Source organism: Larus michahellis, chromosome 6 (assembly GCF_964199755.1).
Source record: "Larus michahellis chromosome 6, bLarMic1.1, whole genome shotgun sequence".
In the NCBI taxonomy this organism is placed as follows: Eukaryota; Metazoa; Chordata; class Aves; order Charadriiformes; family Laridae; genus Larus; species Larus michahellis.
Genome location: NC_133901.1, coordinates 69,153,397 through 69,214,344, shown reverse-complemented (window position 1 = coordinate 69,214,344; position 60,948 = coordinate 69,153,397). Strand labels below are relative to the sequence as shown.

Below are 60,948 nucleotides of genomic sequence, written 5' to 3'. Positions count from 1 at the left end.
TAGGTGGCTTCTCTCTGGAGTCCCACGAAGGCTACGCAGCCGTCTTGCTGGGGGTGGCTGGCAAGCGCAGGTAAACGAGAAACTAACCAGCCAAATTAAATCACTGCGATAATCAGATTGAAGGTGGAAACCACTATCTTAGTCCTGGCAGGTCAATTCTTTCTACTTTGAAATAACGCTTCAGGCTGAGATTTATGTTAACAAACCTAGAGGTCCCTATGCTTGGTTCTCAGGTATGAGGTTAACTCAACGAGAAGTTCGTTTTTTATTTGATAGCAAGAAGTGGATTTGATGGGAAATTCTTCGATGTCTATTAGTTAAAATTAGATGGACTCTGATTGCTGAAGACCTGAGTAACATCAGATGCTGAAGACAGTGGCCTTGGTGCTCTTTACTGGTCCTGACTAGTGCTTACACGTACTTGGGCACAGCAGAACTATGACTAATGCAGGTGACCTTACTCCATTTTAGTCCAGGCATTACTAAATAAATGGCCTAATAGCTGTCAAGTGTATTTGTCTGTGCAATTATTTGTTGATTGTCCAGCACCTTTACACCGGAAAACACTCGAGTTCAAAGTTACTAAGAACTTCAGACATGTGAATATCTCGTGCTGAGATCAGATGCTTACGCCTGCCCTGAATCTAATAATACTGAACCGATGTGTGCTCTATTTACTGCTATAGTTATGCACTTGGGAGTTTAAATGTTGATTTTCTTTGCAATACATAGTACTGCTATTTAACCTTTAGACAGATCGAAACCACAAACCAATAAACTGGATACCAGTGTTTTCTATTTATCTACCTTTTCCATGCCTTTAGAACAGATAATTTTTTCTGAATTCTCTGCCTTTAATCTCTTTTCCTTTTACTGTTGTAGGAAAACAGGCAACCCTGTAGAAACGCCAGGAAATAAAACTTGAGGATGGGTACGATCCTTTTATAATCACAGATGCATTTTAGCAGCTGCTTATATGAGGCCGTTGCTAAAGTTTGATCATCCCTGACATAAAAGAAAAAAAATACAATCCCTTCCAAGTAATAAGAAATTCAGCTGCACAGTCGCACCCACACAGTAAAGGTTAAACAAATAAAAGGTTAAAATGCGACATATTCCACTCTCCTTGATAATACCAGCCATCAGTCATGTGCTCCCATGCAGAGCCCTGACAATCATAAAATACAGTGGGAGCTGGATGGCTTCTCCTTGGCTACCTATGTCATGCTGTCCAGCTCTTCATTTTTTATCCGTTTAATTATCGTATCTCAGCTTTTCTCATCCATCTCTAGTAACTACAAGTACGCTAACCTCTCAAAGACAGATCTCGGTATCTGCAAATCAGCCTGGGAATGCTGAATCCAGTAAAATTTTATCTACTAAAACTATATCTACTTACCCACGTTGGTACGAGTGTAGTGAAACCTGGCAATTTCCAACCCAAATTTAACCTGCTGCAGACTGTTAGGAGCATCTGAGTATCCCTTTTACCAGGAGGCTGAGCTCTGTGTGGGTAAAACACACTGATAAAAGCGAATGTAAATGAAGTTATTGACTACGCCGGTGAAGAAATGCAATTTTTCATTGGGTATTTTAAGCCTGTCACATATTTTCAGCTTCTGTCACCAACTACTTTCCCTTCTTTTATCCATGTATACTTTGTGGGGTTTATTCCTCTAACTTCAGCTCATTATTTTCAGTGAATATGGGACATCTTCCCAAAGCGTGGATTGACGGAGTTATCCAGCCAGATTTACTCGCCTCTTTTATCGTGCTGTGGTAGGTGGTTGACCTTTTTGAGAAACACCGGCACAGAGATGAGTTAACTTGAAATAGAGTACAAGTGGTTTCACACCAACGACTTTCCCTAGTTAACCTTTAAAAATCGGCATATACGATATTCGCTATGGGTCTGAAAATGCCCGAGTTTGGAGGCAAATGTGCCTCTCTACCATTTATCTCTGTAATCCATCTCGGTGTGAATTCCGTTCATAATACCATGAGCCCGAGGGAGGAGGTATAAAAGCACATCCAAGTTGTATAAATTGTGGTAGCATCACCTCCTGCTGCAGTACACTGCTGTGCCGGCATGGAAATACCCCAGGACAAACAGCTCTGTCTACACCTACCAACTATCCGCAGGAGCCCAAAGAAGCTCTATTTCTTACTCACTAAGAGCATAAAACTTCCCAAATGTTGTTTTCCTGTCTTGCTGGAGCAGTTGCATACATGGAAAGAGGGTGGAAAGAGGGTCAGTGATTTTTTACAGTTGATTTCATGGATAATTTTAGTACCACTTTCACCTCTGCCGCTTTGTGCTATCATGGTGGCAAGCAGTTTTCTCAGTCTCAGTCCTTTTCAGTCCTAAATAAATGGTTATGAATGCTTTTTGGCTTCAGGTGATCAACTTATAGAACTTTTAGATCTTTATTCTGGTATTTCCTTAATTTTCCAAGTTTAAATCACATCTATACACTTAGCCTAATGTGCTTACTAGTCTTTAATTTCTTTTCAAAGGTCATTTAGGTTGAGATGGCCTTTTTATATTTCACTGTGACACTATAATACGGTTTTCGAGCCGCAAAATTTATGTTCAATGAAGCCATCACGGTGAATGCAATCTTGTGCCTGCAAGAGTAAGTCACTAAATAACCATTCTCTGCCCTCTTCCACTGATATAATCACCGTTTTACAGCACGCATAGCCAGTTTAAGTCTAGGTGAGACTTAGAAACCCACCAAGTCCACATTCAGGTTTGCAGGACAATTTCTGATGAGTTTTTGGGGTAGATGATCTCTTAACTGACAAGTGACCTGATTTTATTTTGATGGAGATTTGGATTACTGCTTCACGGGAAAATTTGAAGCACTGCACCCACACTCATTATCCATTCCTTGCTCATTTGGCAGAAAAAGGACATTTTTACGCCTTCCGTAAATTTCAGAGGGGCTGTATTGACTGGACAATTTTGGGTATAGCATTTCAACTTACGACTACCCGAAATAAATACATTTGTCAGTAAAAAATGCCGAGAATGGAATTCTGGAAAGCCCATGAAAAAAGTTTAGGCAGTGAACATAAAGGTACTTTATAGCTTCATGTTTACATACTTAATCTGCCTTTTCAGTTATATGAGGGCCTTTAATCATCTGCTGTCGTGCCAGGCTCACAGAGGTTAAAACCACCTTCCCCTCCCCTGTGTCTGGTGGTTTGTTCAGGCTGAATTAAGCAATATCCCGCACAGTTTTCTGCTCAGGCTGCTTTGCTTGACTCTCTTTACTAAACCGATCTTCAGAGACCTTTCTAGCACTTATCTCTCCCCATTAGCCAGGCTCCCAGATGAAGGTCCCACCTTCTTCTGTGAAGGTCATCAGAGCACGGCTGGAGTGCCAGCATCCCGTCTGGAGATGGCACTCGGGCTCTCGAGGTACATCAGCGCTTCTGAAAGTGGGGGGTTTTCAGCAAAATACAACAAATTGCACTGCTCTGAGAATGCCTGCTCTTTTGGTTTAATATTATTCTTAAGAGAAGGTGTAGACAATTCAGAAACTCTGTTTTCCTGATCAGGACATAGGTAAAGCAAAAGTTGAAGGACTGAGGAAGAGCGAATATTGAAGAAAAATAAGATGAAGTGATAGGTCCATACGGAATGCTTTGCATTTAGAATTATGAAGCCTTTATGAAGTTATAGATGTCTTTAAAGTTGTCCTGCAACGCCTGCGAATTCAATGTGAAAATGAGCACTTTTCACCAGCGGATTAAATAATAAATCATTGTGCCCTTCACTCCATACCGAGGAATTGCAATGTCCAGTGTAGACGGGGCCTGAAAGCAGCTGAAAGATGCCGTCTCAGAGGGTAAAGCATCACTGTGCACAGCGCCTTTCAAGGCCAGATGGAGTTACATGGAGTAGGACATAGACAAATCTAAAGAAATCTGTAAATACAGAGACCCACGATGTAGCTTCAAGCATGGCAGCTTGGTAAGTGCCCATATGGGGGAAGCCCAACCACACTTGTGATAAAAAAATATATATACAGAATGGGATGCTCCATGAGAAAGAGATGCAAAAAATAACCAAGAAAACCAACACTTTGCTTTTTGCAAGCAAAATAAGCAAATAAAGTTCTCCTCTGCATGTTTGAAATAATATTTATGAATAGTAACACCAAATCACAGTTATGAACAGAAAGCTTTCTCTTTTCTCTTGAATGCTTTTCCATTCCAAATCTGTGCTATATATTCTGAAATACTGATGTTGTTTAGAGAAAGCAGCTAGTAACAATTCCCACCTATTATTATATGAAGTAGTATCAACCACCTGATATTTTAATTATTCTAGTCATTAACTCCGCATAATTTGCAGCAGCTTCTTTCTAGAATTCAATACAGCACTTATGTCAACAGCGCAATCATTCTTATTAACTCCGCTCTATCCCAAGAGCAACAAAAAAGAGCATTCAGAGTAACCCATCATTTAAAGATCTAATAAAAGTCAGCCGGCCTTATTGTCAGCAAGTAAAAATATGAAAAATGGAATTACTTTTTTGTGGTTTGGATGTGACAGAAATTCAATACTTGGGTTAATAAGGACCAATGGCAGCCTAATCTCACTTGAGCAGACACGGGGGATTTAAATTCGAGATCTATTTCTTGCCACGAGGATCTGGATCTGATTACATGGCTTGAGGGGTTTTTTAATGTAAAAGGCGCTAAAGTCACATTCCTATTCTTTATAGTGTTGTGAGCCCTCTAACTCCTAGGTGGACGGAATCCTTCCTTTGGTTGTCTCCTTGCGGCGTGCCACAGCTCTAACCCAGCTCACTGGTCACCTCCTGGTGGCTCCAAGGTCGGAGCAGGCTCTCACGGGCAGAACTGGTAGATTTACAGTATAACCTGGAAAAGAGTGGAAAGTGAATGGAAAAACAGACTCTGCTTCTATGATCTGCCCTGTAGCTGCCTAAATGCAAAAGTTTATTTTTCTATATTCGGCTAATGAATGGCACCAAGTGCCGCTGTAATGAACGTAACGGTTTCTGGGAACACTTCAGCCCCCTCTGGTTGCACTGAAGGACCAAGACCATCAAGTCAACAGCTCCACCAGAAAGAAAGTGTAAGTTAAACCTACATAAACAGTTTTGCTCTTGATTATTGCTATATCCTAATTTTGAAATACATTGCTTGAGTGTTAGAACTTTGAGAGTTATTCTTCAGAGACATATAGTATCCGGTTTTACTGAAATTTCACAGCAGTGTTTTCTTGATGCTTTATGCAACTTTTGCCCTAGTAAGGTCATCGAGGATCAGTTTAATGACTCTGAGTCGCTATAAAGTTGAGTACTGGTGGTACTATAGTGTCTATAACCATGCCACCTTCAGCATTAAGCGATCTGCAGAAAATGCAGCATTATAAAATCCGTTCCTTGCTAATGAAAGTGTTCATACAAATTAATTGATGAATTTCCATCTCAGCTTCGGAAGCAATCTATCATTCTTAAAGCAGTATGAGTCTCCAGAGAGTACTTTTCACATTATCACATTCTTTAAATGTATTATTAATTCCTTGACTGCTGGATGATTTGCTGTTAGCAGGCTGAAAATCAAATGTAGTAAGTGCTTGAGAATGATGGGGTTTCACCTGGCCACTTGCTTGGTGGCTGCCTGGTACTAGCTCTGGGGACAATAATGAAGAGCGAACTTCCCCTGTTTTAGAAAATGCACTTTTAATGCTGCTTTAGAAGAAATACTGTGACCAGATACACACAAAACATGAATCAATAGAGCTTCCCTGGACCTCATCCTTGTAATCTGCAGGGAACGTGTTAGTTCCCTGTTTGAGAACCGAGAATAGAAAATGCATGAAATTGGGGCAGGGAAAAAGATAACAACTTTTCCAGAGAAAACCTGAAGCAAGGAAAAGAGGATTCAAGTTGAAAGCTTCTACTCACCTATTTGTCCCGAAAAAACCTCCCTGAACTTGTCTTTTCCCGAATTTTCAAATATTCCTTGTTTTTGAAGCAGTCGGTGAGACGACCAACAAGCCTAAATGGTGGCATTTGAAGATTTCCAGTCCAAACCAGAGAGTTCAGAAGCAGACGCTGGCGTTTTATTTTTTTTCCCCAAAATGTTGATAACTGTAATTTCTCAAATAACAGGAAATGACTCTGAATTTCAGGATCTGACAGGAAGGAGGAGACTGAGTATTTTTTCAGACCAAGGAAGAGAGCTGGTAAAAGCTCAGGTTAGGAAATGGGATGGTCAAAGAAGCATTCCTGCAACGAGTTTATGCTTTGACGTGAATTTCTTGTTTGGTGTGAAGGAGAAAATGGTGCTATATCCTTTTCAAGGCAAGAAGATGGACAATTAGTGGAGCACATGTGAAATAAGCCAAGCCAGGGCTCTGTTTGCCTCCTGTTGTCCAGAGTATTTGGCCCATACCAGGCACAGGCACTTCCCAACCATCACTGTCCCGTAGCAGACAATCTGGAGAACGGTGTTGAGTTTTTAGGAAGGTATTACAGTGGTACCACGAACTGCTGAGGATGTTGAAATGACCCACTCCCAATTTAAAATAAAATAGATGTCTGTTATTAGAGGTAAAAAAATAAACTCTGGAGGGGGAGGAAGGAGCAAATAACGATGTTAAAAATAACAGAGCAGAAAGGAGTCTCTGTGACCCACAACAATAGCGGTGTGTGTGTTTACGATGTGCCTTGTGTGGGCACGTTGCGTACACTTCATATGTTTACTTTCAGTACACAGAAGCAATTACACGGGCAGGCAGCCCTCGGGGGGCACCAGCACTGCAGAGCTGCCAATTGTTTGACATTAGGAGAGCCAAACTGTACGAGTGTAGCCTTATTATAGCAACAATCAGAGCAGGGTGTAGGAGGCTGTAGCGTTTATCAGCTTTCCTGGCTATGTCTCCTTGAATACGTTTTAGCGATGAAGCTGCAGCCTAAGAACTCAAGATGTAGAACAGTGGTTTTAACATCCCTCCAACCCTCCAAAAAAAGAAAAGAAGGAGAGGAAAAATAAAAATAAAAAAATAAATAAAACCAAAACACAAAACCCACCCTGCAGAAGAAAACCCCAGAGTCTCCTCTGACTTTTGTATCTGAAAACGCTACCTTGAAATATTCAGGAACTTGGCCATGTTTGTATATGAGTCAGGTTGTAAGGAAGTTTTAGAGAGGAAACAAGAACAAATTCTGATCTCTTAAAGCCATACAAAACCTACCAACATCGAGATAAAATTACCCAGCCACTTTATCACTGCATTTCATAGACTTCCTTATCAGTAATCCAGAGAGTGGGGTCATGGCTTGCCAAGAGTTAATTTTTATCCGATTCCTGTTGTGAAATTATGATGATTTTCTGCATCAAAATTTGTGACGCATCCACACTTGAATGTTTATAAAAGGTCCGGCGCATTGTTGGTGCTGCTGTAAACAAAATACTAATAAAAATATGTCACTTGAGCTCTGGTAAAATGCTGCCAACACTTTTATTTATACTGCAGATCTCCCTGGAAAAATATCAGATTTTGTTTTTTAAAAAGAAACAAATTTCTAGCCTTCAGAGTTGTAGAAGAAGGAGAAAGATTAAAAGTTTGAAAGCATCTGGAGAAACCATGGCCAAACACCAATGCCCCCAGTTATATTTTTCTGTTAATTTTCTAATTTTTAAGCTGAACTCATGTCTTTTGCATGGACCAGACTAGAAATTTTTAAGACATTAAACTGGTACCACTATAAGGATATTTTGACTTTCACTTGTTGCTTCCCAAGACTGCCTTTTTTATTAGGAATTTTGTGTTTAACATTAACATGTAGCTTATAAGAACATTTTCTGTACTTGGGAGATCACTTGAATGGCGATGCCCATGGTACCCTATTGCCTTTGCCCTTTCTTCTCTCTCCAAGTGGTGTGCACAGTATCTTAAGCATTGAGCATTAGCCTGCTGGAGACAGACCCATAGTCCAAGTCACTGCTGAAAGTCACCCTGTTTTGGTGAGAAAAAAAGTTTTGTAATGTTATTCTGCTGGCAAAAGGGAGAAATAGAGAACAGTGACAGTCCCAAGAGAGACGGGAGTCACAGTAAGGAGACGTGGGGACTGATGCGGATAACCAGCACGCCCAGCATTGTATATTTATTATGGTTGGTACAGAAAACTCCCTGAAATTCTGCTGTAGATTCCTCCCTTCACCAATTAGCCGTCTCTCAGAAGCTGATCGCTTGTTTGCGATGGTACAGATGACTGGGAGAGAAACAGCATAAAGGGCAAGAAAATACCAAGAGAAAACCTAAAAGAAACACAGCGGCAGTATGTTCATGCAAAACATCCCAGAGGGAGGGTGGGCAAGAGAGAAGAGACTTGGGAGCAAGAAAATGGTCTCCTTGTTTTTCATTCCTTCAGGCAAACGGTACTTCATGTACAAATAAACTGAGTAGCATCACCGGTCCCTGTCTCTATAACATTTTTTCTTGTGAACGCAAAGTGGGAGGGGAGGGGATGGTGGCAGCAGTATTCCCAGCAGTGTTTGGTAGGTTTTTTCAGCTCACTGATACCCTGCTCCAAAGGCAAAGGCAGAATTTTCAAACTTCTGCAAGCTAAATTAGCTTTAACAATGCACATAGCTGCATGTTATAAACAAATGTGTTTTGGAAAAGCTAAGAGACTAATTCAAAAACAGGACTTGAGTTCATGGGAAGCATTCCTAAACAGGAGACATCTTCTTAAATTTATACAGCCTTTCAAATAATGCATATGCAAGCACATTTCTTACTTGAAGGCAAAAAAAACCCGGAGTTCTTGAAACCCAGATAAAAAAAACATGTTAATTTAAAAAACAAACAACAGAGCAGGAGAGGTTTCATGGTCAGTGTGATAGCTACTATCTTTTTCTTAGCCCTGATTCTTAAGAAGTACCAGCAGATATCTGAGATACCTGAGATGATCATCTTCACCCCTTTGCTCCAAGGCAAGAGCAATGCACACATCTACCCACCCTGTCCAGGCAAGCAAGGCATTTAAAGCAAACAGTTACAGTACAACAAGTGACACTAAACGGCTACCTGGAAGAGCCCATGTTTTATGCACATCAGCCAGTTGGACCAGAAGACTGAAGAATGTTGTATGGAAAGACAAAAATGTACAGGCTCTACATAAACAGCAGTTAGGACGTATATCTATTTTGATGGCTTCAGTGCTCTATCCATAGAGGCTGCCTCTGCCAAGCTAGCACGGAGGTGGTTTCTGTTATGCTGCTGCTGTAGGAAGACTCCATAGAATCATAAAATGGTTCGGAAGGGACCTTAAAGATCATCTCATTCCACCCCCCTGCCCTGGGCAGGGACACCTCCCACCAGACCAGGTTGCTCCAAGCCCCTTCCAGCCTGGCCTTGAACCCCTCCAGGGATGGGGCAGCCACAGCTTCTCTGGGCAACCTGGGCCAGGGGCTCACCGTCCTCAGAGTGAAAAATTTCTTCCTGATACCCAATCTAAATCTCCCCTCTTTCAGATTGAAGCCACTACCCCTTGTTCTGTCACTGCTATTAATGCACACATGCATTAATGATGAGAAAAACTCTGATAGCCTACTGAAGACCGAGTGTGCCACCAGGTTGGGTGCTCCTCTGTAATGTGCCCCGTGGCATTTCAGATCAGCTCACTGTAAGCACTAGTGTTCGTGCCCCCCCCCAGCCCAAAATATCTGAAATATCTTGAACAACTTCAGTGACTCAGCAGCTCCCTAAAACTCCGAACAGCCAGAGGACAATTTGTAAACAACAAACAGAGCTAAATTCAATCAGCTGTTCACAACAAATAATTTGAACAGCTCTGTGTGTGCAGTTAAAGCAGATTATTTTAATGTGAAAATTATGGCAAATACACAATCGCTTTAATAAGATGATTAAGAACTGCGGGCTCCTGGGGAAAACATTTCAGCAGCGTGTGCACCTGCATCTATTAAAAGAAGTAAAATATACAGAATAACAAGCAGTAACTCGTCAGCCCATCTGTAGGTCATGGCATGGGCCGGTAGGAACTGAGATGGAAAGGGGAAAGAGAAAAATCATTGTAAGGGAGCCTAGGACCCGAAGGTCTTGAGCAAAATGCAAAGCACAAAAGGATGTTGCTAGTTCAGGCCACGGTGTGGAAGCTCATGGGTGAGCCAACACGGGATGCTTACCTCCCTCAGGAAACGCTTCAAAACCAATGGAGATTTTGGAACACACGTGGAATTTGGGTTATGGAGGAAGAAAAAGTAAATTTAGAAAGGCACAGGTAGTACCTTCGCCACCCAATCAACTCAATGTAGTCTGCTCAATTTTACCATAGACAAGAATATGACTCAGCCCTTGGAAGAACTCTGTGCAAGTTGGCCAAAAAATAGAGGAAACAATCTAAAGTAATCAGAAGTTCTTCTGAGATGATGATCTCACTGCCTGTGTGTATTCATTGTTTGCTGGTGGGCAGCAATATTCTTTGGGTCCTCTTGACATAGGAGAAATGAAAATAATTATAATTTCAAAACACTAGTATTTTTTATGAAAATAATTGACTAAGTTTTAACAGATAATGGATTTTATTGCCTTTGTAGTATTCCTTTGGAGGAATACATTTCTAAAACACATACATATGTGTATGTGATATAAATAAGTAAGTATGAAAAATGCATAGATATATATTCCCTTCCTCTTCTTTCTTTTGCATTGCAAAGGAGGAACAAAGTATGAGTAAAAACATCTTTAGACAAATACTGCCTGGCTCTACAGAGTGGTCGTACATTGCTGGTTCCAGAATTATAACAACATGAGCAAAACAAGGCCCAAGAAACTTATTAACTGTGTTTATACACACCCAATAATTCATAGCCGGGAAGAGGCTTTTAGGTGGCTGGCTGGGGCTTCAGCCAACAGTTTATCAGAGCTGACACACAGGCTTTCGCTGATGAAACATTTGGGCTGCACACATGCCCTGCTTTCTGCCCTTCTTCAAAAAAGCTCTTCTGCAAGTCACAGAATCACACAATCACAGAATCACAGACTGGCAGAGGCTGGAAGGGACCTCTGGAGATCATCCCCTCCAACCCCCTGCCAGAGCAGGGTCACCCAGAGCAGGTGGCACAGGAACGCGTCCAGGCGGGTTTGGAATGTCTCCAGAGATGGAGACTCCACCACCTCTCTGGGCAGCCTGTGCCAGGGCTCTGCCACCCTCACAGGAAAGAAGTTCCTCCTCATGTTTAGGTGGAACTTCCCATGGTCAGGTTTGTGCCCGTTACCTCTTGTCCTGTCACTGGGCACCACTGAAAAGAGCTTGGCCCCATCCTCCTGACACCCACCCTTTCAGTATTTATAAGCGTTGATAAGATCCCCCCTCAGTCGTCTTTTCTCCAGACTAAAAAGACCCAAATCCCTCAGCCTTTCTTCATCAGAGAGGTGTTCCAGTCCCCTCATCATCTTGGTAGCCCTTTGCTGTCCCCTCTCCAGCAGTTCCCTGTCCTTCTTGAACCGGGGAGCCCAGAACTGGACACAGCACTCCAGGTGTGGCCTCACCAGGGCAGAGAAGAGGGGGAGGATGACCTCCCTCCACCTGCTGGCCACACTCTTCTTGATGCACCCCAGGATGCCATTGGCCTTCTTGGCCACAAGGGCACAAAGTCAGCACTGCTGCCCAGCTCCTCTCAGCCTTCCACCTTCTATTGCAGGCATGGACACGGGAAATTGGGGACACTTGATTTTCCCATTGCACTTATTCACATCACACTTTTATTAGGATGCTGAGCAGCCTTCCTGGGAGCAAGTCCTAAAACACTGCTGATAATTTTTTTTTGGCTTTCAGTGTTATGTTTGTTTTCCCCGCTGAACTAGAGACCAGCTACTGCTGACTCAGGCTGTGCCACAAATAGCCATGGTAGGGCTGCTGAGGTCACAGAAGAAGGGGAGGTTTTGTGTGCCTACTGGTGACAAACATCAAATCTAACCTAAGTCTATTGATAAGCAAAATTGTAGAGATGGCCAGGAAAGTGAGGTGAAGGCCCTGCAGTACAGAGCAACTGATCAAATGCTTTCTCATCCAGATAAAGAAGGCTGGTCCGTCCCTCCTATATTGGATGTACGTCCTTGAATTATCAGGCAGCACTTCTTTAGGTGGAACATCTACCTGCTGCTAAATACACCGTTATTTAGAGAATGATCCGAGTTCAGCATCATTTACATTTTCCTTTAGATTTAGATACCATCTGCTGCTCTGTTTTCTTTTGCCTACTGTCACAGTCGTAAGCATGTAATTACCATACTCCCACTCATTTTTTCTTGTTCTTTTTCATTACAAGCTTAATTTCAGTCAGTTTTTGTCTTTAGCTTTCTTAAAACCTGCAATTATTAGAAGACACTTAATGAGATCAACGGCAATGTTTCGTTCTCCTCGGATATTTTTGAAATGGATTAAATAAGGACAGATGATAAAGCGCTGAAAGCAATCTTTTGTATCAGAAAAATGGAAGGAAAAAGCAGCCTTGTAAAAATTAACATCCTTTGTATGTTGTATTAACATGACTTTGCGTGTATTAAAAACTTTAAATGAACTTTTTTTTTTTTTTTCTCGTAGTGGCACAACAGGAATTTGCCATCCCGAGAAAGTGTAGACTTTCTAAGTCTACACTGTAGACTAAAGAATCAGTGCCGCAAAATGCCACCCTGGCTCTTGCTCTTCCGAACTCCCGAGTTCAGAAAAGTCTCAACTCGGTTGAAGCCTGAGCCTCGGAGTACTGCCAGGTGTGCTGGGAGCTGCTGCTTTATTCTGCTCTTGGCATTTTTATAAGGTTGACTGTTGACTTTTGTGGCATCCTCTCTCTCTCTGAATCCACAGCAAGCAGGTGGATCTTTTTCTAGCAGAACACCTTGTGATAATGATTGCGGTAATTGCCAGCATTTTAAAATTTTTAAAAGAGCACCTGCTTTTCAGAATTGCTATTTTGATCTCCAGAATATCCTGGAATTTTGAGCATCTGAAACTACTGAGAGGACGATCTGACAAGCAAAGCCAGCACAAGAGCTGTGCTTCGCAAAGAGCAGGAATTAACTGAATTTGGATTGAACGTAGAGGAATGGCTGCTTAGAGGGTGATTCTGCACCAGCTCTGGCCTGGGGACCGTGGCAGGCAGGGCTGGCCTGGGGGAGCAGGAGCCTTGTCCATGTTCCCCCTCAAGGGATGTAGGGGTAGAGGCTGGAAAACATGTGGCTGCTGAAGGACTTTGGGATAGAATCATAGAATCATAGAATTTTCAAGGCTGGAAGGAACCTTTAAGATCTTCAAGTCCAACCATTAACCTAATACTGCAAAAACCACCACTAAAACATGTCCCACAGCACCACGTCTACACGTCTTTTAAATACCTCCAGGGATGGGGTTTCCACCACTTTCCTGGGCAACCTGTGGAAGTCTTGGAGATGGCTTCTGCTTGAAGGCTCAGAGATGTTACTACTTACACATCTTATAAAACAAAGGGAGACGTAAATGTTCAAAAAACATCCAGGAGTTGGGGGAGGAGATATTGTTTTAGGACACGTTCATTCCATTTAGACAAGGGTATCCACCTTAGAGCAATATGGGAGCTCTCGCAATGTCATTCAGGGAGCTTTCGCAATGACATCTTTCAGGGAGCTTTCGCAATGTCCCTCGCTACAAGAGGGACATTGAGGTGTTGGAGCGTGTCCAGAGAAGGGCTACAAAGCTGGTGAGGGGTCTGGAGGACAAACCTTATGAAGAACGACTGAGGGAGCTGGGGTTGTTTAGCCTGGAGAAGAGGAGGCTGAGGGGAGACCTTATCACCCTCTACAACTACCTGAAAGGAGGTTGGAGAGAGATGGGGGCTGACCTCTTCTCCCTGGTGACAAGTGATAGGACGAGAGGAAACGGGTTCAAGTGAGGTCAGGGGAGGTTTAGATTGGATATTAGGAAACATTTTTTCACTGAAAGGGTTATTAAACATTGGAATAGGCTGCCCAGGGAGGTGTTGGATTCCCCATCCCTGGAGGTGTTTAAAAAAAGGGTAGATGGGGCACTTAGGGACATGGTTTAGAAGTGGCTTTTGTCAGGGTAGGTTAAAGGTTGGACTCGATGATCTTAAAGGTCCCTTCCAACCTCAGCAATTCTATGATTCTATGATCCTATGACATTCAGCTACAGCGTTTCAGGACCAACCTGCCAGCCCTGGTAGCTGGCACCGTTTAAAGGACGTGAACCCTGGTCCTAGCTGTGGGGAACTGCAGAGGAGCTCTCAGACGGTGGCAAGCGGGATATTCAGCTCCTGTGTTCCCTGTCTACCTCATTTTGGGGTCGTGGGGACTTACGTGTGTGGTGGAATGTGCTGGAGGCATCCCAGCATGGAGGGAGGCAAGGAGGAACCTGACACCGCTGCCCCTCTTTGTACCTCATCGGGGTTTACATATAACATAAATATCGTAGGTTCTGTATATTTTATGTATAAAATACCACCAACACCTTTCATCTCTAGGGCACTGAGTGGGGAAGAGCTACGATTTCTGACTGATTTCTTTGGTAACCAAAGTTTTGAAAATGTGGAGGTTTTACTGTTGGAGATTTTTTTTCAATTTGTTGGTGTCCTGAAGTCTTTTCAAAAATGTGGTGCGACACTGTTACTGTTGACTCATTAACAGCTTGGAAATAACGCAACTGAACCATGCCAGCATCCCATCCATCTGCATGGAGATTCGTATTGTGCAAATGTTTATCCACTTCAAAGGGGTTTTGTGGGAGGAAAAGGCTGGGGAACTTTATGGGGTTTTTTTCTGAAAGTTTCTTTTACATTTTTAGTTTCTTGTAAATAGGCTTTAACTCTTCAGATTCTCATTTATTATAATGTTTCCTCCTGTAACTGCACCTGAGTAAAATAGATGAAGAGCTACACAGTTTGCATTAAGATTTGCAGCAGTAAGGTAGGTATTATAGAGCGTAACCTAACTATAGGAACAGTAAAACTTTGACATAATCTGGAGAGGACAGAAGAGTTGTGGAACAACCACCACTGGGACTTTTAAAAATCAGGTGAGGCCATCCTGTGCTGGAGCTGGATTAGTTATTACTGGGTCTACCTGGGGGCAGGGAGCCCCAGATGGCTGATTCACTATAATATTTTCCTTAATAATTATTTTATTGTGCTCCAGTCCAAAGCATTGCAGCTGGAAGTGATTGTTTTAGTGTCCACAAGACAGATTAGCCGTGATGGTAAATCTAGTGTTTATGCTTCCTTGATTGCAAATAGGGAATTTGGTAGTCGAACTCTTTCAGATCTGGGACTTTACTCCAAGGCGCCTTGGACTCGGTGGAAAGTCTCTACAACATCCTGTCCATCAGGTCCCTTCGGGCTATCTCTTAAGAACTTTCTGCTATCATTTGCTGTAACGTTTTATTTTAAATACTTCCTTATGGACCTATAAGAATTTTAGCTGTTTGGTATTAATAATAGTTATGCTAGAAGTTTTTTTTTAAAAAGTGTGGGGCTCCTATAGTAGGGTTTTAGTGATTATAAACCAATTTTAGACAAAAAAATTTCCAGATTTCTTGGAAGACTAGACATTTCAACGTCAGGCCATGTCACCTTACTTAGCTGTGTCCAGCATGGGGCTTCTGAATTACCCTCTGGAAATGCATCTCCATTGATTGGAAGGGCCACCCCAGGCACGAGGAAGACAAATCACCATGTCAGCTGGCATGAGAAGCAAAGCACGCTGCTGAAAACCAGCCTACCACCTAGACTCTCCCAAATAGCGGTGAAGGCTCTCATGCAAGTGCATGGTCAGTAGACCAGTTTACATCAATTTATCAAGAAGTATCAAATTTCCTAAAGGTGGAAGGAAAATTGAATTCCTAAATTCTCAAGGCGCTGGACTTCCTAAACGTATCTGATACATTTATGGTTATTGGCAACTCTTACACTGAATAAGAAGATGAAAATGCATTTAACATACTCTGTCCATTTCTCGTGTCCATTTGAACGACGACGACTTCGGAGCGGTGGCTCGAGGACTTGGTGATGTGGATGATAATGTGGAGGAACGTTCCTTGCAAAACAGAGGTGCCAAGGGAGAGCCTGACCTGCAGCCCAGGTGTGCATAGGCATCCCGAGTGCCGGGTCCTTGCATGGGTGCTGTGCCCTGCACAGACCCTGGGACACAACGTGAGCTTCCCTGGGGTGAGTATGGGAAGGCTGAGGATGAAAGACAGCCTTTGAGGGAGAACACGCAGGTTCACTTTCTGAAATGCGAGGCTTTAAGCACGGTTTGTCTAAAAAGTGATTAAACTGATGAAAAACCCATCAGACTGATGAAAAACCCATCAGACCAGAGTGAGTTCAGATGCTATCGCTTTTCTGGGCTGGCTGTTCGTATCACGTTTATTTTTATGAGCAATACAAAGTTGTATGGATTCCAGAGGAACCTGCTTTTAAATGAAATAATTTTATTTTGACAGTTTGTCTGTGGGGAGTGGAGGGTTTACAACAGGAAGAAGTAGGAATGATGATAAACCCAACATTTTTGGCTGGATCCTGCCCCAGTGGGTCTTTTCCTCAAACACCAGCAGGATGACAGGTTTATCTCATGATGTGAGTGAAATCTTGTCATGGTCAATTTGGACAAAGGGTAAATTTAAGATTTTGGGGGTATCAGGTTCAAGCACACAATTTCAGAAATGGAGTTAGAACAGAACGAATCAAGCCAACATCATTTCTTCCCATACGTCATGAAAGTTGGGATGTTAATACATAGCAACAGGAATTACTGCTCTGTAGAAAAAGTACACAACATCATTTATTTTACAGCTTAAGAAGCTTACAGAACTAATGAAAGCAAAAGTGACACCACATAAAGGAAGGTATAGGAAAACGCTACGTAGCTGAAGTTAGCAAAAAGGGAATTAAATGTGATACCTGGACAGCTAAGGTGCAGTATTAATTCTTAAATTATTTAGTTGGATGTAATGATGAAACCATTAGGAAAGATGTCAGAACATCACTTTTCATCTGGGAAATAGATTCTCTAAAGCACTTTCAGGAAGTGCTGAATAGAAAAAGAAATACGAAAAGAAATATTTGCAATTTAAAGTGATAAAACTCCTTACCAAAAACCCAGAGGCAAATGGCATTAGCCATGTCCAACCTCTACTGGAAAGCTGAATCATTTAGACTACTTAAAACTTAGAATGATATGCAGTGTTTCCTTCAGCTGGAGCCTCTATGCATGTTCAAAATTACCATCGAAGTTAATTGATCCTAATTATCAAATACAATGGTTTGATATACGCATAATCAAATACAGGGCTTAAAGATTAATAAAGAAATTACCTGGAAAATGCCACACTGCAATGATCTGAATTTGTAGATTTTATTTTAAAAACAAAACAAAAAAACAGACCAAAACAAACAAACAAACAAAAAAAACCCAAAAAAACCAACATAAGAGCTTCCTTATTTCGGTGTCAAGCGAGGTGCTCCAGTGCAAAGCATGTGCCAGCCAGAGCAGAGGCAGGGCAGGAACAGCTGGAGCTGCTGCTCGCTCTTTTCTCTCGCTTCACTGGAAAAGCATCTCCTGAGTTGCATCTCCTTTGAAAAGCACCTTTTCTACGTTGAAGGGTAGTTGTTTAATCTTCTCTTCCTCTGGAATGCTTTTTCTTTCTGTTGACACAACAGCACAAATCCAGGCTGGGCAGAGAATGGATGGAGAGCAGCCCTGAGGAGAAGGAGCTGGGGGTGTCGGTGGATGAGAAGCTCAACACGAGCCGGCAATGTGCGCTGGCAGCCCAGAACCCCCCGCAGCCCGGGCTCATCCCCAGCAGGGCGGGCAGCAGGGCCAGGGGGGGATCCTGCCCCTCTGCTCCGCTCGGGGGAGACCCTCCTGCAGCGCTGCCTCCAGCTCTGGGGCACCAACAGCAGAAGGACACGGAGCTGTTGGAGCGGGGCCAGAGGAGGCCCCGGAGATGCTGGGAGGGCTGGAGCCCCTCTGCTGTGAGGACAGGCTGAGAGAGCTGGGGGGGTTCAGCCTGGAGAAGAGAAGGCTCCAGGGACACCTTCCAGCCCCTTCCAGTCCCTAAAGGGGCTCCAGGAAAGCTGAGGAGGGACTCTGGAGCAGGGAGGGGAGCCGTAGGACAAGGAGTAACGGTTTTAAACTGAAAGAGGGGAGATTTAGATTAGATATCAGGAAGAAGTTCTTTGCTGTGAGGGCAGTGAGCCCCTGGCCCAGGTTGCCCAGAGAAGCTGTGGCTGCCCCATCCCTGGAGGGGTTCAAGGCCAGGCTGGACGGGGCTTGGAGCAACCTGGGCTGGTGGGAGGTGTCCCTGCCCAGGGCAGGGGGTTGGATGATGATCTTTAAGGTCCCTTCCAAACCAAACCATGATTCTATGACACAACGCTAAACGTGAGTAGCCTTTTATTTACTGCCAGGTGTTTGGTTTCCTTTCTTTAATTTTATCTTTCATTACAGTCTTTCTGCCTAATACAGTGGGAATACTCTGGGAGGGAAATTAACACAAATAATTTGAGTACATGGCACCAATATGGGTACTTTTGCATTGTTTGCCTGGCATATCTGCACACACCCATTGGAAAACGGTCCGTACAGTCACACACAGGGATATAATGTCAGTTTAGGTCAGCTTCTTGTTATCTAATGGGCCATAAACCACCAAATAGCTCACAACTTTTCCTCTTCAGAGGCCTCTTGGCCACCTGGTGATGTGCTGAGATTTACGTTCTCACGTACTGCTCCAGTGTGCGGGGACCAGATTGACTCAAGGGAGGGACTACATCTCTGGGAGCCGACATACACCTCTGCCTTTTGTGTTGAAACTCCTACAGCTTTGGCTGGGCCCCTTTTCTACATTATATTTGCTGCTAGATACAGAAGAATAAATAAGTAGTTTTATTGTTTGAGATGTCTTGCCACGCTTCATGCATGTCCACTCTGTTGCTGACATTACGGCTTGGTCCCTTCAAAAGTCTGGGTAGCAGAAGTTGGCACGAAGCTTCTAACTGGGTTCTAGCACGATGCTGGCAAAAGAAAAAAGTTTTATAAGCATGTGGATGGGAAGTCCTTTGAAATTACATTTCCTTGCATTTTCCAGGATAATTATTCTGTCTCTGCTAAATCTCAAGGCAAAACTTTCCAGGAATTAATATTCCTTTGCATCAGCCTTTGCAATGTGAAAGGCAGTATTTAGGTCCTTCCTGAGGGATGAAAAGAAGCGGTTGTAATGGAGACCAGAGCGAAATAAAACCTCCCACAGATTCAGAGGAGGCAGCCTCCCAGAATCTCTCCCGTTGTGTTAGCAGGTTTCCTGTGAGGGTTTGTTTGAGCCTGGAGCTCAGGACGGATCCGTTGATGCTGGGAAATGTCTTCCCCCCTGTGAGAGGACGTCACTGTGGCACTAGGGGTTTGCAGAGCCAGCGTGTCTCCAGCTTCTTCTCCCAAAGACGACGGTGAAAGCTTTGCATTTGCAGCCTGATTTGTGCACTGCCCTCAGCGTAAATTGAAAGCGGGTATGAGCTGAACGTGAATAAATGATTTACCTCGTCCAGCTCTGCCGGCCTTTCTGAGAGCGTGGCGTTAATCTGTGGAGACCGTCCACGTGTGTGTGTGACAAGACGGGAGGGGACGCCCAGAGAAAGGTGGAAACCAGAAACTTATTTGCTGAGCTTTTTAAAATAAAGGGGGGCGGGGGGGCAGGGGGGGGGAATGGGAACCGAAGACATGGCACGAAGTGTTCGTGTTGGTTAAATCAGAAATTATTCGATGCCTGAGCATTTTGAGCTCCTCTGGGGTCTCTTCTGCTTTCCTACAGCGGAGATCGAACACCTGCAAGGGAAGCAAAAGTGCCCTTAAAATGCCTAATCTGCGCACGGGAGAGGAATTTAATCTTCAACCGAAATCTCTGTCTGGAGATCACAGGGAGAGGGCTGGAGTTATTATTGTTGACTTCAATGAGTGCTTACCCACACCTGAGTACCGAAGTTATGATGTTGTTATTAAAGCGCAGTTAATGATTAAACCCTGTGAGTCAGCGGAAGAACACACTTGGGGACCAAGAGTTTGGACTTTACATAGACAATAAAAGATTTCTGCTCTGTGAGGACTACCAGTTATTGCCTCTGCAGGGTGTGCCTTTTGGCTGGTCTTCAGGATGAGTCTGAAACCTCTGGAGCCCTTTCTGTGGGAGCGCCGGGTGGGCAAGGACGCTCCGGGAGCAGCAAGAGGGAGCCCCCACACTACCAGCTCCCCCCCAGCCTTGGTTTCACCCCAACTGTGAAACCTGCTGAAGATATCAAGGAACGGCTAAATTTAAGTAGGATCGTGTATATTAAGATTAGACATCTGCATTAAGGCTAGACGACAGGTTCTCCAATTATTTCACTTGTGTTGCTCATATTGCCGTGAAGCAATATTCTACTGCATTGGACTTTGTAGTTATTTTCCAAAAATGTGCAGGACTGATGAGGTCACATCATTGCAATGACATTAGAGGCTTGACTTTTGCAACAATGAAGTGAAACAGACGTTTTAAAATGTTAACTTTTATATGAAAAAATAGCTCACACCAAGTCATTTAGCATAATCACATTTCATTAACAGTAAATTTAACAAAATCACAATATACATATATAGTATATATTTATTTATATATGTATTAACCATTAACTCTATGTAACAAAAATATATGACAACATTTGATATGTATTCACAAAGCACAAGCCATTGTAAACAGAATAGACAGCACAGGCCCCATTATTCAAAAATTTGAAGGAGTCAGGTTTAAACTGGATTTTATTGTATTCCTTTAAACTAGAGGTACTAATATAGCAGAATTTTATGTATCTGCCTTCACATGAATTAGTCTGTATCTCTGAAATACCTGTTGGGAGTTGTTGCAGTTCGGCTTACCTGGGACCCTAAAGTCCATGTTAACCCACGGCACTCTTGGGCACGTTGTCATTGCAAATTGGTTTGTGCATCTCCCTGTCCGTGCAATTTAGAAAGATTTATATTGCCATTTTTTTTCCTAAATAAATAGCCCCTGCAATTACATCCCATTGTTATACACAAAAAGTAAAATGCAATAAATTATAGTGGTATATTTATAACAACATAATCAAAACATGCCCTATCTACAGCAGCTATTATTAACGTCCTTTCGGAACTATCTTTCTTCAAACTGGCTAGGTGCTTTTAGAAATAGGAAACCATCTATTTCCATTATTTGCAAAACAAAACAAAAAAGTTTAAATACACAGGCCAGACCTTTTATACCTCTCATTATATGAATGGTCCTTACTCATCCAGGCAACCCCACTGTCCTTACAGCAAGGATTCGCAAAACCAGTCCCTACCCTAACAATTTTTTAAAAACAAATAATCATCTAATAATCTAACCTAGGGGAAAATGTTTGTATCTAACTGTGTGTGGAGAGATTGGCAATACATTACATTCCTGCAAGAATTCAGAAGGGAATGATTAGTGCTTGCCAAATAGATGGGATTTTTTTATCCTAAAATGATCTTCAGAAAATAAAAACACTGTGAAAAAAATCTGAGGTTTAGAAAAATGCCCTGTGTATAAATGAAGGTAAATCAAGGCACCTTTTAGTTATCTATTTTCCAAGGCAATCCGTGATAATGATTTTTCAAATGTCTTATCTGGGAAGCCCTATGGTTTCTTTACCCTGGCTGATGCAGGTAGCTTATTTTTACTTGAGTGAGATCGGGCTGGATGGCAGAGCATGGAGAGCTTGTCCCCAGCCTTGTCACATGTTTACGGTGTGACCAACGGGCACCGAGTATTTTACTGATATATTTTTCCTAACGGAAGTCATTCAACTCATGAGATTTCTTTCATTTTTTTTTCTCTGTTGCTCATTGATCACATTAGCAAAGCAGGAGGAGTAGAAATTGGCCGTCTTTGCGCAAGCGTTTCGTTATCAGAATGTAGACCGCTTTGATACATAACAGGGTTTTTTTGTTTTGTTTTGTCCGAGATCTCAAGCTAGTGTAATATAACAAAACAGGACTACCCGTGGTGGTCAACAACAGGAAGGCTGTGGCCAACTTTGCACCCTGGGCCACGTTGCATTCCCACCAGTATCTCACCAGGATGAACTGGCATCTCATTCGAAAGCACTGCTCTTCTTTTTCCTCGGGAACTCTTTCTGGATCGAATCCCAGGAGGATGGTGGCTTTCAATTTTTTGCTATTTGTGTGATTTTTAAAAAAGATTCGCTTTGAAGCTCTGATTGTATAACTACAGTGACTAGAAAACTATTTTCTAGTATTCAGTCATAACTCCAACTGGAGATCTTTTTCCTAATACATCTTTGTAGATTATTAATAACCGTGTGGACTCGTGCCTTTGGGTATATTGAAACCATGTGCAATAGTATTTCTTCAACCAAAACCTCATATTTTACTCCGCATTTACCCCCCGTGCATGCTGTCATACACCTGATGCATTGGCTTCTCGATACGCGCGTTTCCGAAGTGCACTTACAGTCTGTAGGGCTCATCATCTTTCTTATAAATATAGACATTTATGGTAAACTATAGCAACCTCTCTAGTTCAGCATTACTTACTTAAAAACCAACAATCCTAAATACATATTTACATGATACACACCAGGACTACAGGTAAGGAACAGACATTTTACAAAGACTGCAGCAGCTCTTTTCTCCGTGTAAACTTTTATACCCCCCAACAGGGACAGCTGCCTTTTTTGAGCAGGATGGTTTTCCTAAAGAAACTTCACCCATCAAAAGGTTTTTGACATACGTACTGAATGCTGAAAGCATAAAAAGCAAATTTTTTTTAAAAAAAAAAAGCTTTAAGGCTAAAATGTTATTGTTTTCACTTATTCAGGCTCGGGTGACAAAGATAGCATCCCTGGTTCTGCAAACACAGAAGCAAACACGTAAGCCTATGCTTAGCCCTAAGTATCCAGGACTACCCGCTGAAGCAAACACGAAGCGGCCGTGGCATCAGGATCTAACTGAGCTTTCTGTGCTGAATGTGATGTGCTGAAATATTTAGTGATTATTAGGGTCAAGTAACTATGAGCTGAAATAGGTGTGAAGTCCCTGGCTTTTCTTTTAGGCGTCATTTAATCACAAGAACATTGAACGTGGGGAGAAGACAGCTCTAACTAGTAAAAAGCAAATAATTTCCAAAGGGTTGTTTCAAAGATATTCGCTGCACATGTTTGGGTTGTTCAGCCTGGAGAACAGAAAGCTCCAGGGAGACCTTAGAGCCCCTTCCAGTCCCTAAAGGGGGCCTACAGGAAGGATGGGGAGGGACTCTGGATCAGGAAGTGTAATGATAGGACAAGGGGTAACAGTTTTAAACTGGAAGGGGGGAGATTTAGATTAGATATCAGGAAGAAATTTTTCACTCTGAGGGCGGTGAGCCCCTGGCCCAGGTTGCCCAGAGAAGCTGTGGCTGCCCCATCCCTGGAGGGGTTCAAGGCCAGGCTGGACGGGGCTTGGAGCAACCTGGTCTAGTGGGAGGCGTCCCTGCCCAGGGCAGGGGCGTGGAACGAGATGATCTTTAAGGTCTCTTCCAACCCAAACCATTCTATGATATTTCAGAGCCCTCAGAGCCTTCTTCATTTAGGATTAAGAGGGGTAAGGGAACTACGAAACCTTAGGCATGTAAAGTCAAGAAAAAAATTACTTTCTGCAAGTTACCTAGACCTCCAGGGCTTTACGAATTAGACAGTCTCCTACGGTTAGGCTCATCCAGGTGTAGGTGGTTTATCCTCATTCAAACAATGTCAGTAGTTTCCATATAGCCCATCTGAAAACTATTAGAGTCTTCCCAACCCAATAAGGATCCTCCTATGGAGGCTGTGCTGTTCTTGTAGCCTCAGAGCACTCTGGGGTAGCTACTGGGCTTTGACAGAAAGTTTACCTTTCTCTTTGAGGTAAGAGGATGTCTGAGAGACCTGGAGAGATCTCAGCGTGGAAATAGGTCTCTAGGAAAAGCCCACTGCAGCCAGCGTAACACGTCATTGCAATGGCAGCAAAGCCAGTTTACAGTTCCCAGCCTTCCTGACCCTTGGCCTTCCATTCAGATCTATTTCTGCCCCACTTTCGTAACCTCTAAAGTTGTTCTGATGCAGCTGGTTTGCAAGTTAAGTCTAAGATGTCCTCCCAAAATTAAAAAAAAAAAAAAAAAAAAAAAATTCTTTCCGGGAAGATTGTATTGTTGACCTGAAGTAGAGCAAACAGATGCATGAACAAAATCGAGGCGGTAAACTACAGCGAGAGGCAGTGATGTGCCTCTTGGGGGCTGGGCAAGACAACCTCCAGTGGTCCCCTCCACCCTCGGCTGGTGTGTGATGCTGTGATATGCGTGGCTACTGCTGCAGCAGTCGTCAGGCTTCATAAGGATTTGTCTGGAACTTTCTCAATAGCTAAATTTGATTTTTTTCAGAAAGAAGAGAGGTTATAAAAAGTCTGATTGAGGGCTACTGAAAACAGCTTGTTGGGGTCTTTTACCCGAAGAGTATTTCTTATTATTATTTAGAGAAGAGCCATGTGGTTGCCTGACGTTGCAAGCGGGCACACAGGCACATGAGGAACTCCCTAAATCCTGTTTACATCTTTCCATTTGTAAATACCATGAAAACAGGGTCCTACACATCTAGAGGACAGATCTATAAAACCTGGGTGTAATTATCTAATGGGACCCGATTCTCAGGTGAAACAGCCAACTCTTATGTAGATTTATGTCAGGAGAAGACCTGGTACTTGTTATTTGCTCAATAAACTCTGCTAGTTTTTGCAATTACTCAAATCTTTCCATTCAAACTGGCTCAAAAGCACAACAAAGCCCAGGATCCTAGTTCACAGTTAGGGCTCTGAGATTATATAAATAACAGTAAAATGAACAGAGGAAAAAGCTCAGAATCCACAAAATGACATAGTGGACTAAATTCTCTTAATCATCTGCCGATGTTCTGCCTGCCAAATTTACAAGACACGAAGAAAATGTTAATTGAACATGCGTGTGAGAAATAGATATTGCATATGGATCGCGGACACCAACAAACAGAAAACTGCATATTGCCGAAGCAGCTGCACAATATTTGCACATGCAGTTCCGTATTTTGGGCACACATCGTAGCCACACTTTACAAACTTTTTCAAAAATATTTAAATAACAAATGGAAAATCCTTTCCCCCTCGCCCCCGCCCCCGCACACACGCGCATTTGTGTTAGACAAGAGAACAGTTCCGCTTCGTGATCAGAGATACTAAAGCATTGTGCAGGACGTTTACCATCGTTATTCTAACTCACTCAAGTGAAAGTGTCGTATAGTACATATAATACTCAGCAGACAAATAGTTACTCATATCTACATTCATCACTTAGACATACATTTTAGAAAATTTTGGCAGTTGCCTATAAGAATTCAGCTGAATATCTCGCACTTCATGAGCCACAGTATCATATTTCTAGTATCTTACAAAACGTCATCAGGAAACGTTCGGGTGTTGCTGCTATTTTGCGTACGGAGCCAGTTTGTCAAGCACCGGCATTTACAACTCTCGCTTGCTTCAAATGGTAGAAATATGACAATGTGTCAGAAAGCCGATGTAAGTAAGGGGAAATTATATTTATTCTCTGTTATAAGATTAATTCTAGAAGAAAGGCACCATGAAAGACAGACAAATTTTTAAACACATACAAGGGGAGAGATTTATTGCTCATGGTGACACATAAATCAGCCACTGAGTGACTGTGATGCACAAGGATAAGGAGACAAGTCCAATGCTGTTTTCTTCTCCTTCTTTTACTAGCTGTCCTAAATTTACAATGGTTTGGGGTTTTTTTTCTGGGAAATTATCTTAATCTATCTGAATAATTGATTTAAAATTTGAAATCCTTCTGGGGCTAGGTTTATCGACATACAAACCCCCCATTGACTTTGGCAGCAGCCCCATGTGTTAGTTGACAACGGCTGTGGACTTTAACAATGATCCTGTTGCAATTTACTTAGATAAGAGGGGTCTTAGTAAAACGTATAGCATTCTGATATAGAGCTTTTTACCTTGTAAAGCTCACCAATAATCGACTTTCTAATATTCTGTATTATGATACAATCGAGTCATCAAAATGACCTGACTTTCTTAAGAAACAAGTATTGAACTAGGTTTTACCTATGGCACCTGAGAAAACGATGTTAAGCCTAAAAAGTAAAATGATTAAAATGAGGTAGACTATTTAATCTGGCTAAGGGCTAATTTTGACCGCAGTGTTGTAAACACTTGCTTAAATTGTGTGACTATATTTGTGTGTATGTTTTATTCTAGTCATGCTGTTGTGTCATAACTAAAAGGAATAGTTCAGCTGACAATTTTTATTTATATGGTAGTTGATGATCTTCGTTATATTAATTCTTTCAGTTATAAAGCAGGTGAGGACATGACTTTATGGATTAAGATGGTTCCTTGCAGCTGTAGTACCATGCCAGAGCGTGGGCTAAGGGAAGGCTCTCCCCACTGGCCACTGAGGTGTTACCCCCCATCCCGTGACTTTGGGGTGAAGCCCCTCTCCGAGTTACCTCACTGGGCTTTGACCCACTGGCCAGGAACTTCAGCAGAGGAGGCTTTTTGCAAGGGATGAAGGAAATTGTCGTTGCTATAACGCCTGTTCTCTCAAAGAGCTTGCAAAACGGAGCATGCTAATGCTTGCAAAATGACATATTGATCATTTAGCAAAAGTGATGGGGAACATAATAATTTATCTCATTAACCTTTGCTATCAGGGATTCGGCAGAGCTATAGGCACCAAAAGCTGGCTTCGCTTGGTGGACACAGGAGATGGCAACTAAAAAGTAATCCCACATTTTTAATACTCGGGGCCTTACTTTCTCAACGTGGTTCTGACCATATTTTCTAACTGCAGTATTGACAGTCAGAATATGAGCGAGGATAGCCCGTTATGTCAGCTTTTATTAGGCATGAAGCCTAATTAACCAAGATTATTCGACATCTAGGCATGTATTTGCCATTTAACCTCACGAAGGAAAGTGTGTACTTTATGGCCACTGGACTTTCTTGATCTACCCAGCAAAAATTAATTTCATTTCTGATGTTAACTTGCAGCTGCCTTATGGACTTTAAGTCACTTATTGGAGAATAATGCGTGCAGAATTAAGGTCAGAATCGGTAGTACGTCTTTTGCCAATCAAAGTATAAGTGTGAAGCCTTTGAAACCAAGAGTTTGAAAATAATTTTAAGAATTTATGAGGATGACAATGCTTTTTTAATGCAAGATGGTTTAGAAATTGATTCTTCCTAAAAATCGTAACAACAGAAATGACAACTGAGCAGTTATTGCTCTTCGTATTCTATGCCTTAATTAATAAGAAAACTCCTGAAGAACTGTCTCATTTCATAGCGTTTTCACTGAATTGAGAGAGAAGTCACTGAAAACTACCAAGGAAAGTAATTCTTCATGAGTCACTGGAGGATGGCTTCAGCATCACGTGTCTACATGACCATTATGAAGCCATCTAACAGCTGTAGCTGTACTTACAAGGAACTAAATAACATTTACAAAAAGCAAGATACTGTGGCAGGGTCTGAATTAACGTGACATGTAGGATTGTCCTGGTTTTGAAAATTTTACTGGCATTTAGACCTATGTTAGCTGCAGGATGAACTGAATGCGGGGTAAATGTTAATAACTTTGCAGAGTTACAGATTTTGCAGCTTTTGCAGAGCTACAATCTAGTGCTAGAAAGATCTATATTGAAACCTCCTGAGATTTGCATGTTCAGATGTGGATTTAGATTATTGGCTGCACTTTCATAGTGGGGAGGGGATCTACTATTTCCGCCCCACTTGCTTTGGAAACGGTGCTTTTAAACTCAGCTTTGGGCTCATTTTTCCTTGAAATAACATATCTGTATGAAAAAAAGCACGATTAATAACACTTCAGAAAAATATTATTATTTTTTTTCCTGCCTTGGCACAGGGCCCAGTTCTGCAGCTTTGGGCAAAATCCCTCTCTTTGTAGCTCAGATATACCGGAAAGTAGGCAGGAGGCATCCTGACCTTTCCATCCTGTCTACCATTTTTACTTTTCTGAAATTTAACAGGGAGAAAATTAATGGGATTCTGTGGAAGCTACTTAGAGAAGATATGGCTGAATCCAACCTGTAGCATACTTCAAAAGTGATTTTTCTCTTCATTCAGTTCTACAGGATTGTTCGAAAAATACATAAATATGTATCAGAAGTGGTTGAAATCTATGTTGAACACTGTACGAGTATCTGGGTAAAGATTTTTTTATTAAGCTTTTCCTATTAAGAGTTGTTCTATACATGACCTACTCAAGCATCTAAGTTGGGGTTGTTTTTGTAAAGCCAGGTTGGCGACCCCATCAAAGGGAGCCTTATCTGTAGCCAGTGAAAAATCCAGCACAAATATTCCTGTGCAGCTTTTTAGAATAATCTTATGATGGCACCAGTTTGCTCCCATTACTTTCACGAGCCCTTCTGCTGAGGACTAGCTTTTTACCCTATATGCATGTCTAATTGCTGATGGAAATCAATGGGAGATTTGTATTTTGGAAGCCTGCAGGACCGCATAGCAATAACACTCTTAGGTGGAGGCGGGAGGTGCAGAGCAGCCTGTCTCCCTTCGGTGTTACGTGGGCTACTGGAGGGACACGAGCTGGGCTGCAACCTGTCCGTGACTGCCTCCCAAAACCTTCACAGCTGAGAAAAGCTACTAGGGATGTGCCAGTTAGTTTTGTTTCCCATATATTGTTTTACGTGTCTTGTAGGTCCCATACCAAGCTCCTCATTCGTTCAGCTGCAATATATTCCGATTGTGCGATTCGCTCGTGAGGGCAGAGGAATTGATGGAGCTTCTTTTGAGGATCTTGTTTATGATGTCTTTCCATGTCTTCCTGTACTGATGCCGTAGCAAAGAATACACAAAAGGGTCTGAAACAGCTTTGCTGTAAGCTAAGCACTTGGAAATGACTCCCCAGTGGGAATTGATGTGGACCACAGAGGATAATTCAACAAGTCTGCGGAAAGAGGAAGGTTGAAAGAGTGAATATTCATATTAAAAACAGGGAGTAACAGCACAATGTAAGCCACTGTAAGCCCCTCAAAACTCAAATTTATTCCTGGGCAATTGCAAGGAAACAAAAGAAAAGGAAACTATACTCATGAAAATGCGAATGTAGTGTTCCCCCCATACATTTCTACGACTGAAAATGTAAACCTGAGGTCTGTTTCCCAAGGAAGGGACCAGGCAGCTCCTATCAGAGTGTCTTGACCTCCAAGCTTCAAGTTATCCATAGCTTGGGATGTTTAGCTGTACATTTACAGAGGCTGGAAGTGGACCTTGGATGTGTTGCCTCAATAAATGTTGAAGAATTTAGTGCAAAATGGAATAGCTCCAGCAGGACACGAGGTAGTCTTCAGAAGAGCCTATTTATTTTTTATTGGAATACACAATTTGGAGACAAAAACCTGACTCAGATCTCTGATGTAGGGCTGGGTTTTGAACTCATTCAGCTTACTCAGGCGATGAAGATACTTGAAAAAGGGGCATCGCTCTCTCTAGAGGACTGTTACCTCGCCCTATTTTTTCTGTTTAGTGAACACCCTGTTCAGGGTCATAAATACTCTGAAGTAAGCAGGTCAACATTTCACAGGAAGTTTACTGCGGATGAAAAATATTATGCGGCATCTGCTCATAAAATCATAATCATTTCCTACATAACCTGTCCTCAGCCACTACACTTTTAGTGTCTGTACCAAAACTTATCCGTATGGATAATGTAGGTTGCTTTCTCTGATTATGCTAGGGTTTTTAGTCCTAGTAAGATCTCCTGTTAGAAAGTGGAGTTTCTCATTTGATATTTCACTTCATTTTTTTACTTCATTTAGTGCTTTTGCTGTGTCCATTTTTCTGGTAGTGTGTGTCGTAAGATCATGTTTCTGGCAGCTGAAGTTCATCACAGACTGAATATAACTCTAAAGAGAATGAAAGGAGAATAATCACCCCAGGTATGTTACATACCTGTTGACTTTCACACTTTAACTACAAGTATTATAAAATATTTCTGCATAGCCTAATTTAATTTATGAAGTATTGATGCCAAACCATCCTTTGAGCACTAAAGTTTGAACTCGGGACAAAAAGTGTCATTGCTTGGTTTCATGAGAGTCATATTCCCCTACCATTTGCTATCTAAAAAAAACAACTTTTGGTCTGAACTCAGGGTTCTGGGTCCCCTCCGTAGTTTCTGAGAAACCACCTCACTGGTGCTATCAAGGTTTCTTAGCTGGTCCAGCTCCTAGAGAGAGAGTTTGAAGCCTTTAAACAGTTTGCCTGGGTCACAGGAGAAGCACACAAGGAAGGAAAAATCGTCATTGAGAGATGGCATAATATATCTCGAATTTAAAAACTAGTCATTTGAAAGGCCAAACGTATCCATTTGTGACAATTTTAGCAAGGCAAAACTTTTAACTCATTAGGGCAGGGAGGAAGAGAGGGAAGAGCTTTAAATACTCCTCATACCTACACTAGCACAGATAGTTCACTTGTACCGAGACTTAGAGTATTTTTGACAGTGAAATAGTGATAACTCCATTAAGTTTTCTTTCCCCGTGTCTCTGAGCAACACTGAAGGGCAATTCTGTTCAATCTGTCTGTACAGCTGTTGAGAATCTATTGATTTTTCCAGAGGAGGAACAGCCGCATGTGCTGCTAGAGAGCCCCACTATGCAATGGCAAACGTGGTCTTTGCTGAAATTGTCTTCAGCAGCAGGTGCTCTTAAACCTGCCTGCAAAATACTTCAATTGCTAGTGTTTCTTCGGACCAAGCACCATTTCCAAGGAGCGTTCTGAAGCCTGGTTCCTGCAGCAGCAATGACAGTAGCGTTGGTACTTCGAGCAGTTCGGAGATGAGGATTTTTTTCTCAGTCATTTTATTCTCATTCCATGAACTTTCACTACATCGTGTTGTTTAAAATAGCGCTGGCAGATGGCATGGTCCAGTCATTCGAGCACAAAAGTGGGACTAAGGAGCCTTAATTTGTTACGCCACTGACTATGAGCTTCTGTCTTCTCTCTCTGTTCTGGCTTGCCTAGACTCCAAACTCCGTGGCAAAAACCTTGTCTCTTCCCAGATATGTGTGCTGGGCTTAGCACCATGGGTCTGCAACCAGTGCTGGGGCTTTAGCCACTGTCACGGTATTGGTAATTCTAATCCTGAGCATAGTTTTGTGTGCTTTGTGCTAGCAATCTGAGCACTTTGTGTATCACTTCCATTGGAAGAGAGATGCATCTGTACAGTGATGCTTTTAGGGGTGGTGGCGTTAGCCAAAATGGGCTCACAGACGTGTGAGACGTTTGAGTTGACCAGCCCACGTTACTTGACAATACTTAGGAATTGCTCTTGCCCCTCCACTGGTGCCGCTTGGCTCATCTGATCGCCATAAGCAACTCTGAGATACCAAAGAACTGCCATCTGTCCCATTTCTCTTGCCTTTCATCTCGACTAAACAAGTGTTGTTCTTTCAACCCCTCCGTGTAACTCATGGTTGATATCATTCTTACAAAGTTGGATCGAAACTCAGACATAATTATCATCTCCTCAAGCTGCCGGGGGGTCTCATCTGGTGTATTCTCTCTTGTTTAATAAAATGTAGCTTATGACACCCACGTTAATATGCTCTAAAATGAGAATTGACTATTTGGAAATTAATCATCTGCTGAGTCATATTTACTTTGTAATCTACCATGAGCCATCCTTATTGTTATTCTCCACTTCATATATTTGGTGCCTTCTTTGCATTTGGAATTTCATCATGTTGAATCTCATCTGGTTGATTTACTGAATGCTTTCCAGATGTGAATTTGATTGTGCTTAATTAAATGCAGTGGATGCCTTGAATGACCAAAATATGACAAATTTATGTCTGAGGCTCTGTCAATCAGTTCTATGAGATGTTAACAATCTCCTTTTAAAGAGTATCAAGTAGACGCTTCAGGGTCACAAGCTTAGCCTTGCTAATTTTACCTTCATTGACTGAGAAGCTAAAAAGCCCACGCTTTTGTCAACAAAATTTAAAATATTTTTTTTATTACGTTCCTTGAGTGTCCTTGATATTTACACATTTTGCAATTCTTGTCTGTTATTTTTTTATAGTAAATTACTTTTGCAGTTATCAAGCAGCAAACACAGAACTGCAGACAAACCCCAAGCTATGCAATTCCATTTCGCGTCCAAACAACGAAATGTCAGTCTTTCAAGGCACATCACTATATTGCCTTTGAAAGAGGGTTTTGTTTCTCATTTATGAGGGAAATTATATGCATAGCTTCCATTTTCATGAAACGTTTCAGACAAAAAGAAGACATTTTCAGTGAAGGAGCATTAATATTTCAGTGGTACCTGTAAATTAAATTCTACGGTTTCAGCTACATAATTCCCTATCTTGCTTTCGTAAGCCACTCTTCTACTGTCTGGTCTTCAACACCTTTTTATTTCAAAGCTATAAGCTGTTTTGCTGTGATATTTTGTTAATATTTTTAGAAACTTATAATCCTGTAGAGCGTGTCACGTCACGTGGCTATCCAAGTATTTTATTTCACGTTCAGTAGACAAATGAGAATGCCATGTTGAAGATTAAGACTTTGATCTCTTATGCAGATAATACACACTGAAAACCCTTTATATACGTGTGCAGTTAATTGCTACGGTAAAATATTTTACTAAACGTGTTTACATCCAGCTGGGAGGCTACTGCAGCGACAACATATTCATTGTACATCGCTTAAACCTGAGAACTTAACTGAGTAATGGAGAAAACTCTGAATAGACCAGAGTTTCAAACAGGCTAAAATGTCTTGTCGTTCAGGAGTGAAACAATAAGCTGGCACTGCAATTTGGAGCTGGGAGATGACGAAGTTCTCACGAGAAGAAATTCGGTCCTTCCCCCAGGATTTTGGATCAGATCTTTAAGCTTGCGCTCCTAAGAGTTCTGCTTGTGTCTAATTCTGATTTGGTTTTCCCCACCCAAGTCCCATAGTATCAGAATTATACCCGAGTTGTTTCTTTTGCGTTAATGATATGAATAAGCTGACCGTGAGTTTTATCTTGACGTTGATTTTACTTTATTTTCACTTTGTTGCTTGGCAGACTGACTCTTCTGTATGCTGTCTTGCTTGTGAAAAAGCCCATATTAATAATTTCTTCCCGATACCAAAAAGGCATCACGGTGCTCATTAGCTGATTTACCCTCAGCCAGTTTTGCCTCTTAAGTGGTGCACGTATTACAGCTGGCCGGCTTCTGTAAGGGAGCAAGCAGACTTTTGGACTCTCGTAGCTAATCTTGGACATCTCTTGCAGGAAATCTTGCAGACCATTGCTTTCAGCCGTTGCTGTTCCCCAGAGCTGTCCGGCTTGTACCAAAAGGTTTTTCTATCCCGGAGGAAAATACCTCTACGTCACTTCATCTGAGGCTTTTGACCAAGGCTAGAAAGCCACTTTCTTCTACTACGTCAATCTGAGATCGCATAGGGAAATCATGGATTTATATGCAAAGACAGGCAAGAATATAACTTGCAGAGGAATTCTGCTTGTCTACAAGAGCGGCATCTGCATGCAGAGGGCAGGCAACCAGTGCAAACCCACAGTTTGTTTATCCCTTGTCCCCCAGAGACGATACAAGAGAATTTTAATATTCTTCTGCCTGTTCCACCATCCTCCTCCATAACCTGAGGGCTTGGGGCTACGAACTTCTTTCCGATGTTACTTTAGGATTTTTAATTAAAGGCTAATTTCCTCACACATTGACAGCACTTATTACCTTGCATGAGCAAAGTTCTGCATTTCAGTATGAAACGCCTGGAGTTGGAAATGAATATTAGAAACCAGTATGGCTTATTTTAATTTTTCTTATGAAAAAGCTCCTTGGAGAAAATAGGTTTTGAACAATGTTACTTAATCACATAATGATAAATAAGCCAAAAGAAGAGGTGTGTACTAATAGAATTTCTAGAAACCAAGAAACAAGCTATGCCTAGGAATGTCTAATATGGGTAATACGTCTGTCATACTGGTACGGTGGAAACACTGAATTAAGAAAAATCAGATTCTACTGATATACTACTTAAGGTCGGTCAATGAACTAATGAGAAGTGTGTTTTCTTGATAAAAGAGGTGCTTAATCTGATTTTTACTTTAATGTAATCTGGAAAACTCTGGTTTACCCAGAGAGGAGTTTATCTGTCTGGGGTTATAATTACAACTCCGTCACTGCTTCATGGAATTGCTGGAGATGACTCTTTGTTTTTAGTGCGGAAGCAGAAAGATGTTGTTATAGTAAAACCTTGTGATTTGCCGCTTTCAGGCCTCAGCTCATGAGGTGCTTAAAAGCATGTTTAATTTAAGCCTGTTGCTGATTAGAGCTGGCTGTCCAAATGAGGGGCTGCGCAACACACTTCATCAGCTGCTTTCTCTTGACTGCCTCAAACTGTGATTGATTGCCTCCAGCCTGCCAATGCAGAGCGCTGGACACGGTCCAGAAAATCATACTCACTGACATAATTAAGTTCAAAAGCCTCCTAATCCCCTTCCCTTCAGCACCCTGGGCCGTATGTGGGAGGCGCAGTAACGCACGTCCTCGAGTACCCGTCCATGCAGTGTAGTGTCCAGCAAGGTCTCTCAAGCAGCTAAAGAGGGAATTCCCCGTCTCCTGTTGTGCAGGGATTCCCCCAGACCTCTCAGAACTGAAAAAGCCAGGAAAGTGATAGCCTTTACCCCACCTTACCCCATCCGGCCAGTGCCTGACCCTCCATGCCTTCTTCACGCATTCAGAAACCTACATCTTGACTCTCCTCATAGTTGTTCTCTGTGGCAAAGCTGTTAGTCCTCAACCGGCTGAAGACACAGGGGAACATTTAACTCATCCTGGTATGGACTAAAGGGAGGAGGCTCAGGATTTTTCTAACCCCTCTTCCGTACCTTAAGGCTATACTGGGACACAAACTGGGACGCCAAGGAGTTAAGAGGAGGTGGGAAGGTGGTGCCGGGGCTGAGGTGTCTATGGAGGAGCACAAAAATACTTCTGACCGTCCTGGTTAGAGCCCGCGGCGTCACTCAGGACGGAGCTATTCTGCGACCCACGATTTTCATTAAGTTCAGAGACCCAACATAAAATGAAATTTAACCACTTGCAGTGAGACAGATACGTTAACATTTCATAGCCCGAGAACGGAGGCTAAATGTCCGTAATTATAAATCCTTTCATACCCTTCTAGAGTGTGTGGCAAGGAGCCTCGTCTTGTGACTACTAAGTGAAAGTGAAGGTAAATCTAGTAACCCTGTTACAAATGTATTTGCAACATTGTTACAAATAAAGAGCATGAATCAATTGGCTATTATTATCACGAACATAAAATCAATGGGACACACAAGTTTCCATTTTTACCAAGAGACTACAAGACTTTCTTGTGAATTGCCATGTTAGAAATAGAATTTCAGGATATTACACTGAATTGGAAAAACCTGGGGATGGCTACATGCCTGCTTATTGAGTCTTAATTCAGCTTTTTCAATGATTTTTTTTTTATGATGGATCTGAGCATGACTGAAGTCAGCCCCAATAATTTCTATTTGATAGCACTGGAATAGGAGATACTTTAAGTTATTATTTTTTTTTTCTCTGTTCTGCATAGCAGCCTTTCAGTTTTTGCAGAGTCTTTTAATAAGGAATGCAAGTTGTAAATTTCCTTCAACAACTAGATAACGCTTTTCTGGATATACTCACTTTCTAATACTTTATGTTTCATAGGAGTAATTTTGTGTTTCCCGCAGGAGCCATTTCCAAAGATAAGCTGGTAGATAGACAGACATTTGACCATAAATCACAAGAATTTTTTTTAGCTATGAGCCAGAACAGCTTCGATATTTGATGTTTATGACTAATAAACTCTATCCAGTCAGACAAAACTATCATTTAAGCCTGTGAACCGTGTTCTCACCTCAGTTGGATCTTGTTGACCAGAACTTTACAGTCTGACTTATTCAGACGAGTGTCCTGCCCAGCAGACCACCCCTGAACGGGGGAGGCTATCTCAGCAGTAGGTGACTACTTGACCTGAAAAAATCCTGCAAAATCCTGTAGAATGACTTCCTAAATCACTCTCACGTCACCAACATATCGACTGGGCTGACCGAACGGAGTCTGGCCCACGGGCTGCATCAAGGGTTGTATCGGGTAAGTGCTGTGACACTTTACACAGCTTTGTTAGCCCAGTAAAGGCGATCTCTGTCATAGGAGGGGAAAAGGTGCACAAAATGTTCGCAGGAGACTTGAGTCATGTTCTGGTTCATCGTGCCCTACTTCTCTCAGTTAAAAGTGCATCTCAGCAGACTTTTCCAGTAAGGAGGATCGCACTTACCTTGTAATTACATAAGGTGCAAAACAAAGTATAAAAGTACCAATAAAGGTACTTATTTTCTTTGTTGCTCGCTGCCTCCGTCTCTTTTGTTCTTCTAGACAACGCTCTCTTACGCTGTGTGACATTCAACACAAACAAGAACATGAATCATAATACCAGGTAGCGGATTTTAATGGCTTTACTTATGGAATGCTGGAAATCAATCGGTCCACTAAGTGCTGTATTCCCACAAGCCAATACCAGGTGCACTGCGTTTGTATGGGACAATACCATCTATTAATGCAGTGCATGATCATCTTACCCTCCAAAAACCATTACTGAGAAATACCCATTTATATTTTTATATGCACACACCCCCCATTATGTCTATTTATATATAGTCAAATCGGTGGAATTCAGCCTTGAATTCAGTTGCAGCTCCTTTTTGAATCCCTGTAAGCTATATTTGCAGGCCAGACTTTGCCTCATGATATTCGGAGATTTGGAAAATATCCAGAGCGGGGCAGGCAGCATGCTACTTCCCTAGAAACAGCAATATCTAACAAACACCGCTGTCTTAGCTAGGAGAAACTCCCCAGCAAGATATGCAATAAAGCACAATAAAACCGCAGCGGGAAAAAACATGTTCTGAACAGTCAGCCCAACATAGGAACAATCACTGTGTCCCATAGCTGTGAACCCCGTGGCCATAAATCTTTCAGCAGCTCTGCACGGACACCATTCCAAACGTTCTGCAAAGCCGGGAATTGCATAACAAACCCACAGCGCTGTGATATTCTGACTCCTCGCCTCAAACCAGACTCGTTCCCGACTAAACAGATGCATGTTATTCACACCCTCATTTTTTTTCCTACCTGTATCATTTTAGGACAAGAGCTTCTCCTTTGAGCTTCCCAGCGGTGGTCTCACCAGGCCACCAGGGCTGAGACCACACTTCCACTGCAGAAAATCCCCTTTGAAATCAGCACGTTCGCTTGCCGAAAGAGTGATAATACGAAAACCCGTCTTCCTTCTCTGGGGAGGCCTTATTGCAGCCTTTCAATATTTAAAGGGGGCCTATAAGATGGGGACAAACATTTTAGCAGGGCTGTTGCAATAAGACAAGGGGAGATGGCTTCAAACTGAAAGAGGGTAGATTTAAACTAGATATAAAGAAGAAATTTTTTACGATGAAGGTGGTGAGACACTGGCCCAGGTTGCCCAGAGAGGCGGTCTATGGCCCACCCTTGGGCATAGACCATTCAAGGTCAGGGTGGATGGGGCTCTGAGCAACCTGGTGTGGTTGAAGATGTCCTGACTTATGGCAGAGGGGTTGGACTAGATGGGCTTTAAAGATCCCTTCCAACCCAAACTATTCTATGATCCTCTATTTGCTTGTGTAAGTCCTGTGCTCGCTGTGCAATTGGAAGGAAGTGGATGGATCGCTGTCTTCTCCAGGTAGGTAGGTTGGATGGGCAGCACTGGTTGTATCTCCCAGAGCCCCAGGACAACCTGTACCTGAATTATTCCCTTTGGGAAAGAGCAAAACCAAAGCCAGACTGCAGTCCTGAAGCCCCTCTCTACGCACACAGCCACGCTGCTGGGTGTTGAGCCGTTGCACCGGTCTCGCGGTAAAGCAAAGACCTGTCTCAGGCAAACGGAATGGTCTGGCCCATGTGCTGTGTTTTGTAACCGTTTGGCATTGGTCTCTCTGTTTTTATTGTAAATTTGCAATTGATGATTTACTGTAAGGTTCCACACTCTTATATGTTAATAGCTGTGAGGTTTATGGCCGTACCCTTACATTGTTTGCTGTAACTGCAAATGTTTGATCGTCCTCTAAAGACGTGCTACATCCTGATGATCTCAGTGTGCTTCGGTGACCCCCGTGGCAGCAAGTTCTTATGTTACCTTTTCATTGTGTTAAAGAAAATGTGTTTCCTTTGATCCGTTTTATACATGGTCTTACACTGCCGGTCCCCAGAGCAGCTACCAAGATGGCAAAACAAACAAAATACTGCAGGAAAAGCTTCTTCTGCTCGAAATAACAAATCGTCTCGCTCTTAAAGAATATGCCCAAGTAGAAGGAAAACACATCTAAAAGTGTTACATGTTCTGTGTCTGAGTTATTTGCAGCGAGAAATGACATCTGAGAAGGAAAAAAAAAATCCACCTTTCCAAGGGAACTATGTGCTTTCAGTCCTGCAAGAGCTGGAGAACTTGGGGTATTTTTAGGTGCAGACAGATCATCTTAGAGGTTCAAGACCTTCGCTTAAGACCTTTGTCTTTAAATTCATAGTGTCCCAGGCACATGGCAATATGAAGTGAAATCTCCAAAGTAGGTTCAACTGGGGAGTTGTTAGGGTGTAGAGGATGGTGTATTTTTTGTCTCTAACAGTTTCCCCAATTATATCCTTTCTCTACTGGTACATACAGAGCTGCCTTTGACTCCTGGAGCTCACACATGACTTGGGAAGTCCAGATAGACTTCATCCAGTTTCTTTTTTTCAGCCTTTCCAGATGCAGCTAATAAATACCACATCACAGAGGAAAGCATCTTATCTCATTCCTTCGTATAGACAATGTACACGGATGGGTATTTTCCTTTTGCATGCACTTTCATGCGCTAAGATAAGATAAGTATATGCAAGTTCCAGTAGTGACACAAGTAATAGAACTGGATTATCGACTAAGCTTTCATTTAAAGATTTTCATATCCTGGAAAATCTGAGATAAACCCCCTCAAAGGTTTGGTATTTTAAACAAAATTCGTGAGATACTGGACCTTAAAGTCCGTAAAGATGGATAAACCAAAAAGATAGCATAGATAATCTGGGCGAAGAAACACGTGGGTTAAGCACTTAAGTGAAGTCTTGCCCAAACCTCTGACAATACCTGAGATACCTTGGTCTTAAGAACAAAGTCAAGAAAAAGCAGTATCCAGTAAAAATGCCTAGACTAACTTGAAAGGACATGTGCCCCAAACATTCACACGATTTTGTGTGGTATTTAGAGGTTTCCTTCGTACTTGTCTTAAATGATCTTCAGAAGATCATTCGTGTCTTTCCAAGTCACAGGTAATAAAGCCGTCTGTCATAACGCCTGTCGCTAGACCCCCCTTGCGGGTGGATTCTGAGTCACGGGAAGCGGAAAATTGTCCGTACACATTTCTCAATGTTGAAACTAGACCGTGCAAACAGCCGGAAAAGTCAGGGTAGTCTAAAGTGGGATTACAGACTTGGTGCTCTCGTGTGCCTTCTCCCAGCATCCGTGCCTGCGCTGTATAGTAAACACCGAAATTGCCTGTATATATACCACTTACATAATTCAAATGAGGCCTTTTTTTTTTTTATGTCAGCGCTTTACGAATGTCACTGACTGCTCCGGGAGACCTGCAGCCTTTGTGCAGCTCTCACGGCAGGGAAGGCAAGCCGAAGTCCCACCCTTTCAGCGGCGGTAGCCGTCACCGGTTAAGGCAGCACCACCGTAGGTCAAATCAGCCACCATTTCTGTAGTCTAGAAAAGAAGCTAAAACTCTCCTTTCTTAGAGAGAGGCGTGAGAATAACCTGACACAAGAGACAAATAATGGTTAGCAATACAGGTGACTCGCAGCAAAGTGCCTATGCAGCTGTCTCCTCCGAAGAAAGGAGGTCTCATTCCCGCAGCCCCGTTGAATCCACCCCTCAGCGAGCTGATTGCAAAATGCAGAAACACCCTCAAAATTAACCGAGGCCAGCAAAAAATGCAGAGGAGGAAAAATACCATTGGGATTTTTTGCCCTTTTTCTGAGCTTTGCTGTGCAGTCCAGGCATGCTTTAAGCGTGAGGCACAAGGATCGCTATTTCAAACAGCCCCAGTGGGTCTGGGGCACTTGCCCTGGGAGTGACCACGGCGTCTCACGGTGCGTGCAGGAGCTAAGGCCAGTCGAGGCACAGTTTAGCAGCCAGACAGCACGTAGGGCAGAAGGGTGTTTTTCCCTCTACGTGTCTTGGTGGATAAGGGAAGATTTATACGTGTGTTTCTCAAGAACACTAACGGGACTTGCCCGAAGTTCTGCTCCGCATTCTTGGTCAAGAGACAGATCAAACAGCTTAACTGGAGAACTTTGAGCAAATGCTTCTGTCCCTCTTAACAGTGTGCTGTCCTGCCCTGATCCCGTCAGACTTATTTGCCTCAGGCTTAGGAATCCCCAAAATATGACCTTTTTTTGAGGACAGCCACATGTGCTCTCAGTCCCGCAGCTCTGCTCCTGGCTGGCTGCAAACGGAGAGAGCTGGTCTTCGCCCCCGGCTCGCGGAGAGAAGGACAGCAAGCGGGGGGTGGGGGGGGTCGGGTGGGATGTCTGGCGTGGGGCTGCCCTCTTCCACTGCTCTTCAGCTCTCCTCTCTTCCAGGCAGATTTATTCCCCTGTATCAGACGCTTCCCTGCGCTGCCAGCTTTTTCTGAAAGACGCTTCCCTTCCCTTCAGTCTCCGACAGAGACAGCCTGAACCCTGAGATCCCGTCTCTGACTGTCTCCCAAGCAGCGCACACATCTCCCACAGCCCCTCACTCTACCCCACCAAACCATTTTCTCCTTTTTTTTCCAGGCAAATACATCAGATTCTTCCTTTTCCAATCACCTGCTCCAGCCACGCTAAGCCTGAAGCCAAACTAGTTCCTCTGAGCAAACCAGGCTGATTTCTCTCCACCAGTGCCTCTGTTTTCCCCTTTCCAGAGCTCCCTCCTCGGCTTTGCCACCCCGTCCCGGTCACGGCTGGGTCTCAGCCCCCTCCACCCCAGCTCATCAGAGCCTCTCAGCCCTCAGCCAGGACTTGTTGATCCGTCGCCCACCCTGTCCCGCTCCGTCCTGGCTCAGCTGCGCAGGTTCACTCTGGCTTGTCGTGCTGCTCCCTTCTCACCAGCCCGGTCCCACGTCCTTCCATCCATGCCTGTTTTGGTCCCCTCCGTTCCCTCCTCTCCGCTTCTTGTGGGCAGAGCCACCGCGTACTCACAGCGCACCCTGGATTCCTCTTACCGCCGGCACCGGGCACCTTCCTCAGCTCCTCGCCAGGATCTCTGCCCTTGGGCTTCCATCCAGCAAGGCTTTCTCTCCTTCAGCTTTACCGCCATGCTCCCCTTACTCACCCAGGGAAAACTCTCCCACCCTCCCTCCACCAGCCACATCTGCATCCCTTCCAGATCCAGACACAGCCTATTCGGGCAAGATTTATAGTTTGTGCATAATCCCTGACGTGACTCTTTTGCACAGCACCCCAGCACACATTCATACCCACTTGGTGCTTGCCTTCAAGCCCATTATCCTCCCAGCCCCCGGAGACTTTTCTCCTCCTGTGTCTAGGCACAAGGCGCTTCCTTAAAGACTCTCATTTGGAATGAACTTTATACATCCCTTGCTTGTCACACTAACACTGCTACTGAAGCCTCTCTCACTTGGATTTAAGTATAGGCATCCAAGCGTATGTATTTTGCAGATGTTATTCCCTTACTTTCTGCGTTCTCACGTTCTGCTTTCAGGAAAGATAAAGTTACAGCAAGCACAGCCATAGGGAAACCGCCGGGCGAAGGGGCGGCACGCAGCGCCCGGATTCGGTTCTGAACTCCCAGGGAAGGGACATGTGCAGCCTCAGCCGGCTCCCTCTCAGGCAGCCGGCAACGTTTTGGGCTGACGGTGCCAAACAATGCAAATCTATCGGCCCCTAAATCCACCTTCTGAGACAAAGGGCAGTGATCTGATCGCTGTCTCAAAGGGAAGTGCATGCTCAGCCAAAACCGCCTGCTTCTTTGCTCTCCCTCCCAAAACAAGCCCTTAAGCACAACAAAAAAAGAGTCGCTTCTACAACCAGAAAACCAAACAGAAGTAAAAAGAAGCATGCAGAACAGAAACCGGCCAGAAGGATGCTTGTTTTCTCCCCCTCCCCATCCCCTGCTGTGATACAGAACAGACTGTATTTAACATAACACTGAGCCCGTCCTGGCTTCCTCTGCGGTGAATAGTCTCCCTCGCTGACCCCACAGGCACCTTACCTGGGATGGATGTCCACAAGCAGCACCAGGGTCTGCATAGTGATCACGTCAATCCGCTTACAGTGAAACCGTGCCACCTTCAGCACTTTTAGGTATGTGAAACACAGGACTATAAGGGAGAGGAGGAAGCTGAGGGCGTGAAAGACCCCAGTGAAAATCACAAACTGTGTCCTATCCTCCGGTCTCTTGTTGTACAGGGTGCAGGAGGCATAGAGGTGATGGAAACCCACCCAGGAGAGAGAAGCTGCCACTATCGGGAAGGACACCGAGTGTAACCACGTGTAGCTCAGCATGAGCGCAGCATCTCTGTACCTCATTTTGGAGTGATAACTTAGAGGGAAGACCACAGCAATCCACCTGTCAATGCTCAAAGCTGCCATGCTCAACATGGAGTTCGTGGTGAGAAAAGTCTCCAGGAAGCCCACAATGTGGCAGATCTGATCTCCTCCTGGTTGACTCTCGTAAATGATCCCAGCCAAGGTCAGGGGCATGTTCGAAACAGTCATCAACAGGTTGCAGAAGGTGAGGTTGAGGATGAACAATCCCGGGACCTGCTTGCGGATGTCGGCGCTGTACAGGAAGCACAGCAGCACCAGCACATTGGCCAGGAGGGCCACGAGCATCAGCACCACCACCACGAAAGCCAGGATCACCTCCCAGATGCTCATGGTGCGTCCAGTCACAGGAGGGACATCTCCGAAACTGCGCCGCGCCGGCACCCGGGGAACATGGTGCGAGGCGCGCTCACCTCGCCCTCCTCCCCAGCCTGCTCGCACTCTTGCATGCCCTCCGTATTTTTAGAAGAGCTGCAGGTTGGTTTTTTTCTTTTTTTTTCTCCTCCAACCTCCCCCTCCTCGCTGCTCCTTTCCACGTCAACGCTTTCCGAGGCGCGCACAAAAGCACAGGGAATGCCCGTCAAACTGCGAGGAGGGCTTAAAAAATATCAGCAGGACTGAACCACTGTCTCCACTCGGTCCATTCGAAGGAGAGCAGGTTATTCTGAGGAACTGCTCTCCTGAGATCCCTAATTATCAGCCCCAAGCGCGCAAGCGATTCACCGAGTGAATTGTGCTCTCTTTCCCTCTTGCTTTCTGCCTCTGTCTCTGTCTCTCTCTCTCGCTCTTTCCCTCCCCTCCCCTCTCCTCCAACCCTCACTCCCTTCCAGGCTGAATGTAACCTGCTTTTTATGATCACAGATAAAAACCCCATTAATGGATTAAAGCATGCTCACTGCTGGTGATTCGCAAACGCGATTATGTCATCCCCACTCCACAACCCCTCCCCTTCTCCTTGCGACTGCGACTAGACTTTCCTCAAGAGAAATCCCATGCTTTCATTTAATTGATTTAGGCATTAATTTGCAAACAGCCGGGTAACCGAATTCCTGCACTCCAGTGTGTTTCCTACATTTCGGTGCATCACTTTCACAGTCGCTGCTTGCTCTCAGCCAGGGCAGGGGCTTTCTTTTCTCATCATTAGCTGTGCTCAAAAAGATGGGGGAAAATGGATGTATTCTGCTACCTCTCCGGAGCTGTCATTAGGCTGCTGGAATGGTTTCACTACTCTAGTTTAGCCCTTTGCAGTCCCGTGTCTTCAAGCACCATGCGTAGGGGAGAAATGATTGTCTCCCCTCCTCCTTTCAAAGCAGGGAAACCAAAGCCCCAAACGCTGCTGTAACGTGCCCGAGGTCACGGGGCAGGTGAGGGGCAGAGACAGCAACGTGCTGCCCATCTCGCCCTTCACTCAGGCTTTCTCTCCTTCGACAGCCTTCGCTTCTTCAGCCAAAGCCTCCCTCCCTGTGAGGGTGAGCGCCCTGGGAGACCAAAACCAAGCAGCAGCTTGGCAAAGGAAGTAGGAACGAGCCTGCGCCACACAGAATTAAGTGTTAAAATTAAGTTTGTCTTAAAGAACGATTTTCTGGTTGCCTTTCCCGTCTCTTTAAAACAGTTTTTACCGGGGATGCTGAGAGGTTGTGAGCAACCGGGGCAGCGTTCTCTCTCATCGGGGCAGCCAAGCCTTAATCCCCGCACAATAAGAAGGCAAAAAGATACCCTGCAGCACAGTTGTTGTGGCTCGCTAAGTGCCTCTGCACGTGTGCCAGAGCTAGATGCTTAGGCGGATTTTTCCCCTGCTCACAGCCCTCGCCAGAGCCCTGCACGCTCGATTTACAGCAGCTCATCATCGCAGACACTCGGGCTCATCTGCTCAGCAGCAGAGCTGCCACCCCGCGCGGTGTCAGAGCTTTGCGTCCTGTAGGAAGGCCCCTTCTCTTCCACTTTTGTTCTCTTAAACCAGGCTTTAAAGGGCTGGTAGCAAAGGGGTTTCACTTTTAAGTCAGATGACTGTCATCAGAGGCAGCCGGGACTCTCCAGGACAGTTTAGCTGGGGACGCGGGTCCTCCATGCACGCACCCAGCAGAGGAGGAGCAGCTCAGGGTGCAGAGCCCAGGTCTGTCCATGAGCTGCGTCAGGTCCCTCTCTCCAGAACACCCATGTCCTCATGCTGGGTGGATGAGGAGCAGGACTTCAGTGGCTGGTCTTTTCCCGAGGCAGGGACCCAAAGCCACATGAGAAAAGCCTAAAGGTGACCCCTTCACTAAATAAGAGGGCCCCTTTACCCTCTTGGGAGAAATAGGCTAAGGAGATGGGAGAGAAGATGCAGATCTTGCTGCTTGGCACCAGAACATGAACAAGTTTCCTTCTTGGGCAGGATGCAACAGCCCTGGCTGATAAAGGTGTCCTAGCATCAGCGGCCTGAGTGGGATGTCCATGTTACAGTACCTAGCATGACACCAGCTCAGCAAGCAAAGACAGATGCAGGCTGCCAGGAAGACGCCATATGAGACGAGAGGCACTGAGAAAAAAAACTGGGAAGTTTCTTAAGATCACAGAATGAGAGAATAGTTTGGGATGGAAGGGACCTTGAAGATCATCCAGTTCTAATCCCCCTGCCCTGGGCAGGGACACCTCCCACCAGCCCAGGTTGCTCCAAGCCCCGTCCAACCTGGCCTTGAACCCCTCCAGGGATGGGGCAGCCACAGCTTCTCTGGGCAACCTGGGCCAGGGGCTCACCACCCTCACAGCAAAGTTGTTCTTCCTAATATCTAATCTAAATCTCCCCTCTTTCAGTTTAAAACCATTCCCCCTCGTCCCATGGCTCCCCTCCCTGATCCAGAGTCCCTCCCCAGCTTTCCTGCAGCCCCTTTAGGGACTGGAAGGGGCTGGAAGGTGTCCCTGGAGCCTTCTCTTCTCCAGGCTGAACCCCCCCAGCTCTCTCAGCCTGTCCTCCCAGCAGAGGGGCTCCAGCCCTCCCAGCATCTCCGGGGCATCCTCTGGACCTGTTCCAAGACGTCCATGTCCTTCTTGTGCTGAGGCCCCAGAGCTGGAGGCAGCACTGCAGGGGGGTCTCCCCAGAGAGGAGCAGAGGGGCAGAATCCCACCACCACCACCTCACCCTGCTGCCCACGCTGCTGGGGATGCAGCCCAGGGTGCGGGGATTCTGGGCTGCCAGCGCACATTGCGATGTGACAAGACTTGCTGGGAGACTAGGAATGAGAGGGAAAAAGGAAGGGAGAGCCTGGTGACTTATGGGAGGTGGGTACTTTGGGACAGTGCTGGAGGGGAATCTCGTACTCCCTCCGTGTCAAGGTGATACCTGGCTCCTCCTTCCCACGCTCAGCCTCCTCCTTGGCTCAAATCAATCCTGCAAGGCCCCCAGCTGCACAAATCAGTCAAAGCCCAGCAGCACATGCACCGGGTAATTTAGCCATTTATCTTGCCTTACAACACGGGGGGCTATGGGTTTATGAGGATGGTTTCCTGAAGCAGTGTGCTGGTTTCCCTTTAGCGAGCTGTGGTGCCTCCTAGACTCAGAAGCTCTCCTTGTGAGTAATTCTCTACTGTGACAGAGGGTCTGGCATCAGTGTCAAGCCCAGGTGGACGGGGAGGGAGGAAATTTGCATGTGGAGATAAAGGGTTAGGGGGTGACAGTCAGGAAAGGAAGATTCTCTCAAAGGGATGGATAAATGGGAAATAACAGGAAAGGAGACAGTTCAGTGAAGCAGTGATGGAATAAGAATGGTCAGGTTAGGGGGTGGCATGGGGTAGATGTTGCAGTGGACTTGTCGTGAGGGGTTCAATGTGGAAGAAACAGTGGACAAAGGGTAATGGTGGACGCATCTTGAAGGGCAGGAGGGGCCGGCAGGACTGTGGACTGGCTCTGCTGGCTCCCGCTACCAGGGAGCGGAGCAGCACAGAGGCGTGGAGAGCTGCAGGACTGTCAAGAGGAGACCCACTGTCTCCTCTGCCTGGTGTCTGAGCTCTTCCCTCCAAGACCTGAAACCTCCCCTCCCTCCACCTAGCCCTTCCCCCCCACCCCACCCCCGAGTTTGGTAGGGTATTACTGCCAGTTGTATCAGTGTGGGAAAGCTAAATTAAAGCTAAATTAAGGCTGCAAATCTGGCATGCAATTCAGTAATTGTTGGCCTAAATGAATGAAGCGTTCCTGGTCCTGTGCTTTGCGGTTTACTGATTGCTTTGCCTTTTCCTATCACGCTGCTCTGTGTTGTACAAGCTTCTTGGGTAAAGAAAACATCGTTATCAGTAAAGCTAAACTCCCAGTGTTTGCAGGAAAAATGTAGCAGCTAAAAGGGGCTTAAATCTACAATCAAGTGAAAAAGCTTTCTATATTTCAGGACAAAGCTGAAGTTTTCTTTAGAGTGATTTGAGTTTTGGTATGTATGTCTAACTCTAAAGGCCCAAGGAATTTACATAATTGATTCCCCTGTGGTAATCCCTGCAGCTGAGCATATTTACTGAATGCTTCTGGATTTATTCATCATGCATAGCTAAGAGAGCATGATGGATCCATCAAATAGCTTCATTTTATACAAATCAGGAGGAAAGAATATGCTGTGCATATTTTATCACTGTAGAGGAAATGAATGTGTTGCCTGTGAGCCCCTAATGGCAGGGACTGCAAGTTTGGTTTGTAACGTTTCAGTGAGAGACTACATTATGAATTAACACCACTAATAAATATCAGTGATCACCAGTGAACTCTGACAGGAGTAGGTCTGGGGTTCAGAAGATCAGCCCTCCTTTGGCATTTGCTCTATTATCAAGCACACAAAACCACAGAATATCTATTGTATTATATAGATAGATAGATATAGATCTAGATAGATATTAAATGCAGAGGGGACTCTATGACGAAGCGTGGCCCAGCTGCTACCCAAGACACCTGGGCCCTATGTGACCACGGGGACACCAGTTCACCAAACCTCTCCCGTCTTTGTTTTGCCCCATAAACTCACAGGGGCAAAGGCACGGTGTTGGTACAATACAAGGCCCCGATCCTGAGCCTAAAGGCCTTATCTTAATCAAATAATGAGTTTTATGCACAAATGAATGGTTCTAGAAGGATTACACAAATCTCTTGCCATTCTTTTTTACCACGGCCTATAGCGAATGGAATCGTGGCCTAAATACCACATGCATACCAGTTTACCATGACAGCAATATGATTTGCACGAGTATTTTACTAAACAGGAGGCATATTGCAACAACATGAAACTCCTCTAGATAAGAGGTTAATTTATTACTGTCCATGTAGTAATTTTTATTACTTTTTTGTCTTTATTTGGCAATGGACAAAGGCATGAAGCTGATTGAATCTTAAGTATTCTGGGTTGATCTTTCAATTTCAAAAATTCTACAACACGTGGACGGAAGATTTGTCTTTGCTGGAGCGTTCATGAAGGGGAAAACTTTCTCTGCATGTCGTCCCACTGAGACGAGACTATGAAAGAACTACTTGGGGTAAATGAAATTTTCAAAGTTATGCCCCATACATCCTATACAGGAGGCTATTTTGAGGCTAAAACATCTAAGGCACTCATTTCATAGGAAACCACTGTTTAAGGCTTTACACCACTGAGAAAACTACTTGAAAATCTAACCTGAAAATGCGTTTGAGGTCTGATGCTTTTCCTTTGTACTGAGAGCTGTAGCTCTCCAGTTTTTCTCTGTCAAATTTTGTGATCTCAGTTTCACGCTTTCACTGCACTTTCCTTCTGTCGTCTCGCCTTCCTCCTTTGATCAACAGTGTACAAACTTTGCAGGACCTTCATAACAGGAGTATTGACAGATGGAAGAGATTGTTTCTCCTTTGTCTGTGTCTTAGCCCGTTCAAAGACAACCAGTTTTCCCTGGGAAGCCAGTGCGCCTGCAGACAGCCCATGGGTATGTCCTCTTGCCTCCATCAGCCTTTACTTTTTGCTTCACGGCTGGTTGGAGAGAGCTTGCAATACATTCACAAACGGTAGAAGCGGGTCGTTTCGCTTTATTGTCAATTAAACTAAACTTTAGTAACAGCGGTATCTTTCATCTGATTATTTGACGGTCAAGTGTCACATTGGAAAAAACCAAAGTGTTATCCTCTGTTATGTGAGTAAGATAAAGGCTCATGAAATCATCATTCTGCTGGATCGACAGTGAAGTCTCACTGGCTTCAGCTGTCAGAATTCCACCATATATGTATGGTATGGATAACGTGAGTAATGACTTGGGTAATGTCTACACACTTTGTCAGGATGGCAGACAGACTTAACAGGGCAGCTGGCGTTGGTAGTTCATTGCGCCATTAACAGTGTCAGAAGCAGCGGGGAACACTTTTTCCTCTGCATCTGCAAAATCACGTCTTTTGAGTCACTGCGTGGAAAGTGATCCAAGCCTTTGGTTGCCGTGCCAGGACAGAGTATCAAGAAGAGAAGGCCCTAGGAAGCTCTTTAAGCACTCCCGTGAGTTGACTTTGATCCGTCTTCGGCCCCATACCACGCAAAACCTTACCTAGATGCCTTGGTGAAGAGAAGGAGCTGCAGCCCCGTCCCTCTCAGGCCCTGGCTGTCAGGGTGTCATGGCGCAGAGGTTGCTGCTGCACCTTCTCTGTCACCTTCACTGACCAAAATTTCTTTTACTTCAGCCCCCACTCTTCCCAGCCCCAAAAATCTAGTATCAGTGGCTTCTTGCCCGTTTCCTTGCTCTCTGGTAGGCGTCATGTGTTGCACGCAGCGAATACTGCATGGTACACTGGGACTAACTGGGGGCTACTGGCCAGCCAGATGGTTTCTCATGAGCCACCACTTTGGGGAACACGTAAGAGAAACGCCCCACTGCCACGACAGCCACAGCAGTGCTGCCCACCAGGTGAGTTATCCATGCTCAGGTTGTCACTGCCAGTTTGCTTCATGGAATTAGAGAAACATCAGGTCTTAAGGCTCACGGCTGATGCTTCTGGCACTTCTGCCTCCCAGATGGATTTTCAAGGGCTCTTAGGGCAGCTGAGGAAATCAAATGAAGCCAGCAGCTGCAGCAAACCACGTGAAACTTTGAGTCAGGGGCTTTTGTGGGTGGATGCGTGTGTAGGTGGAAGGCACAGCTCTCCCTTTCCCTGGGCTGCTTTTGAACCAGGTGAGAGCTTTCTTCCTGGGGACCAATTAGTGGATGAGCAAGCTCAGTCACTTGGTGCGGGTAGGAGAATAACTTGGTCTCTCTGGGTTATTCTTGCAAATGCAGGATGTAAAATGACATATTCCAGCATGGGGTTTGCTTCACAATTTATATTTTGGAATCACTCCGTATCAGTGCCATCAGTGATGCAGATGTTGAGTCACACTTCACCTTCATGTTGAGCTATATGTACCTGCTTTATTTACTTTACCTACAAAGACAACAAGGAGGGCTCAAAGAAAAGCTTGCTCAATAGGTTTTAAGTGCACTTTCCATTTCTCACAAAAAATATATTTATTAGCAAACAATAATTAGTTCTATTTTAATTTTTTAAAAGATGTAAGAGACTTAGTTTTGTTTTCTGATTATTTTTTTTCGTTCTCGGCCGGTTTTTATTCCTCACCTCTGTCCTACACGCAAACGAAATAAAAGAATAACTAACCTGAAAATTAACACAGTTTTCTTTGAGAGAAGTTGCAAAGCTAAAATCAAACAAACAAAAAAAAACCCTATTTAAACCAGAATTAAGTTAGTATATCCATAATATTGAAGCCTTTAGAATACTATCAGTGCTTTCAGAGAGGGGAAATTAATTTTTCCATCAGCTCTTTCACCATTCATCTTGTGTACACATCTGCAGAGGTTAGAATTATTCAGCATACCCCAACACCCTTTCTGACCCAAACCTTGGAAGGTATTTCTGGAAAGGCTGATTTCCAGCCTCCAGGAACTGTTGAAACATTCTCTAGTATGCTACTTGCACCAGCTGAATGAGAATTGCCTTCGGAAAACTGGGGAAAAAGGAATTCATGCATTTGAAAGTGCACTTAGATGATGCCATCATTATTTGCAAGCTGCACAGCTATTCTGATGTTATTCACTTGAAAACATGTCAATCAAATATCGCCTGAATTTAAAAAACTGTTATTATTGCTCTGAGTTACTCTTCTGTTTTCCTGTCAGTGTTGCCACAAGGATGAAAGGAAACTGATGTGCGTGTAGAAGGGGCTCCGTGAGTACCCACGAGGGCTTCTCCCATGAGGAGACGTAACAAGGACTCTATTGAATATTGAGACTGTCTTGACGAGAGCTCAGATGTCACAACTGATGGCGATGGCCTCTCCTTTTCCAGGCTCTCCACGCAGATGTGGCGTGGTCCCTCAGAAAAGTGGAGCTCCCTTGCGCGTTGATGTAGCAACCTGAGCTCAGGTAGGACTGCGTTTCAGACTCATGGCTGGCAGAGTCCAGCACGGGTTTACGGCTAATGGAGATGGCTTTGTCTTCATGATGGTTTAAGGCACGAGCTGTGCCTTTCTTTGTCTTCCATCGTTAACTTTAGAGACTTGTGATCATCTTGGTCAATTTGCAGTAGGAGTCCTAGAGGCCTCCAACAAATCCAAAGGCACGTCGTCTTAGATACATCTACGGATGTGCTGGAGGAAAGCTTTGCCCTGAGAAGCCTGTGCTTGCGCAGGTGACTTCAAAAGTGCCTGACACGATTTAGAGACCCATGTCCAAATGAGAAGGCAATGCAACTGCAAAAGCGCTCATTCAGGGAAATCACCTCATTAAGCTTAGGGGTGGCCTCTAGTGCCCTGTCGTAAGGCCACCTAAGACGTGACAGTCACTCTGGGATTTAAACTGTCATGGGAAAAGCCTTGGATATTTGAAAAGCAGGGAATATATTTTAGAGGAAGAAGAAAGACAGTCACTAATTAAAAGACCCAACATATTCTTGGGTGCCTGAAGACAGGTAAAATAAATTCATTCCCGATGTTTGCGGAGGAAAGGCAGGGCTGAATTTGCCAGATACTGCATTTTATATTGATCCCGTATTCTGATAACCAAGTGGTATCTGTCACATCTACGCTCTTCCAGGCAGAATTTGTTCTCTTTACCCTGTAGTTCTTCAAAATGTCAGAGCAGAAATCACTTTTGTCACATTTGCTCTTTTTAGACGTGCAGGATTTCAGTTTCCTCTTGTTTTAAACTGGGCTGGCTCCTTCTCGCTCAGCAAAGACGAAAATAGAGGCTTGCAACAGAAGGCTTTCAAAATGATACGTAGATGGCAGCGCCTGTTTCTATATAAAAAGTCATACATGAGCACACACTCATGAACTTCCATTTAGCAATTAGCTAGGTAGTTGATTTTTTTATAACAGCTTCCAGTACAGCAATTTTACGTGGATATACATATCTATTCACTTCTTTGCATGAAATGTCCATTATTAAAAGTGTTATCTTGTGATTGATATAAATGATTTCTGCATCTCGTTTTTCTATTGAGCAGGGTACCATTTCTGCTCTTTCTAATAAGTTCTGCAGGGAAGGAGGTTATACATATGGGGATGATCTAACCAAATACATCCGCTTTATTAATGAAGGATATTTGGATCTTTGCCTCAGGCAGGGCAGAAGAGTTTGAGTTTAAAAATATTTTTAATTTACGTGATCATATGTATTTTTAACGCAGCTTTCTTTGGTCCCCTTATTGTGCTGGAGCTGGAGACTTCGGGGCTCAACTAATTGCGTATCACCTGCAGATTCTCCACCTGATTTTAAATGTGCTGGAAAGCTTATTAATGCCATTCCAGCTCAGGAAAGGGAACACTGAATTCATAGATCTTTAAGAGACTAAGAGACTCATTGCAAAGCAGTCTATTAAAGGCTTAAGTTATTTCCCTGTAACAGCTCTTCTGGGTTTGTCATTCCTTTGGATTTGTTATATATTGATAAGGCGTTTATAAGCATTCTTTTCACTGGAAGGTTTTCTACAGGTCCATTAACTTTAAGGACTTTGAAAGTCTAATTTTAATTACTGCTTTAACTGGCTTACCATGCTAATGAAGGAATTATGCAATCCCTTCGATAAGCCCAGGCAGCCTTTTTAAAATAGATATGTTATTTCCAGGCCCGTAGTTCGGGAAGCATTGTTAATGACGTACGGCATGCCCTCGCTTTCAATTCAGCCTTTTCGTCTTCAAATGTTATTAGCTTAAAAGTTTTCAGTGTGAATCTCAGTCAACATTTTACAATCAAAAATGGAGGGCAAAAAGGAGGTGACTACTAAACATACTTGGTTTCTGTGTTAATTCAAAACAATCATTTGACCATCAACCACAACCAGCAGGTTCTGAGACAGACTGTGTCACATGAAACTACCACAAATGCAGCTGAACTGGCATTTTCTTTGTCATCAAGACAGATGGAGCACCAGTCCCCGTTTGAAAAAATTCTTCCTTCTTGTATCAAATTCTTAAGATCCTGATAAACCAGAAGAGCTGCTTCTATGATCCTTTATTGACACCGAACAGGACCTTATCCCTGAGATACCCCATCTGTCGTTTCACCAGTGGCTTTCTACAGCTGGGGCCAAACACAACATTCATTTTATTGCAAATCACGTGCAGTGGCTCTCCTCAAGCCTAGAGCAGAGCATGTTCCAGGAAAAAAAATACAAATGCAAACCTAATTGGTGAGTGTGTGAGTGAGCTCCGGTCGCTGATATATGCAGGTGCTGCAGCCTGCCTGGAGCATCAGGAGGTGTCTCTGACCTACAAGAGCTCACAGAGGTAGCGGAGTCCAGAAGTCAGAATGCTCTGCAGGACTGTAAATGAATTGAAGCAAAATGAAAATGCAAGGTGATAAACGTGCTACTGGCGTACCAAGTTGGACAGGAATATCGCTGAAGAATTAAGCAAAATCCTTTTGCATTTCTGTTGGGCAAACGCATACAGCAACGTGTGGGGGTGCACGGATCAGAAAGCTACGGATCAAGCATTAGTTTAACTCGCCTGGAGTTAAACTACCATATCACACTAATCTCTTCAATTTCATCTTGCTTAATTTCATTTAGCTTATAAAATATCGTCTATGTGCATAGTCAATATAAGATACTGCTATTGATTGATTAGCAATCTCTCACACTGTTTAAAAGACCGCCTCTTCAAAACTGCGTAATGGCGAAGGAAGCTTTGGATGTATTGGCGTTTTTTTGGAAGGACTGCTCTGCTCCTCAGGAAATAATGAGTCGCTTGATGTAGGGTTTTAAACCCCTGTTTATTTTTTTCCTCCTGTTCTCATCATGAGCCAAGACCGAGGATGACTGAGATGACTGGGCCATCCATACCGCCTTTGTAGGTAAGGTCTCAGCCACAAAAATGAAGGGTGGTCTGAACCCTCTCTTGGTGACATCAGTGGCAAAGCATTCATATATTTAACAAGATCTTGTTTTCCTGCTAGTCTTGATGTGAAGCAGGCTTACAGAAGGGATGAATGAGAGCAAGGCAATAAGACAAATACAAAAACCGGTTTATTTTTCTCTAGGTTGACGTTATCAGACAAGAAGAAACAGGAGTTAAATTTCCAAGAAAGAGTTCAGTAAGCGACTAATTTCAAAGCAAAAACCATTTTGGAAACTCCCACCAAAATGCAGGGCATCGTATCCATCTACCTTTTTTGAGTCTAAGCCTCGCATTAAAAAAGAAGCAGTTAATAGAGTATGCACAGCCAAAACAACATACTGCCACTCTCCTCCTACAAACACAGGAAAAAAACACCAGGATTTGTCTTCCTTTCATTAAGTAGCTTAACCAGAAGAGTACTGAGGTCTGATTTTGATACAGAGTTTAATATTTTTCCAAGATACATAGCTGGCTACAGCCTGTGTTCAATAGGCTGACAACTCATCTCTCCGCTAGGGTAGAGCATGGTAAAACTCCTCTAAAAAAGTCATAACCTTTCAGTCAACTATAACTCTGCCTTGTCATCTCATTTAATTTATCTTTTTTTTAATGCGGTAAATGTTTAAAGTAAACCCAAACAATGAAATAGCAAGTATTGGCTGCTTTCTCCTGTGTTCTTATCAGTCAGCATACTCTGTGAGGGTTACTGAAAATGAAAGAAAACTTATGTAAAACTCATGCTGAGAGCCAGAGCCAAGCTGTCGTCCAAGATCAGCAAGTTGCTGATGGAACAATTTGGAAAACTACCCAGTTCACAGTAGTACTGTGCGATTATTAGCCGTAAACAAACGGGGACAGCTTCAGTTTATTTTTACCAAGGACTTCTCATGACCAGTCTCAAATAAGTTCCTTCCTACAATGGAAAAAGTGACTTTAATCCACGTTCACATAAATTATTTCCACGTTTACTAGCTAATCCATTTGTCTTTTTAAAACGCTCTTCTGTTAAAGGTTCAGAGCAGCCATGAGAAAAGAAAAAAACAACCACACAAGAAGATTTAAGATTTGTGGAGGGAGCAAGTGAGGACAGAGACCCTGAAGTGATCTGTTATATCCTTTATATCATCATATTCTAGAACATCTTTGACTTTTCTTATATTAAATTTCATCTGGTAGTTGAGAGTCTAGCTGCAAAATCTAATTATAAGGCAGAAAAGAAGAAAGTGATGAAGTTTTGTCTATGTCCTTAATCACTATTTGATTTTGATCAACCCTAGGCATAATAAACATCACCTGCAATTATCTCCCACGCAGAAAGATTACTTCCTTTTGTCATGAATACCTGTCATCCAGACCCAGGAGCCCTGGGTTGTTATTACTCGGGGCTCGAGGAACACCTGCGTTTTCTTGGCAAGCTCTGGAGATGATAATGCTTTAGCAGTATTCATGTAAGAATTTCCTCTGCATTCACGAGTATCTCATTGATCTGGTAGCTATAAAGGAAGAAAAATTAAAGGAGTTGCTGACTGATTTCTGAGGATCTTCCACTCTTCGTCGCAAGTTTTAGATGGATTACATTGTCACAGAAAGTCCCCGCTTTCGTTATTTGTGGGAAAGCTGAACCCCCCAAGGATTTGGACAGAAAGCTCAAAATGTGTTTTCACGTTCCTGATAATGACGTTTTCTCTTATGTAAAAAGAAAAAAAAAATCTAATTATTGCTAAAAAGAAAAGATCTGTTCTCTTTTCATCTTACGTCGGTATAATTCAATTAGCTTCAAGGAGTTGTTCATCCTCTACCTCCGGACCCTGGGAGGTGAGGAAGCACTGCACCCAGGGGTATCTCCATGCCGGGAGACACCGGCAGTGTCCCTGCAGCCCTACAGCTAGACTATACTGAAGCTTTTTTTCTCTTCTAGGTACATTTTCTTTAAACAACGTTTTCAAAAATGGCTCCAAATACAGAGAAATTGAAATTGTCTTAATACATATCCTCTGCAAAGTTGACATTTTGGATTTCATAATTTCTTCCCTCTGTACATAGCCTTCTCGCTCTCTTTGATACCAGTGATGTACGGTCACAGTGGACTTTGAATTCATTTTCTTCTAACTTTTCTTGCAAGTTAGTGGAGGGAAGCAACCAAAACTTGAAACTCTGGTACTTTCCTTATTTTTTTTCTCAGTAGACCTTTTTAACATCTGACAGTCTGACTTTTCTTTGGTGTTATCTTAAGGGAAGGAAAGAGCATTACAACACGTTATATTGGAGAGCACACGCCGAGAATAAAAAATTCAATCCAATTAGTATGAACTGCATGCCTTGCTCCTCAGGAAAACCTCTAACACACATTGGCAGGGCAGAGATTCAAGTGTCAGTGACCCCTTTCAGATAAAAGACCTTTTGAAACAGCATTTCAGATCTAGCTACCAACTTGGATGTTCTCTTAGACAAGAGGATCCCTGCACTCAGTCTTGCCTGCGCTCTCTCGGTGAGGTATTTTTTCTGAGGAGCCTGGAGTAAGAGCCACCTTGCTGACGGTGCTCGTGCTCTGGAGGAACTTGGCACTTGGTGATCAATGCATGGTGATTTTTGGAAACACCTTGAAAGGAGTCAGACAAGAGAGCTCAAATTCTCCATAAAAATGCTGCATGCGGACACACGCTGTCTGGATTTTGAGGCAGCGAGAAGCGGTACCGATGCTGAACATTTGGGGTGAAAGAGGTGCTTTGGGAAATCTGCGTAAGCCTGTCCTCTGGCTCCTGGCGCTGAAGGATCTACTCTCAAGACCAGCTAAAGTCCTCAATTATGGTTTGAAGGAGACCACTCAAAATCCCGCAAATATTATTGTTCCATTTGTGGCCTCTTCTTCTGGTCATGACCCTAACATGTCCTCCTTGCTCAGTGGAGGTCAACTGCTGCCTGCCAAAGCAGACTTTTGGGCTGCCAAAAGAGAAACGGATCCACCCCGGGAGCAGAGTATGGCATGCGCTGCGGGAAGGCCTGTTTTGCATATACAACATGCATTTTAGTCCTCTTAACCCACATGTCAGGCCAGAACATCCTGTTTAGTAATACCTGTCTGCTTAGCAGATAGGGGATTAAGCTGCTGGTTTAAATTCTGTTTGATAATTTAAGAACCAGGAGAGGACAAGCGAGCGTGTTTGTGTGTGTGGCAGGTATGCAAACCGCTGTATTGGAATAAGTGCAATGACTGTACAGTTGCGTTTGGCCTGGGGGAGTCTCACCATGGCTGAAGGCACCTTGACAATGCTCTGGGTGCGACTCCCATGCCCACCCTGTCACAGGGGGGCCATCCAAGAGCAAAGAGCCTGCCTGAAGCCACCCTAGATGTCAGAGCCTGCAGTCTGCTGCCACCTTACAGGCACCCAGCCTGCCTCCTCATCTGCTTCTAATAAGAATCGGTTGGAGAATGTGGTACCAACCGCTTCTCACGTCTGTGTAAATTGTTTCCCTATGCATTACTCGAAGGTGGCAAGGTGATCGAAAGGGCGGAAAAATCTGAATCTTTGATTCCAAAAGGCTGGACAATGTCTGCTCACAAATTCCATGTGGTCCCTGGCATGATTTCCAGAAGGAAATCTCAACAGATTTTGCCCATCTGAGGGGCAAGCAAAAACCGCCTTAAAAAACCTGGATGGGTTATTGCACCTGGAGGAGGTGATAAAGCAATGCTGAAGCAAACTCGGGTGCTTGATCAACAAGCCGCTTCCCTGGTCTAATAAAATGAAAGTGTAATGCTAGAGGCAGCCCACCTCCCTTAGCAGCAGGGACATCCAAGCCATGTATTCCCAGGATTCCCAAAGCAGGATAAAAGCTCGTATTTATCTGTAGAGTCATGAATCGGCTAAAATCAATATGTTTATTTTAAAGTATGGTATGTGTTGTGGTTGTTTTTTTCTTTATAAGCCTCACAGGATGAGAACTACGCTGCTAAATCTCAGCTTTAAAATAATTTTTTCTGGCAATTCTGACACATCACTGAAAAAATGGGTCTGTAATAAAAGTGATGGCACAAGCGGATAGCACTGCGAACACAAACATGCGATGACAGTATCTCAGAGTAATGCCCTGATTTTTGCATGTATGTTCTTCAGAAATCATTTTGCCTTTGTAAGACCCCATGAGGGCTTAAGCCACAACAAATTTGAGCAAAGGGTTTGTGTGGTTTACTGGCATTAAATAAAATGATCTATTCTGTGGTGTCAAAGGGGATGTGGCAGTGTGTAAACCATCCCTCTGTGGATATTCTCGTGTCGATGGTGTCCCTGGCTATAAATGTCTCTCTTTCCTAATAGAAATATAGCTATTTCTTTCCTGAGCATGATAATAACTCTTGCTTCTGTAATCTGTCTTGGCAAATTACTATAGATAGATAGGCAGAGAGAGAGAGAGAGACAGAGATAGAGATACAGATAATATCCATGAATATTCCGGGATATTACCTTTATCCACCAAAGGATGAGATTACTTGCTATGCAACTTTATTCAGCACTACAGTAGATGACTTTAACCATAGAAAGCTGGATTATAACATGGGTGGAAAAAAAGCACAGGACCCGCAGTAAAAGTTCTAAGTGGTGATATATTATCCAAACTGAACTTTAAATCTTCCTAGGGGTTCTGGTAACAAAGTGTTATGTCTCATTTCCTCAATATTTTTATTACCCCATTGCAAGATGCTATGCTTTGCATATAGAGAGCCAAGGAGGCATTTTCTGATAATCCGATTTTCAGAATGACATAAAATGTATCATTTCAGTATCTCCTGGATCAGATATATCATATTAACTCCAAAACACGTTAAGAGAAGGATTTCACCTATTTGTGTATTAGAGGAGCGTGAATTCTAAGAAGGAATGAGTTTATGTGAGCACCTGTACATACAGGTGGGTATGGGCTTTGAAAAGGAGGAACTGGGAATTGTGACATACCTTACAAAGACAATGATCTGCTCAGACTTGCGACTATGCCGGCAAAATATGTTCTAGCTATGTACTTGGATCACTTGGGATCTCCCCTGACTGCCACCAGGCTCTGGAGCTACAGAAATCACTCTCTCTATCTGCCGCTGTCTCCACCAGAGAGCTCATTATTAAGCTCTCCTTCAGTGATTTACTGAATGCATGTTGAAAGAGTTTGGTTGGGCTTTTTCAACAAGAACAGCATCCTTGTTCTGTTTTCTCTGAAGCTATGCCTTCCAAGTTTGCTGAGTCTGTTAGCCCTGAGCGTTTAGTTTCCAGATGACTGTGGCAGCGTTACTTGTTTCCTCAACACAGCAAGATAAGAGGGACAAGCAGAATCTGGTGTTTTCTAATAAGGTCTGAAAAACTACAGTTTCTGGGTTAAGGCTGGGTTGTTGTTTTCCATAGAAAAATCTCATAGGTGAGAAAGACATGACAAGAAAAAAGGCTTTCTCAACTAATACACTGAAGAAACTGTTCAGGAACAGTTAATCCCTCAAAAAGATATTTCTTGAGCAATTCTGGCAAGATTAGGTAGAAAAGACTAGTACTTATGTGTCTTGTTGTTATTTGCAGTGTGGGTAGGAGGTGTCAAGATACAAGTCTACCGGGGTTTTGATATTTTAGGTCATTCTTTCTTCCACAATCAGTATTATTTCTCATTCGTGTCAATTCTATCCTCTTTTCGTTATTTGCTTTAGGCTTCCATCCCTACGGCATACAGTATTTAAGGCCTGATCCTAAGCTTGTTGAAGTTAGTAGAAAGATTTATGGAAAGACTAGAGGACTCTAGAGCCCTCTGAGGGCTTTTAATTAACCCTTGTTAAGCTTTTCAACAAACAGGGGAAAGCTTCCCAAATAGGTAAAAATAACTGTGTTTAGTTGCCTTCCTTGGGAAGGGCTAATTGTGAGTACTTCCCAAACCGCCAGACCATGCATCATGAAACTATAAGCATGGCCCTTAGGTACATTTATACCAAATAAAACTAAAAAGTAAACCCAACAGTTAGTTCGCAACCAGTCAGTCATTCAAGAAAAAAAGGCTGAGAAGCTGTGATTGATGCTAACCACAAAAGAGGTGTTTGCATTTCAGATTTACGTCATTGTGTGATGGTGTCCTTTATACACTGACAGTATATAGTATGTGATCTCTTTGATCAGCACAGTCGCTGTATTTCTGCTTCTTGCTGAAGAGAGAGTATAGCAGATCTGGATAGAGCTGAGAGTCCAACAGAGTACCAACGATCTCAAGGATGAGTGTCCCGTGACCTTTACTGGTATGAGGTATCACAGGGCACCAAGGTATATGTGATCCCAGCCATCCTAAAGCAGATAAACCAGCACACGGAGTAATCAATTCTGCATGGAACTGTAAAGACGTTTTGTTATTGAGTAGTCTATGATGTGATTGACCAGGAAATAGCTGAACAGTGGCTAAAGTTAATCTGCTGTAAAGGGAAATAAGGTAGAGGCCATACAAAAAGTCTGCTTATAGAATCATGGAATCTTCATGGTTGGCAAGGACCTTTGAGATCATCGAGTCCAACCAAACAACCTACAATCTCTGCCACAAGAGCATGCCCTGAAGTGCCACATCTAGACGTTTCTTAAATACCTCTAGGGACGGTGACTCCACCACCTCCCTGGGCAGGCTGTTCCAGTGCCTGACCACTCTTTCAGTAAAGTCATTCTTCCTAATATCTAATCTAAACCTCCCCTGCCACAACTTCAGACCTTTTCCTCTGGTCCTGTCATTA

The 60,948-nt window shown here is 43.6% G+C and overlaps 1 protein-coding gene across 2 annotated transcripts; it reads right to left on the bottom strand.

The window, feature by feature from the left end:
- Nucleotides 1-18,438: 18,438 nt before the first annotated feature.
- GPR26 (G protein-coupled receptor 26) lies at nt 18,439-43,741 on the bottom strand. 2 transcript variants are annotated; one of them, XM_074592197.1, is made up of 4 exons: nt 42,518-43,741; nt 36,512-36,625; nt 28,875-29,114; nt 18,439-19,879 (listed from the first exon to the last, which is right to left on the bottom strand). In XM_074592197.1, the coding sequence occupies exons 1-3, from the start codon at nt 43,183-43,185 to the stop codon at nt 28,883-28,885; spliced, it is 1,014 nt and encodes a 337-aa protein (XP_074448298.1). In that variant the 5' UTR covers nt 43,186-43,741; the 3' UTR covers nt 18,439-19,879; nt 28,875-28,882. The 2 variants fall into 2 exon arrangements, with proteins under 2 accessions (XP_074448298.1, XP_074448297.1); XM_074592196.1 differs by lacking the exon at nt 18,439-19,879 and having other exon boundaries at nt 27,344-29,114.
- Nucleotides 43,742-60,948: the final 17,207 nt, after the last annotated feature.

Excerpts from the sequence above, each read along its gene's own strand:
- GPR26 (XM_074592197.1), bottom strand. The coding sequence starts at position 43,185 with ATGAGCATCTGGGAGGTGATCCTGGCTTTCGTGGTGGTGGTGCTGATG. Across the intron at positions 36,626-42,517 it reads CTTGTGGACATCCATCCCAG|CGTAAGAGAGCGTTGTCTAG; the intron begins GTAAGGTGCCTG and ends AATGTCACACAG. Across the intron at positions 29,115-36,511 it reads GCACCTTATGTAATTACAAG|ACTTGTTGAATTATCCTCTG; the intron begins GTAAGTGCGATC and ends CTCTTTCCGCAG.